The sequence below is a fragment of the Geotrypetes seraphini genome, chromosome 11, assembly GCF_902459505.1.
Source record: "Geotrypetes seraphini chromosome 11, aGeoSer1.1, whole genome shotgun sequence".
Classification (NCBI taxonomy): Eukaryota; Metazoa; Chordata; class Amphibia; order Gymnophiona; family Dermophiidae; genus Geotrypetes; species Geotrypetes seraphini.
In genome coordinates, this window is record NC_047094.1 from 108,170,728 (window position 1) to 108,242,816 (window position 72,089).

The following is a 72,089-nucleotide window of genomic DNA, read 5'->3' on the forward strand; positions in this document are numbered from 1 at the left end:
CTTTCACAGCCAGCAGACACAAGCGAAGCTCTCACCCAAACTTTGTTTCCCCACCAGTTAGAGGTTGTAAATTTAAAAGTCATCACCAATATCTTTTCTCACATCAAGCAGCATTATGGGTAAAGACCTAGAACAATTACTCGTGCCTACTACCTAAAGGGAATTCAGGAAACGCCTAAAAACACATCTTTTCCTGAAATACTTAGGAAACCAACCTATACAATCTTAGGCCTCAATAAACGATATCTAGAACCATCAATCACTAAGTCTGTACTTTGTTTATTCCATTCAATCTGTAACATTTCTAATCATTGCAAACCGCATAGAACTTCACGCTCTTGCGGTATATAAATTGTTATTATTATTATTATTATTTTGAGGCCCTCGGTATGTTTATCATAATCACAAAAGTAAAATAAAACATTTTCTTGATCATATTTTATTTTTATTTATTCAATTTTTTCTATACCGTTCTCCCAGGAGAGCTCAGAACGGTTTTTACATGAGTTTATTCAGGTACTTGAGCATTTTTCCCTGTCTGTCCCAGCAGGCTCCCAATCTATCTAATGTATTATTATTAGCCAAAAGGAAAGATTTATAAACTATAAAGTTTTACCTCATGCAAAATTATCATTTCTTTAATAAGACATTGATTTTTTTTTTTTCTGAGTCCCTCCAAATCCAAAATGTGGCCCTTGCAAAGGGTTTGAGTTTGAGACCACTGGATTATCTCCTCTGTGCCTAGAAAAGAGCAAATGATCAAGCTAAACACTTACTTTCAAATTCTATAAATGGCTCCCAAACTAAGACCTAATATAACTCACTAATTGGCAATAAATTGGCAAATAAAAATTTGTGATAAATAGTAATAGCTGGCATTAACATCACTAATTGGTGTTAATTTGCAGTTGTGCACGTAACAGACTTATGCCCCATTCTGTAAACAGCGTGCATATCTCCCCTCACGTGCAAATGCGAAGGGGATGTTAATATGGGAGGAGTGGTATAGCCACAGGTGGCCCAAGCCCACCCAGTAGCAGCGCATCAATGAGATAGCTGGTGAGGATTCCCAAGCCCCGCCAGCTAAAAAAACTCCCAAAGCCTTTCCTCCCGCGTGCTTTTAATGGGCCAATCTTTACCGGCAGCGAGCAGCGCAACTGATACATGCTGCTCACGCCGGCCCCTACAGCCTTCCTTCTGCATCAACTTCCTGTAGCACGTAGAAAGAAGGTTGTGTGGTCGGCGCAAGCAGCATATATCAGTCACGCTGCTCGCTGCCAGTGAAGATCGGCTCTTCAAAAGGTAGGCAGCAGCTGGTGAGGGGGACTGGACCAGACCAGGTTGGATCGAATCACCTCATCTGGGTGAGCAGTGGTGTAGCAAGGGGGGGCGGGGGGTGGTCCACCCCGGTCGCCATGTTGATGGGAGCAACGGCATCCCTCCTTCTCTCTGTCCCCCCCCTCCGCCTCTTCCCATGCCTCCCCTCCCTACGTGTGCGCTCCCCCTTCCCTTGCCCCATACCTCTAGTTATTCAACGTTGCAAGCAACAACTGCACTCACGAGGAACACGTTGATTGTGTTGATCTCAGCAATGAACAAGGGAAGGGGGTCATCATGTAGCCCGGCATCATGTCGTGCAGGAATTTGAACACTAGCATCAGGCCCTTGAAGACACAACGTTTGGCTACTGGCAACCAGTGAGCCAACGATAGAGCCCGGGAGACAGGGTCACAGGCACGGAGGGTTTTTAGAAGTCCGATTGCCATGTTTTGTCCATGCTGGAGACATCGTACATTCTTCGCTGTGAGAACGTTGAGTAGCACATTGCAGTAATCCATACAGGAGAGTACTAAGGCATAGAGGGGTTGGGTGCAGTGAGACTCTGAAAAGTAGTTCCTTATTTTTCCGAGTTGTCGCATGTAGTAAAATGAGGCAGATACCACCTGGTTGGAAAGCGACAGGTTGCAGTCAAGGAGTATTCCTAGGCTGCGCGCTTGGTTTTTTTGCAGTTATGGTAGTCAAGTCCCAGTGCAGCGAGGTACGGGCACGGTTACGGTGTCCTTTATGGATCCAAAGGAGTTCCGTCATGTTTTTCTGCTTGTTTACTTTTGTTAACAACTTGCAACTACATGGAACATGTCATTGAAATTTCCAGCCATTATGTCTATATTATCTAGATATGGGACTAGATTCAGTAAATGCCGCCCATCTCTGGGCGCTGAAAAAAACTGCACGCTGAGCTTTGTTCTGTAAACAGTGCTCCAAGCTGGGCGCCATTTCCACCAATTGAAACCTGGTGTAAATCCTCACATGCAAATTAGGCATGGATCTCACGAATTCTATAACACTATAACATCTTTAGTAAATGCCCCTGGCCCACCCATGCCCTTCCTATAGCCTGCCTCCTTTTCAGTTATATGCCAAAAGATTTGTGTACTTATATTTGTAGCTTAGCGCTTAGCAAGATGTACGGACAAATCCAAATTGTTGCCAACTAATGCCAATGGCTAATTGTTAGCACCCAAATTATTGGTGCAAATTGGCTTGTTAATTAAATTGGGCATGCACCCAAATTTGCACGTGCAGTTTTGAGAGCCATATAGAATCGGGGGCATGCGATGAAGCTGCTAAATAGTAGATTTAAAACAAACGGGGGAAAATATTTCTTCACTCAATGTGTAATTAAACTCTGGAATTCATTGCCAGAGAATGTTGTGAAAGGAATTAGCTTAGCAGGGTTTTAAAAAAGTTTGGTTAATTTCCTAAAACAAGAGAATGGGCTTGATGGACCTTCGCTATGTCCCAGTATGGCAATTCTTATGTTCTTGTGAGTGTTTACAACCCGCTGATCTTCTTATTGACCTGGTCTTATGTGCATCCTCTACAGTGCTGAGAATGTCTAGTAATACCATAAAATTGTTAAATACTACTAATGGCATTTGCATCATCAATATGATTTTTTTTTTTTTTTAATGTGCCATAATAGCCTGTCTTTGGCTATTGCACGTTATAATCATTCCCAGCAAAGCATTTCCTGGTGCACTGCATATTTACAGAACAGCTTCTCCGCTTCCTAGATGGTTTTGTTCTCTCCCTCTCATTTTTCTTTCTCCTCCTCAGTCAAAAATGTTGTTTCCTGTTTCTATTTTTCATGATAAAGTATCTTTCCCAGAACTAAGGATGCTGTGCAGAGAACATAAATCCAAATTTTGGAAGGAAGCCCGTCTACAAAAGTGTCTCGAATAACTCCCTAGTCTGTAGTTAGGAGTGACAAATTTCTTCTTTGTTTGTTTTCTATTTTTTTTCTGCATTGTCATCATCTTTGTTATCTTGCTGCAGCAGAAACTGCCCGCTTCTGTTTTATTAAATGCAGAGATGCATTAAACACCAACTGTTAGCTCTATAATAAATTAAAACCGAGCGGCCCTTACATGGAAGACTTTTCCCAAACCCATATTTCACTTACACGCATAAATAATCTGTGACTGCATAAAACGCACCCATAAGCTCCTAAACTCCCATTAGTACTCTCTATTCTTATCTGTACCCTATGGGGGTGTAATAATCTGTTTAGTTCATCTGTCAGTTCACTGTTAGCTGGCATCACTGCCGTTAACAAAGGAATTAGGGGCAGTCAGAGCTGGCAAAACAGCCAACTGTTTAGAAAGCATCCTGAAGAACTATTATCTACTGAACTACCAGTAATGTCGACCTCCTCTTGATTCTACTTGTTGAAGTAGAAAAACATAATTCTGGAGTAAACAGATTTTCAGATTTCCTGGTCCGGCATGGATTTCTGCACAGGCAACTGAAGACTGTGTCTAGGTCAGGGGTGTCAAAGTCCCTCCTTGAGGGCCACAATTGTGACAAACCCAGCACCAGCTCTAGTTTGGCCCCTGGTAAGATCCGGTGCAGAAGAGCTGACCAGATTGATTCTGGCGGTCAACTTGAGGCTGACCCCTCTTGCCCCTATATTCAGAATGATAATGGTATGGAACAGAGGCAGACAGTCTGGCAACAGCAGCCTCCGGGCTATAGGGCAGCTAGAGAAGCCACAAGGAATGTAGCTGCACTGAATAAACCCAGGCAGAGAAAAGCTGCTTTAGAACCAAAGCCCATCCCCCGCTACAGGCTGAAGGGGATTGGCTCTGAGTTGCTTAAGAGCAGACTGATGCAAGCAGCAAGGGGAGGAGCGAGTGACCAGGGTGAGTCACTCCCACAGCCCAAGGCAGGGCAGGAGCCGTGGAGCCAGGCAGCAGAGCCAGAAGTTCCAGATTGGCCCATGCAGGAGGTGGAAGAAATCCTCCACACCTCAAGCTTTCAGATTCCTGATGATGTGGAAAGCATGGAGGTACAAGTTGCTGGTCCTGTACATGAGAACCAGATAGATCTTATGGACACAAATTGAGCCAGGCAGTGAGTAGCTGGAAAGCAGTGAATGTGGGGGGGGGGGGGGGGGGGTTTCCTCTGCCTTTCCTTTTGTGCCAGAAAGCCTGAAGAATTTGCCATTTGCTTTTGAAGCTAACTAATAGTTTGATTTCAGAAATTGACTTACCTGAATGCTGGCAACTGATGTTTTTCTAAAAGTAAAGGTTGAAATTATAGAACCTGTGAACTGTGTGAACGAGTTTGTTTGGAATTTTTCAAACATACTGTGGCTACCGTTTGCTGGCAGCTAATTACCTGATCTCACACAGCTACCTTGCCTTCCTGAAGGTAGCTGAAGAGATTGGGGTTCTTTGCAAGGCAGTGTTGGGGCTTACTGCCAAACAAAGTTTCTAACCTTTGCTGTGACACAAGTTTGTTTAGTTCCTGTCTTGACTGCTGGAAGTTATTTATGTTTTATGCTTCTAACAAATACTGTTGAGAAGAAGTTTGAGTTATGTTTGAATACCATTATAAAGCATATTGCTCAATCAGAGTGCAAGAACTCTGACAAGATAATCTGTATGGGATTTCTGCTTGTATATTTTGATTTTCCTTTTTGTTCAGCTGAATTTATTTTGCCAATATTTGCCTTTTATGTTTCACCTTTTTGGACCGCTGAGGTCAGAATAAACACCTTATTTTGCTTTGGAATATTTGGTCTGAGTGGTGGTGTTTTGGGGAACCCATACTTACCTTTTCTCTCCTAGGCCTAGGCAGTCGCCTAGTGCCAACCAAAAAGTCCTGAAGATACCCCTGGTTAAAGGGGACACGCCAGAATTCCAGTGTTTGTCACAAGATAGCTCTGTGCTGAGGAGTGTTGGTGACACAATCCAGTCGGGTTTTCAGGATTTCCCCAATGAATATGCATGAGATCTATTTGTATGCACTGCTTTCATAGTATGTTAATAGATCTCATGCATATTCATTGGGGAAATCCTGAAAACCTGACTGGATTGCGGCCTTGAGGAGGGACTTTGACACCCCTGGTCTAGGGTGTGAAATTCTAGGTTGAAGGGGCTCATTTCCAAAGATTCCTTGGCCTAATTTTGATGGTCCGTGAGACCACAGACTTGCTGCTTCAGAGCTTCCCAGTCTCCATGTTCATTTTCAAGTTTCATTCATCTACACGACCTTGCATAATAAGCCACTCTTGGCACTTGCATCTGCTGTTAGAATATATTGACCAAATCGTAACTTGAGGCCTTCTGACAAATTATTGCTTGATATTCCTTCTTTTAAACGGATTAGCCTTGAGACTTATTGTTCAACGACTGTTCAGATTGAGGCAGCACAACTCTGAAATATATTATGAGTTATCTACTCTAAATCTTAGATTTAAATACCAGATCATCCCTAAAGATATAGGGCTTGAGTTACGGAGTATTAGATCCATATTATAATTTAGAAAATAGTTGAATGCACTTCTTTATATTCACACTTATTGCAGTATGATAGCTTATTGATTTAATTTTGCTGGTTGGTCAACTCTGCAAGTATCACAACGGATTTGTTGTATTTTACGTGCTATAAATTGTGTTTGTTTAATTTTTATATGTATGTTTTATTTTGTATGCCACTTAGAATTGTAAGATAGTGCACTTGTAAATATTTTAAATAAATAAATACGGGAACAAGATGAGCAATACCAAAGGAGCAGAAAATGGAGGTTGGGAGAAGTGTAGTGAACATTAAGAGCAGACTAATGGTTGCTGTTGATGGAAAACCAGAAAAGCCAGGGTTCAAATCCCAATGCTGGACTTTATGATCTTGGATGTCAAGTCACTCTCCGTTGCCTCAAGGACAAACTTAGGTTGTCAGCCCTGCAGAGACAGGGAACTTACATACTGTACAAGGGGCCACTGAAACATTCTCAGCCCAACCAACAAAGTTGAAGCAGTCTCCATCGAAGGCTATATGAATCGACGGAACGAACAAAGTGGAAAAATCACTGGATTAAGCATATAGCCCTTGATGCAGACTGCCCCAACTTTGCTGGTTGGGCTGAGAACTTTTCCTGAATGTAGGCCCCCCTTGAGCTACCACTGAAAATGCATGAGCTAAATCCTAATTCCTTTTCCTACCTAAGAAAAGCTATCGCTGTCTGTTATAATAGCTTTTAACATAAGCCATGACCATTTCCTTCTTAAATGTAGTTCTGAATATAGTTCTAAAGATACATTTTTTATAAACTTATCATGACTTTTAGTTAAAGAAATTATACCTTAAACATAGGCGCATTACTGAAATGAGAAAGTATATATAACAGTGTTCTCATTAAACTATATTTACTATTATGCTTTTAGCTTTGCCAACCGGCCAGATACACGTTGATGGTCGGTATATTAAAATGTAAATAAACTTGGAAGTGACTTGCCCAGGGTCACAAGGAGCAGCATGGGATTTGAACCCACAACCTCAGGGTGCTGAGGCTGTAGCTTTAACCGCTGCACCACTCTAGAAATCAAGATGTAGTAAAAGTGTGCCAAGTACAGGACAATCAAGCCATTGTGACATCACTGTTGAGGTTGGCTCTTAGGCATTGGTGGAATGAGACATTATGATGTCACAATACCAGCTCTGGTTATCAGAGACTGAAGCTTTTCACACTATTTCTTTATTCAATTTTCTATACCGTTCGCTCAAGGGAGCTCAGAATGGTTTACATGAATTTATTCAGGTACTCAAGCATTTTTCCCTCTCTGTCCCATTGGGTTCACAATCTATCTAATGTACCTGGGGCAATGGGGGGATTAAGTGACTTGCCCGGGGTCACAAGGAGCAGCATGGGATTTGAACCCACAATCTCAGGGTGCTGAGGCTGTAGCTCTAACCACTGTGTCACACACTAATTTCTACCAACTACAAAAAAAATAATGTGGAGGCGCTTTCCACCTCCTATTTAGGAGCACGCATAAACCAGTTAGACCAGTGTTCTTTAACCACCGGTCCATAGACAAGTACCGGTCCACAGAAATTTCCTGCCAGTCCACATGACCAGCACATGCATCAGGCCCAAAACAGTGTTCTTCAACTGCCGGTCCACGGTGCGATCAATGCGGCGTTATCTTCGAGCCAGCTCCCTCTTCCTAACTGATTCAGTGCACAAAGCCAAGGGCAGTGGCTCCTACAGGCATCCTGCGCCTGAACCAGAAGCCTTCTCTCCGAAGTTGCAATGTCAGAGGGAAGACTTCCAGATGAGGCATGGGACGTGCAAGGTGCAATTAGTACTATTATGGGGGCGGGGTCTGGGGTGGAGATTGGGTAGAGATGGGCGGGATCTGGTCCACGACTTAGCCCAGTGTTCTTCAACTGCCGGTCCGCAGACCGGTGCCAGTCCACAAAATAATTATTTTATTTCCGCCGGTCCATAGATGTCAAAAGGTTGAAGAGCACTGCTTTAGAGAATCACGTCTAATAGTATCTAAGTCCTTCTCTGCTCCTAAACTTTGGAATTAAGCACCTAACTTTTGTTGAATTGCACCTAAGAAGATGGGGGTGCCTATCGCCCAATTAATTTTTATTTTTTATTAGTTATGAGCTTGTTAATTCCCTACATAGCGTGCTATGCACTGGGTCTGACCGGGAACAAATTGTAATTGCCAGATAAATGAGATCTTGGATTAGCATTTTCTGGTGTAATTCAGTCCCTGATGGGGGTGAAACATGGTCATGTCGGTCTAATAGGAGTGTTTTAATAAATATTGTTTATATTTTCATCACAGCGATCTGCTGTGTTTTTTTCAGACCGGATCTTACAGATATTGCAGATCGGTTGCCTGTTTGTTTTGTGGGACCTTTTTTTTTTTTTTTTTTTTTTTTTTTTTTACAGTTAAGGTCATGTTAGGCACTGTCCCCTCTAATCTAAGCGAGAGTCCTCCACGTAGAGTCTTGTCAGTGGGTGGTGCAGTTTCACCATCACATTTTCAATAGTGAGAGGCAGGTAAGTTTTGCAGGACTCCAGGGAACCTGCCTATCTCTAGCAATTGAAAACATAATAACGAGGCACCACACCCCATTGGCAGCAACGCAGTTGGAGAACTCCAGCTCAACTTAGAGGGAACAGTGAATTGTTAGGGGTTGTAACTAGGTGGGACATGGGCGTAAAATAGGCATGAAGAGTAAATTGCAATTAGCACATGCACTAGTCCAGTGTTTTTCAACCTTTTTACACCTATGGACCGGCAGAAATAAAAGAATTATTCTGTGGACTGGCATCGGTCCGTGGGCCAGCAAGTTGTGGGCCAGACCCCGCCCATCTCTACCCAATCTCCACCCCAAACACCGCCCTCATAATAGTACTAATTGCACCTTGCACATTCGGTGCCTCATCTGGAAGCCTTCCCTCTGATGTTGCAAAGACAGGAAAAGGCTTCTGGTTCAGGCGCAGGATGCCCGTAGGAGCCATTGCCCGGGCTTTGTGCACTAAATCAGTTAGGAAGAGGGAACTGGCTCGAAGATAACGCTGCATCAATCGCACTGTGGATCGGTGGTTGAAGAACACTGTTTTGGGCTTGATGCACGTGCTGGCCCTGTGGACCGGCAGGAAATTTCTGTGGACCGGCACTGGTCCATGGACCGGTGGTTGAAGAACACTGCACTAGTCAACAATTCTATTAGATCCCCTTAGAAACTCCTACTTGCAACCAAGATTCTGCCCACAAATGGACATCCTGCAAAAGAAATGGTGGCCGCGTCCCTTAAGAGGTGCCGTGTTAAATAATTAATGCGCTGGTCTTTTGTTGCTCTGTATTTACAAACAAAATTGAGTAAGCCGATTCCTCTGCGGGCGGATATTTTGGGTTTTTCCCAAGTTACTACATTGGGCTTGTCTAGAGGGGAGTAGCTTGCAGTTACACAAAGCATCCTTATTGGCCAGAAAATGTATCCTTGTATTGTGGTGTCAACCTGAGGCGCCCACGGTAACGATGTGGAGAAATGAACTGTTTACTTTATTAAAATTTGAATACTTGGATGTACGTAAGGGTGGCCCTGGTACCTGGCGGAAATTTAAGAAAATCTGGGCCCCTGTATGGGAAGGTCTGTCCCATAGAGCCAGAAGTTCTCTCCTGAACTTTTGACACTGGAGTGCTGGGGAGGGGGAGGGGGTTTGGGTCGGGTGGTCTTCTGGGCGGGGGGAAGGGGGGTTTGGCCTCCATGAAGGATCAACACGGAGGTCCTTGCGTTGTCTACTGTTGACTTTATACTGTTGTTCTGTTTGGCGTGTATGTTTGTAATATGAAAATTTTCAATAAAAAATATTTTTAAAAATGTATATATATATATATATATATTTAGGGCTCCTTTTATCAAGGTGCGCTACGGGGTTAGCGCGTCGGACATTTCATCATGCGCTAACCCCCACAGCAAGCCAAAAAACTAACGCCTCCTCAATGGAGGCGTTAGCGACTAGCGCGGCAGGCAGTTGAACGCGCGGTATTCTGCGCGTTAACCACCTACCGCACCTTGATAAAAGGAGCCCTTAATGCACCCTCTTAAGAAGAACAAAAACGTATTAACTATAAAATGGTCCTCCAGGTTATGGTAATTCTGCGGTGAGTGTGCAGACTGCCCTGAAATAATTGGGTTTTATAAGTCTGCTATCTATGCCTTGCTTCTTGGATATTAGGACACCTGCTGGGATTTAACGGTCGTCTGTTTCTCTAGATATGCAACTCTCTATGCCCAGGATTATTCTTACTACACACTGCCTTGGGTGAATGTCTTTGAAAACGCTGTAAGTAAATCCTAATAAATAAACTATCCACTGTCATGTACTGTTGCTACAAGTGAAATCTTCCTCCAGTTCCACATTTCGATTTATATCATTACATTACATTAGTGACTTCTATTCCGCCTGTACCTTGCAGTTCTAGGCGGATTACAAAAGAAGATAACTGGACATTTCCAGGAAAATTACAATTTAGGGAGCTGTTTACATGATTGAGACTTTGAGGGGAAATTTACAAGAGAGGGGATGGACAAGGGGATGTGTTTTGATATCTAGATAAATTTTTTGAATAGCAGGGTTTTGATTTCTTTTCGAAATGATTTGAAGTCGCTCGTTGCTGTCAGCATGTTGGAGATGGAGTGGTCAAGTTTCGCTGCTTGCGTCGCTAGTAGGTTGTCATTATAAGTTATACCATTATAAGTTTTACCATTTTTCTATCTAACATACAAAGAAGAGTTGGTATCTGTGAAGGTCGGTTCTCAAGAATGTGTACAAATGTATTGATTACCATACAGATACATAGGGGCAAATTCTATAAACGGAGTCCCAATTGTAGGCGGCAGAAGGCGTCCTATCGCTGTCTAACCAGTCAATCTGGATGCACGTTTTGGTTTTTTTAAACACCCAGAGGCAGCCTGCCTACACTGTAGGCATCTGTTACAGTTGAGGGAGATGCGTAGGGATGCTTAAGCTCACTCAAGGCTGGGCATGGGTGTGATTTTGCCCGGAAGTGTCCTTGGGCGAACTTAAGCAGCCCTACACGTCTCCCTAGGGCCTCAATAGACGCCTGAAATGTAGGCCAACAAAAGCCTGGCCTACATTTCAAATAGATGCTGCCGCTATGCTGATCGCGGCAAAGAAATCTCACCACCATGATCAGCTGAGCAGCCATGGCAGGGAACTCACCTCCCCGTGAAGTCAGCTGGCAGGAGGAATGCCCACTCCCTCCTGTCACCACCCCCGGGCCCCCCAACATTGTCCACGGCAAGAGGGATGCCCACTCCCTCCTGCCACCGGTCCTGTTGATCCCCTGAACCCTGGACACTACCCAATATCCACCCAATATTCTTTGATGTTTCCCAACACCCACCCGACACTCCCCAGTACCCACCCAATATTCCCCTGACACTCCCCAACACCTTCCCAACATTCCCCGACACCCCTAGATACTCACCCAACATTCCCCAACACCCACCTGACACTCACTCGACATTTCCCAACACACTTTGACATTCCTTCACACCCCAACCTCCCCCCATACCTTTAGGAGTTGGCCAGCAGGAGGGATGCCCACTCCACCTCTTCTAATATGGCAGGCCTTCCCCTTCCTGGTGCATTCTGGGATGCACCAGGAAGAAGCCTAAGGCTCCAATTGGCCAAGGCGTCTAAGGACCCTCCCACCTGGGCCAACCGGAGTCTTAGGCCTCCTTCCCAGTGCATTCTGGGATGCACTGGGCATGGCCTAAGACTCTGATTGGCCAGATACCAAAGGCCACTCCGATGGGTGAGTGTGGCGGGATGTGTTGAGTAGTATTGGGAAATGTCGGGTGAGTGTGGCATGGGTGTTGGGGAATGTCAGGTGTTTGGGGGATCTACAGAGCCAGCAGCAGGAGGAATTAGGCAGAGGGATGCTTCAGCAATGTGATTCTCTAAATGGCGCCTCTGACATAGATGCTGGTGAGAGAATCAGGATGATTAGGCAGGTTTAAGCATCTGTCCATGAGGACAGATGCGATTCTGTATAAGATGCCCATGTGCGATTCTCAAAAGCCGCTTAGGCAGCCGCTAAGACCAGGCGTCCTATTCAGAGGCAGGCCCATATCGTTTTGTTATAATCGTGCAGAAAAACATGACGAGTTGCTTGTGGAACAACTGAAGAACCACAGGAAGCACTTTGAAAGATCGAGCAACCATTTAATGGCTCCACACAGATCGTGTTTCAGCCTTCACCTGCATCAGTGTGGCTAATCTAGTATGACATGACAGTATGATATGAACATGGTAGAACTTTGCACGGTAGACATGGGATGGATATAATGTGTAGTGGGCATAGCATGAGAATTTGTAGCACGGTAGACTGTGTGACAAATATAGTATGGAAAATACAAAATGACAGTATGACAAAATGTGGCAAAGCATTGTATAACAAAATCATATTGTGGTCAGGTGTAATATATGGTAGATAGTGTGGTGGGATCTTGCACAGTGGAGGCTTCTTATTTTGCCACGTGTCGTGACTTGGTAGGGTAGAGCATTATATGATGGGCAATATAAAGTGCGACAGTTTGTGGTAGTGGGCGAAGCGCCTCAGCGCTTGAGACTCATGACAGCGGAGGGCTGGTGCTCTTCTTTGTAAGCTCCTGATTGGTGAGGTCCAACTTTAATGCAGGTTGAGGTGGTCGGAGCATACTGCGAGTGATTTCCTTCACTCGCCGGCGCTCCGGCTGCTCTCTCCTGTCTCCCCCGCTGAAAACCGTATTCGTGTTTTTTCAAGATTCGTGGGGGTTCCTGTAATGGAACCCCCATGAATATCGGGGGAGTACTTGTATTGTCCAACACCTAGGAGTCATTTTTTTTACCTTAGTATACCTATAAATAGCACATACACACTTTTCCCTATATGGATAGCAGTGAATATTCAAAAGAAAAGTGTAAATATCCTACCATTTTGAAAATTACCCCAAGGGATTTTTGCGCTTATATTTATACCTGCCCTTTGGCTCTGGCTTATTGTAGGGGAATATTTTCTGAAAATGTGCAAATGCAAATGCCTACTATCCCCTACCTCTAGGAACATCTCTTCTCAGTTTTGATAAAGTTACACACAAAGGATGTACTCCACGGGCATATCAGATGTAGTTTTTGGTGCCTAAACATTGTTTTACACCTAGAAATGATTTTAACATTGACTGGGATGCCAACTGGGGTGAAATAAGAACATAAGCAATGCCTCTGCTTGGGTCAGGCCTGAGGTCCATCTTGCCCAGCAGTCCGCTCACGCGGCGGCCCAACAGGTCCAGGACCTGAGCAGTAATCCTCTATTTATACCCTTCTATTCCCTTTTTCAGCAGGAAATTGTCCAATCCTTTCTTAAATCCCAGTACTGTACTCTGCCTTAATAACGTCCTCTGGAAGCGCATTCCAAGTGTCCACCACACGTTGGGTAAAGAAGAACTTCCTGGCATTTGTATTGAATCTGTCCCCTTTCAACTTTTCCAAATGCCCTCTTGTTCTTTTATTTTTTGAAAGTTTGAAGAATCTGTCCCTCTCTACTCTCTCTATGCCCTTCATGATCTTATAAGTCTCTATCATATCCCCTCTAAGTCTCCTCTTCTCCAGGGAAAAGAGACCCAGTTTCTCCAATCTTTCTCTATCTATCTCTCTCTCTTTCTCTCTCTCTCTCTATTTCTGTGTCTCTCCCTTTCTCTCTTTCTTTCCATCTCTCTCTCTCTATTTCTCTCTGTCTCCCTTTCTCTCTCTCTTTCTGTCCCTCTCTACTCTCTCTATGCCCTTCATGATCTTATAAGTCTCTATCATATCCCCTCTAAGTCTCCTCTTCTCCAGGGAAAAGAGACCCAGTTTCTCCAATCTATCAGCGTATGCATACGTTAAAAAAAGCAAACATGCTCCAGCAGCCACAGTTTTATTTACAAAAAGCAAAATTGCAATAACGTTTAACCTCTTGTAAGAGAAGCTTGCAAAACCTTAAGGGGCTCATAATAAAAATTTTAAAAACGCTCAAAAACTGGCCTAGATCAAAAAGCCAGATCGTCCAAGTACCAATAATCAAAGCTGGTTTTAGCTTAGGCCTTTACCCTGCCTCTAAACGCCTAGAGCGAAAAGAAGCATTTTTAGAGGAGGGCTGACCTAGACTTAGTCGTACAGCAATTATAACCAAAAACTTTAACAGGTTGCCCAGTCGGAACTTATACATTTTGACTTAGAATTTGTTTAACCATCGTACTCTTGTGATTTATATTAGTTGACAAGTAAAGAGAAGAAATTGTTTTATTATGTAGATTTTATGATATGGTTTGTTTTTATTTTATGTATGTTTTAATTGAATGTATGTTTTAATTGAATCCCCTTCAGGGATTCAAAAAACGGTTGGATAAGTTCCTGATGAACCAGAACGTACGCAGGTAAGGCTAGACTCAAATAGGGCGCTGGCCTTTGACCTAAGGGCCGCCACGTGAGAGGACTGCTGGGCTCGATGGACCACTGGTCAGACCCAACAGTGGAAAATCTTATGTTCTTAGTTTTTTGTAAACAGTATAAAAAAACGTTTTAAATTAATAAATAAATGGACTTGTCTTCCTAAAACTGAGCCCCCACTCATGCTCCCCCTCCAGCGTATTTCACCTTCAGTAGGAATTTTCCTGCTGTACTCTTGCCATACATTCAGCCCATATGGGAAGAGCCCTATAAAAAAAAAAGGAGGAGGAGGAGGAACGACAGAGTCCAACGCCATTCAGGGCACTCTGGTCCAGTAGCTTTTATTCCACCTTTCATCCCAGTACTGCAAGAATCCTTTCTGTAACAGAGATATCTCGTTAATAACAGTATAAGTACATTTTCCTAGTGTTAACTGCGGTATCTTCAGATACAAAAGCAATTAGGATGTACTTCACAATTTTGTCAGAGGACCTAGAACAAAGATTCAGAGGGCGAAAGCTTGTGCTGTGTGACTCTGTTTTGTTCAGTGACCTGTTAGCGCTCTGTGTTCTGATGTCTGTGGAGCTTTCTTTGTTCTTAGTATCTTTTCTTCCATTGTTCTGACATTTCTGGGAGCTCGATATGTTGATCACACAGTATTCAGCAAAAGAATCATTCAAAATGACTGTCACTGCTGCCAGCCTCTGCCCAGGATTATTCCGGAACACTGTGTACCTGAACTATCATTTCTAGTTCAGTAGTTGACTGATACTGTGCAATATGTTTCTGAACGACGTTACCGAAGGGTTAGACGGTAAAGTTTGCCTTTTTTGCGGATGATACCAAAATTTGTAACAGTGGACACCCCAGAAGGAGTGAAAAACATGAAAAAGGATCCGCAAAAGTTAGAATGCCTCCTGAGATTTCAGGTGTGCCGGTGGAGGCAGAGGAGGAGGAGGCGGAGGTGGAGGAGGAGAGGTGCCAGTGCCGGCTGACTGTCTAAAGGATGTGCCTCTCACGAAGAGGGGCACATCCTGTAAACAATCTCCCAATGTCGGCACCTCTTCTCTCTGCTGACCCTTCTCTTGGCGCAAGGCCCATTTGATGCCAGTGCACATCCAGGTGTCTCAAGCCGGGGACAATAGGTTTAGTGTGCCCTGGCTCAAAAAAGTTTGCAAGACACTGGTCTAATTTCTGATAATTAAGTTTGCAAACTCATCCTAGAAAAAGTACTATATACCTCATTACTGAATATCACTACAGTCATCTTCAAAGTACTCCTCTTGGAAAGCTAAGCACCCTTCAAAGCGATTTTGGAACTCTTTTTCTGGAATGCCCATCAGAGTTGTTGTCGTATTACCCTTGATGTCCTGAATGTCATCAAAGTGTCTTCCTTTCAATATTTCCTTTATCTTTGGGTAACGGAAAAAGTAATTGAGGGCCAGATCAGGTGAGTAGGGAGGGTGTTCCAATACAGTTATTTGTTTTCTGGCTAATAGCTTCCTCACAGACAGTGCCGTGTGAGCTGGTGCATTGTCGTGATGCAAGAGCCATGAGTTGGTGAGAAGTTCAGGTTGTTTTTGTCTAACTTTTTAAAACAGCTTTTTCAGCACTTCCAAATAGTAAACTTGGTTAACTGTTTGTCTAGTTGGTACAAATTCATAATGAACAATCCCTTTGATATTAAAAAAAAAAAAAAGGTTAGCAACATCATTTTAACTCTTGATTTGGACTGGCAGAACTTTTATGGTCATGGAGAATTGGCTGACTTCCATTGTGCACTTTGACGCTTTGTTTCAGAGTCGTATTGGTACACCCATGTTTCATCGTCTTGTGTCTCCAAAACGTCTTGGCAAACTTTGACTCTCCTCTGCTTTAGTTCATCGGTGAGCTCTTTCGGGACCATTTTTGTACACACCTGTCTCGTGCCAAGATTTTCAGTTACGATTTTCCTAATTGTTTCTCTATCGATGCTTACTCGATCTGCTATGCTTCTCACAGTCAGCCGACAATTTTGACGCATAATTTAATGAATTTTTGCAATGTTTTCAACAGTTCTGCTCGTAACTGGCCACCCTGACCATTCTTCGCCAGTGAGGCTTTATCTTCTTTCAGAAAAGACGTCTAGTCCATTTGTACACTGCCGTTTTCTTCATGGCATTATCCCCATAAACTTGGACTAACATGTCCCTGATTTCATTTCCACTCTTGCCACGTTTAACATGAAATTTAATGCACGTTCGTTGCTTTGATTCAGCCTCGGATATTCTTGCATCGGCACACAAAAACATGCAACAACAATAATGGACGCCACTCAGCAAGACACCACCACACATCGACATGAACACAGCTGTGAGACACTGATATACCAAGGTTACTTGTTTGGAGGCAAGTTTACGAATTTAATTGTGAGTCCTTGTATTTAGTAGTAGTAGTATCCATTTTAATTGTTTAAAATATGAACAGGGTCATTGCAGCAACATGTATGCATGTCTATGCTTCCCCCAGTTGTCACATTACACAATATTATTTATTTTAAAAATTTATATACCATTTAAAACTAAACGGTTTACAAAATTTACATGCACAATATTTAAAATGAATTCATAATAAAACCGAATACATAGGGCTCCTTTTACTAAGGTGCGCTAGCGTTTTTAGCACGCGTTTAAGATTAGCGCTCACTAACCCCCATGCTACACGAAAAATACTAATGCAAGCTCTATGGAGCTCACGCTAAAACCGCTAGCGCACCTTCGTAAAAGGAGCCCATAGTTAAAAAACAACAACATATAATACAATAAACATAAAAACAATCTTCAAGGAGAAATCCAATTTTATTTCTTTGTAAAACGCTTTGTATCCTGAAAAGCGTTTAATCAAATAATTTAATAAACTTGAAACTTGAAACTTGAGATACCATGATGTGCTTTCTGGGGGGGGGGGGGGGGGGACCTCCCATAAGTTCTATAAAATTCAAGCACCTTTAGAGAACTCTGGAGCAGATGTAATCTTGACATTGATCTCGGGTGCATAAACATGCAGTCCCCTTCTGAAAGGAGGAATGCATGTTTTATATTTTTGCCTCACGCTAGCACCACCCAAAAAAAAGTCCTTGCTACACTCTTTTGCAATTATTTGTTTACCACTTATCTCCTAAGTAGTTTTACATTCAGGTACTTTATCATAATTCCCTATTTGTCCCGGTGGACACAAACTCTGTCTAGTGTACCTGGGGCAATGGGGGGGGAGGGGGAATTAAGTGATTTGCCCAGGGTCACAAGGAGCAACAAGGGATTTGAACCCACAACCTCAGGGTGCTGAGGCTGGTGCTCTAACCACTGCACCACACACTCCCCACATAGTCATGATTTCGACATGTATATTCTGGAATTCTAAAAATTGGAATTTAGAGATAGACGCAAGGTACACATACAATACAAACTCCCCCCTCCACTTTTTTTAAAATATTAAGCTATAGTAGAGATTTCTACCGCGGCCCGGAGAGCTAAATGCTCCAACACTCGTAGAATTCCTGTGAGCGTCGGAGCGTTTAGCGCACTGGGCCACGGTAGAAACCTCTACCGTGGCTTAGTAAAAAGGGGGCCCTTATTTGTATACTGTAAATACTTATGACAAGTCCACAGCGGTTCACAAAAGAAGTAAAACCAATTTACAGAAACAATATAGTAACATAGTAGATGACGGCAGATAAAGACCCAAATGGTCCATCCAATCTGCCCAACCTGATTCAATTAAAATTTTTTTTTTTTTTTTCTTCTTAGCTATTTCTGGGCAAGAATCCAAAGCTTTACCCGGTACTGTGCTTGGGTTCCAACTGCCAAAATCTCTGTTAAGACTTACTCCAGCCCATCTACACCCTCCCAGCCATTGAAGCCCTCCCCAGCCCATCCTCCACCAAACGGCCATATACAGACACAGACCATGCAAGTCTGCCCAATACTGGCCTTTAGTTCAATATTTAATATTATTTTCTGATTCTAAATCTTTGTGCTCATCCCACGCTTCTTTGAACTCAGTCACCGTTTTACAATTTTTTCCTAAGGCCCTCTTTTACAAAGGCATGCTAAGCGTTTTAGCGCAGATTTAGCATGTGCTAAATCAACGTGTGTGCTAACCATTAACGCATCCATAGGATAAAATGCATGTGTTAGCATTTAGCGTGTGTTTAGCGTGCACTAAAAAGCTTAGCGCACCTTTGTAAAAGATGGGTTAAGTCATATAAAGCCTTCCTTATACATTTAAAAATACTTTCAACCTTTTTACACCTATGGACCGGCAGAAATAAAATAATTATTCCGTGGACTGGCGGTTGAAGAACACTGGGCTAAGTCGTGGGCCAGACCCCGCCCCCATAATAGTACTAATTGCACCTTGCACATCCCGTGCCTCATCTGGAAACCTTCCCTCTGACCTTGCAACGTCAGAGAGAAGGCTTCCGGTTCAGGCACAGGATGCCCGTAGGAGCACTGAATCAGTTAGGATGAGGGAGCCGGCTCGAAGATAGCGCCGCATCATTTGCACCAGCGGTTGAAGAACACTGTTTGGGGCCTGATGCACATGCTGGCCCTGTGGACCGGCAGGAAATTTCTGTGAACCGGCACTGGTCCATGGACCGGTGGTTGAAGAACACTGCTCTAAGATAACTGAAGTTGGCAGACTTTTTCATGATTTTGCAGCTTGATAAGCAAAAGTGGATAAAAACACTCTAGTGCGGTGGTCCCCAGCCCTGTCCTGGAGGACGACTAGCCAGTCGGGTTTTAGGGATAGCCCTAATGAATATGCATGGGGCAGATTTGCATTCCTATCATCTTCATTACATGCAAATCTCTTTCATGCATATTCATTAGGGCTATCCTGAAAACCCGACTGACTGGTAGTTCTCCAGGACAGGTTGGGAACCACTGCTCTAGTGTATCTCTTTCCGCGTGCATTTGGAAATTTAAAAAAAGATGACAGTCTTAAGTCATGAAGAACAGTCTTCATATATTTTGATGCCTTTCCATGATATATTTTAAATAGACTAGAAAAACTTAAACCAAATTCTCGCTTCTAAAGGAAGCCCCTCTCTCTATGTCACCTTGAGCCTGTATAGGTATGCGCGATGCTCAGATAGATTGGATTAGATTATAATACAAGGTGAAATTTTATCCCCTTTCCGTAGACCAAAAACCAACCGAATTGCAGCGTTCTGTAAAGTCTGCAACCTACAAAACAATGATCTGAGACCATTTAAATAGATTATATTACAATAATCTATAACATATGGATCTGGAATAGCCAGTTGTCGCCCCGCCTCCCCCATCACCCCCTTACCTTCTTGTTCACCAAAACTCCTCACTTTATCCCATGTCATATAACCTCAACAATAATGACAACCATAAATAACCACAGACTCTTTATTGATGGCAATAACCAGGCCGATCCAGACCATCATTATGGTCGCCCATCGAGACCAGCTCTTGGGCTCTTTTTTATTGACAAAAATAGAGATTGTATTGTACACATCTAAACACTGGTTTATGCCCCTCCAAATCACAAACAGGGCTTCTAAAATATGTGAAGCCTGTAGAATAAGATCATTGAATCATAGGAGAAAGTGTGGTAAAAATATAAATTGAACAGAAAGATCTTTGTAGCATGGATGTTTTCTCATTATGAGATGCATAATGAGATGCAGACATTGTTAGAACAAACAATCCTTCAAGAGCTCAGCAGGGATTGTTAGGAATAAAAGGGTTATGATTTTTACTGATGATGACAATGTTCTCTGCTGTTACTGTACACATATCATTGTACTGCCTTTGTTGACCCCACTGGAAGTGTACCATCTGTGATGTTCTCTCGGGGTTTCCACAGCTGGCATCACGCTTGTTGCAGGTTTCCGGATGCAGCGAGTCCTGGAAATCTGCAGCTACCATCTGTGATGTACATTAAGGATCTCCTATGTCCACTCTCCCAATGACAAGTTTTGGAATTGTGCCAAAGGAAGAGCCAAATTGGTACGTAGCGAGTTCTAACCTGCACCTAGTTAAAAGCTTCTTGCTATATGAATAATCCACCACTATAGAAATGTTCAAATCACACAATGTTCCTCAGAATGCCACACGATAAAATTGTGTGGTAGCCGTCCTCACTGGAACTTTTTATAGTGTGATATTTTGAACGAATGTGCAACAATTTGCATTGCATAGAATAATAATTTATAAAGTGTCTGTGCTTATTTATAAAACTTAATAAATAATAAGAAATCTTATCAATGCATAATGATAACTTAGCTTTTAAACCGGATATGCCTGTTCCCCACTGACGTGTTTCAAAAATTTCATCAGGGTCGGGGATAGAGTAGGCAAAGCTTTATCCGGATTTTTAGCAAAACGCTAATCTTCAGTATTACTCGCCGGGTTGCAGACCCAAAATTAAACTCAAATATTTTAAAGCAGGGGTCTCCAAATTTTCACCACGAGGGCCACATTGGGTACTTCAGCACTTTTCAGCGGGCCATAGTAAAAAAAAAAAAAAAAAAAAGATAAATAACTCTACATATATGAGTTTTATTGAAAGCAGAAAATTTTATAAACTAGTTACAGAGTATGTGAGATTAAATTATCGTATATTAATAACGACGAACAAGCAAATATGTAAACAAGTGAATATGCACCTTTAATTATAAATTTATGCCACTGCAAATTGAGTATTCCATTGCACCACTGCAAGTATTCTTATGTACAATTAACCGTAACGACTAGTAACCAACTTCCAGATTCAATTTAAAGATTAGTCACAGTGCCAGAGCTACCTACAACGCTGCAAATTGACATTGTCGATCGAGGCCGAACAAGTACGAAGAAATACCGCAAAGTATACAATTACGATTCAGTATTAAATAAAGTGGTGAATAATATTAATATTAACATAATATGGAATAGCAATATAGTTTGAACACAATTTTAATTAATGCATTTGAAATCTATTAACACCCGGTGGTTTGGGGGTTTGTTTGTTTTTTGTGGATTCTCATTGGGAAATCAGTCCAATTGGCGCATTCTTCTGTGGGCCGGATAAAATCATATTGCAGGCCGGATGTGGCCCGTGGGCCGTACTTTGGAGACCCCTGATTTAAAGCATAATGTTACAATAAACAAAATAAAATACCCCAACCTATACTCAACAATATCCTTGAAGTTGTGTGTAAATTGCTCAGCGTCCTTGTCTCCTGCAACAGAGCCGCCTAGAGGTCAATAACAGGACCATCATTAAACTTTTCCGACACTGATGTACCCCATGTATACATATATTACCCGCGCCTTCTCCTTTTAATACAGTAAAACTGTTGTAAACCAACACAATGGCACTTATCTATATTCCTGGGGAGATGTTACTCCAATGCGGCTCAGCAGGATGACAATTTCCCCCATAACAAAGCCCCACCCTCTGCTCCTCCAAACTAAATTTTCAAACTGACCTAGCAGACATCAACAAAACGTTTGCGATAGCCCCTGAATTCACCATCCCCAGTCTGACTTATACACACTCCTTCCCCCTACCCTACGTCGTTCTCTTTCTCCTCCCCACCATGTCCCCTTTCCCTTATCCCCCCCCCCCATGCTCTGTCTCTCACTTCTAGTCCAGAACGTCCTCGGCCCTTCCCCAAATTTATCCAGTTATTGCTTTTGACATATTTTTTAAAACCACGTGTGAGATCAGCACCCTGTGCCAACTACATAAGTGGTCTTGAAAGTTGCCTTGTCTACAATTACAGTTGCATTATGGCTTAAGTGGAAATACACAGCAACAAAAAAGTAGGGGAGTTTCATTTAAGCATCTTTCATAATGGTTCAGTGGTAATGCCTTAGGGTCTTATGTAAAGGCCCTGAATTTAGCATCTACAGCCAGCAGGCGCTACGAATTTGCAGAGTGTTCATAGCCCATGTGGAAAGGAATTCCTAGCCATTGCTCAATGGTGAAAACCAAATGGCAGAATTCAAAATCCACACATTACATGAATGCACAAGCAAAATGCATTTATTCCCAAATGATTTTTTTATTTCTTGTCTGAAAGCCCTGTGTTATAAATATACCACGGAACAGACTGCCTAAAAGTTTCTAAAGCAGCATGAGACGATATAGACACAAGTTTAGTAACTGGAGTAATGTCCTCTAGTCCAGTGTTTTTCAACCTTTTTATACCTATGGACTGGCAGAAATAAAAGAATTATTCTGTGGACCGGCATCAGTCCGTGGACCAGCATCAGTCCGTGGACTGGCGGTTGAAGAACACTGGGCTAAGTCGTGGGCCAGACCCCGCCCATCTCTACCCAATCTCCATCCCAGACCCTGCCCCCATAATAGTACTAATTGTAACACTATTTTTTCTATTCATTTTTCACAGATACACAATATAATCTTTTTAACAACACATAATGGTTAACCACAAAATTAAACTACACAAAGCACACTGACAGCAGATGTAAATTCTCAAAATTGACATAATTCAATCACTAAATTCAAAAATAAAATCATTCCCCCTACCTTTGTTGTCTCCCTCCCTCCATGCTATGCCTTACATTCTGGTCTGCTCCCGCCTTGCCATTTTATGATGCCCCCGGTATTATCTTCAGGCCGGTTCCCTCTTAAGAACATAAGAAGTTGCCTCCGCTGAGTCAGACCAGAGGTCCATCTCGCCCAGCGGTCCGCTCCCGCGGCGGCCCATCAGGCCCACTGCCTGAACAGTGGTCTCTGACCAATTTTACAAATTACCTCTAATCCTATCCCTATAACCTTACCTCTACTCTTATCTGTACCCCTCAATCCCTTTGTCCTCCAAGTACCTGTCCAGACCTTCTTTTAAGCCCTGTAGTGTGCTTCTGCTTATCACATCCTCCGGTAGCGCGTTCCATGTATCCACCACCCTCTGGGTGAAAAAGAACTTCCTGGCATTTGTTCTAAACCTTTCCCCTCTCAATTTCTCCGAGTGCCCCCTTGTACTTCTGGTTCCCCATAGTTTGAAAAATCTGTCCCTGTCCACTTTTTCTATGCCCTTCATGATCTTGAAGGTTTCTATCATGTCTCCTCTAAGTCGTCGCTTTTCCAGTGAGAAAAGCCCCAGCTTTTTCAGTCTGTCAGTATATGAGAGGTCCCCCATACCCTTTATTAGCTTAGTTGCTCTTCTCTGGACTCTCTCAAGTACTTCCATATCCTTCTTGAGGTACGGCGACCAGTACTGGACACAGTACTCCAGGTGTGGGCGCACCATTGCACGATACAGTAGCAGGATGACTTCCTTCATCCTGGTCGTGATACCTTTCTTAATGATACCCAACATTCTGTTCGCTTTCCTTGAGGCTGTGGCGCACTGCGCTGAAGCCTTCAATGTTGTGTCCACCATCACTCCCAGGTCTCTTTCAAGGTTGCTCACCCCTAGCGGTGATCCCCCCCATCTTGTAAGTGAACATTGGGGTCTTCTTCCCAACATGCATGGCCTTGCATTTCCCTATGTTGAAGCTCATTTGCCACTTTTTGGCCCACTCTTCCAGCGTTGTCAGATCTTTTTGGAGGTCTTCGCAGTCCTCCATGGTTTTGACCCTGCTGTATAGTTTAGTGTCATCCACAAATTTAATAACCTCACATTTTGTTCCCGCCTCCAGGTCGTTTATAAATATATTGAACAGAAGCGGTCCCAGCACCGACCCCTGCGGAACTGCAGTGCACAAAGCTGCAGGCAGCAGCTCCTTGTGCATCCCGTGCCTCATCTGGAAGCCTTCCTTCTGACGTTGCAACGTCAGAGAGAAGGCTTCCGGTTCAAGCACAGGACACGCGTAGGAGCCACTGCCTGTGGCTTTGTGCACTGAATCAGTGAGGAAGAGGGAGCTGGCTTGAAGATAACACCGCATCGATCACACCGTGGACCGGCGGTTGAAAAACACTGTTTTGGGCCTGATGCATGTGCTGGCCCTGTGGACCGGCAGGAAATTTCTGTGGGCCGGCACCGGTCCACGGACCGGTGGTTGAAGAACACTGCTCTAGTCTAAATAAACGTGTCTTTCTCTAGGCTCCCTCTACTGGTTAACCTTTTAATTACGTTTAACTTTTTTACTCAGTTGAAACATGTTTTGACAGTAGAATTTCTCTTCCATTCATAGGACAGAGGGTTCCATAGACAAAGGAAATGACTGCACACGGAAACAACAGATATCACCTAAAATGCATCCACTATGATGCAAACACCCTGATAGGCAGTCATTGATCCCAAACATTTTTTTTTCCCCAATGATTGTGGGTTTAGCAGCAAAAAGGGTTGCTCCTGCTCTTGTGATCACCTGTTTCCTGCCTTCCTGTCCCTATTTCGCTGCCCATCATCTCTCTTTATATCTGGATTTGTCAGGACGGAGGCTAGCAGAAGTTTCTGTCAGCCAAAAGCCGCACTGCACCTTTCTCCGTTCTGCTCAGAATGTCAAACTGCAAAGAGCTTTCAGAGGCTCTGGTGCTGATTTCTCTTCAGAAATGAAGCAGAAAGGAACGAAAGAGGAGAGTTGGCTTTTCTTTGACTTGACTGCTGAATGATCTAGGGTTTTTTTTTTTTTAATTTTTTTTATTCATTTTAAAGCCATGATTAAGTGCAGGATAATACAATCATATAACTCTATAAAAGCACTTAAATACATTTACAATTATAATTTATGACAAATAGATATATCACCCTCCCCCCCCCCCAATTATATTCCAAAAATACACTCAAATTGAAAAATACATTCCAACCGGCCCTCCCACCCACTCACCCTTGACGTGTATGACCAAAGGGCATAATCACTAATCACTCTTTGCAAAATTTTGTCAATGGCTCCCAAATCTTCAGAAACTTCTTATAATGTCCCTGATGTATAGCCATACTTCGTTGAAAACAAAAACTGTGGATACAGATGTTCTGGAGATATTAGTGCGTGCTATTACGCTCGTTAAACCGCTAACGCGGCTTCGTAAAAGGAGCCCTATATGTCATATTTTTAAGATGGAACGAAGTATGGCTATACAATAAAGAAAAATGGGGAGACTCAATGATCCACAGTGAAAACAATCCACCAGTGAAAACAAAAACTGTGGATACAGATGTTCTGGAGATAATTTATTAAACACTGACATATAAAACCATGAAAATTCAATTTAAAAAGTACAATGATAAAAAAATACTTGATAAAAATCCAACCGGACCCCACACGGTCCATGTTTCAGTGAACATGCCTTCCTCAGGGGTCCAATGGTTTGCAACCTCACATATAAAGAATTGGACTGAAAACAGTTTATTGTCTTTAAATATATGAGCAAAGAACACCTCAGACAAGGAACATTATTTTGCTACTTCAGCTTGTCTGCGGTGTTCTTTGCTCACATGTTTAAAGTCAATAGACTGTTTTCAGTCCAATTCTTTATATGTGAGGTTGCAAATCATTGGACCCCTGAGGAAGGCATGTTCACTGAAACATGGACCGTGTGGGGTCCGGTTGGATTTTTATCAAGTATTTTTTATCATTGTACTTTTTTTATTTTAATTTTCATGGTTTTATATGTCAGTGTTTAATAAATTATCTCCAGAACATCTGTATCCACAGTTTTTGTTTTCACTGGTGGATTGTTTTCACTGTGGATCATTGAGTCTCCCCATTTTTCTTTATTGTATAGCCATACTTCGTTCCATCTTAAAAATATGACATATAGGGCTCCTTTTACGAAGCCGCGTTAGCGGTTTAACGAGCGTAATAGCACGCACTAATTTGCCGGCCACGCTAGCCGCTACCGCCTCCTCTTGAGCAGGCAGTAGCTTTTCGGCTAGTGCGGGGGTTACGCGCGCTAAAAATGTACGTGCGATAAAGCCGCTAACGCGGCTTCGTAAAAGGAGCCCATAGACTCCCAGCAAAAGGTATAGTTCAGTCTATCCCAGTTTTTCCAATTCCTTAAAATAAGCTGAATGGCAACCCCTGTCTTAATAAATGAGAACAGCCTTCTCTTTCTACATCCTGTAACATTAGAGACACAAGGACGTGATCAAATTTAACGTACTTCAGTCGCTTTGCATTTCCTGTTCAGCTGCCACGCAGAGTTATAGGTCTGAGCAGGAATGACTCTTGCAGCGTCCAGGGAAGGTTATTTCCATTTGCCTTTTATTACATGGTCATCTTATCTCCACTCAGCTCTAAAAAAGCAGTTGATATGAATCCCGCTCAGAGTTAGTAAGGCAAATTCTATTATCTGTCATGAATGCCAAAGATATCACAAATAAATACATAAGATAACTTCCTATTCTCGTAAAGCAGGAAAAAAGATTTAGAAGTATGGACACATCTACATATACATGTAGATCATACACAGTGAACTCTCGAGGGGAGAGGTGTCAGCAGGAGAGATTGAGCATCTCTCCTGACGGCGAAGGTGGCGGGAGAAGGGGGGTTGCAGCGGATCGGGCAGGAGGCGCTGGGCATCCCACTTGCCACGATCATTGCGGGAGGGTTGTGGCAGGTTCCGGCAGGGGAGATTGGGCATGCTGCGATCGTTTGGGGAGGGGGGTGGAGAACGGGTTGCCTTGGCCGCTGATCTAATCACTGCGGCCACTATCAGCTCAGTTGCCCGATCCGGAACTTATACCAGTCAAAACGTATAAGTTCCGTCCAGGCAATCTTTGGTTTCCGGATGACTAAGCTAGCAGAGACATCAGGACGGCATCTACGCATGCACAAATGCAACACGGTGACATCACATGCATGCATGCATGCATGTGACATTAGTTCAGGGGCATCCCCAGCATGCCCCCACCTCTCTCCAAGTCCTGCCTTGAGCATATGGCCCACCATCAGAAAGCCCTGAGGAAGAGGAAGACGCAGAAGAAGACAAGGGAGAATAAGAATGCTGCCTACGCTGCTTATCCCTCCCTTACCTCCTCTCATCTACATCCCCAAGACAAAAGTACCCCAGCAGCATTGTGACCATGAGTATAAAATCTTTTTTTTTTTTTTTTTTTAATTATCTTTATTAACAATTGCAAAGGAACAACCAACCCGGAGCAGAACAAGCAGAAAACAGAGCATGCTCTTGTTGCAACATTGGGTGGGTGATTCTGTGGATTCCTTTCCACAATGGAGGGATCGTTTGGTTGAGGTGGGGCGGTATGAGCTTCAACGTATCCCTAGGTCTGGGACTCTGACTCACCGATGCTACCAGGATCTATGGCAGCGGGCTTTGAAGATGAGTGTAAAATCTTAAACATCCAAATGCCCCTTCACCCAAGATGCAGAAGAGACAGATGTAAACCAACAGCCTCATGCTCTGGGCACTTTCGCCCTGAATTCTGACAATCGCTAAAGCTGGGCACCCCTAGTCCGCCCCTCGCTCTCCTGACGCCACTCCCTGGGAGCAGAGAACCCACCACCATAAGTCCCAGAGGGAAAAGAACTGGACAAATAGCACCTCACAAGTGATGACCTTACCCGATGACAGTCCCCTGGCCTGACATCTCAGCTAGAGCCTGGGGGTAGACATGTTTGTTTTTTGTATTCATTTATATCTCGCCCTTACTCCGGGCGAGTTACAAGCTTACATGCAAAACTATAACATAATATCAAAAATACATACATCGCCAACAATAAATACTCCCACCATACAAAACAAGAAATACAACCATAAAATGCACAGGCGACCAGCACCTTATTACCATCTTCACCTTTTCATTAATAACATAGGGCTTCTTTTACTAAAGTGCTCTAAGCGTTTTAGAGCACGCTATTAGCGCGTGCTAACCATGCGCTAAACGCTAACATGTGCATGTTAGTCTATTGACGCGTTAGCGGTCAATGTGCGTGTATATTTAGCGCGTGCTAAACGCACGCTAAAACACATAACGCACCTTAGTACAACAAGGGGAGTGGTCTCAGGCCTTCTATATCGTCTGACAGAAAAGATGCCGCTTCAACATTTTTTTTAAAGCTCTGTATATTCTGCTGCCGTTGAATATACTCCAAAAGATTATTCCATTCCCCAGGCCCTTTACAACGGAATATACTGTCCTTAGACACTGTCAGTTTCAGCTGCCTGACAGATGAAATTTGCAGCTCCAATTGTTCTGCAGATCGAAGGAGGCGTGGCGCAACACGTGGCAGAATGCTCTCGAGATGCGTAGGCGCCAGATTGTATAAGCACCTATAGACGTTTAAGATTAGTTTAAAGCAGTGTCTCGCAAACTTTTTCGGCCCGAGACACCCGGAAGTGCGCTGGCGTCGGCGTAATGACATCATGCGCATGCATGACATCACCACGCCGCCGCCAGCGCACGCGCAAAGGCCCTCCAAATGGGCCTTGCACAGAAAGACCCGTGCTTGAGCAAAGACCGGCAGAAAGGCCTGCGCTGGAGAGAAGGGCCGGCAGAGAGAAGAGGTGCCGGCGTCGGGAGATTGCTTACAGGACGTGCGTCTTTTGGCAAGAGGCACGTCCTGTAGACAGTCGTCCGGCGCTGGCGCCTCTCCTCCTCTTCCCCAGCGTACTGCGTCACACCAGAAATCTCAGGAGGGTGTGCCGCGGCACGCAGTTCACGTTACGCTGGCTTAAAGCGAATCCCATCCATCAGCCTCAGCCAATACAAGCTCACGTAGCATTCTGTCACACGCTCACGTCTCCCCAGCCTAAACAAAGTTCTGATCACTGAATTTTGGGCTACCTGGAAAGCGCACAGCGCTGACATCAGTGCCCCTAGGAGCACCAAATTATAGTAATGAAGAACCGAAAGAACTGTCACCTGCAGGACTAGTTTAAACAAATGAGCTGACAAATAGGGCCTAAGTCCATTCATCAGACGAAGTTGAAAGAACACTTTCTGTACTACTGCCTGTACCTGCCCCTTAAATGTAAGCCCCAAATAGACAAGAACACCCTCCCTGCCCCCTTTTTTGGGTCAAGAGCTACCCCCTGTAGAATGGCTCAACACCCAATGAGCCATTAACCCCAGGAGCCACCAGTAGTAACACCAAGAGCCACACCTCTCTCCGTTGCACAAGTGGCACCCTCTGCAGCTGCCACCGCGTCATCTCCATCCACTCACGCATTCGCTGTCAACCACTGAAGGAGACTAGAAGATCGTGCAGGGGGTTCCAGCTGTTCCATCACCATCAGGCTCTCATCTTCCATCTTCAGGACTTTATTCTTGTATCTTGCCAAGAAAAACAGAAAACGAGCAGCAACCGGACCAGCTTCCTCAGCCATTGCTTTGGTGACCAGCATGGCACCAACCCACCCCCCCCCCTTCCTTCTCTCCGTATTCCCAACTTCTCCCCTGGAAGTGCAGCTTCCCCCAAACCTATCCTGGCCTAGCTGGTTGTCCTAACATAAGAACTGCCATCTCCGGATAAAACCTTCGGTCCATCAAGTCTGGCAATCCGCACACGCGGAGACCAAGCCAGGTGTACACCTGGCGTAATTTTAGTCACCCATATCCCTCTATGCCTCTCACAAGGAGATGTGCATCTAGTTTGCTTTTAAATCCTAGAATGGTGGATTCCGCAATAACCTCCTCTGGGAGAGCATTCCAGGTGTCCACCACTCGTTGCGTGAAGCAGAACTTCCTGATATTTGCCCTGGACTTGACCCCCCTTAGCTTCAGTCCATGTGCCGACGGTTTCAGGGTCCTATTGATCAGTACACCCAGGTCCTTTTCTTGTTCGCTCTTACCCATAGTTGCACCTGACATTCTATACTTGTGTTCCCTGTTCTTTCTGCCTAAATGCATTACTTTTTCACTTTTTCACATTAAACTTCATCTGCCAATTCTCCGCCCATTTCTCTAACTGACACAAGTCACTCTGGAGTTCCTCGCTATCCTTCTGCGATCTGATTGCCCGGCATAGCTTTGTGTCATTTGCAAACTTAATGTTCCTTCTTCTAGGTCATTGATGAAAATATTAAATAAGATGAGCCAAAGTACCGAGCCCTGGGGCACACAGCTAGTCACTTTCTCCCAGTCTGAGAACTTCCCATTTATGCCCACTCTCTGCTATCTCTGATGCTACTTCAATGACAACACTGTAGTCTGAACTGCCCTTTCTTTCTGTTATGCAAAATGTACCTTATAATTGTGTGTGTGTGGTTTGGGTTTATTTCAAATTTGATAATATCGCTTATAATATTTCGAAGCGATGTACAATATTACAAGTTAAGAACATAGACAAGATCAAATAAGGACCAACGTGATACAGAAGGATCAGGAGTAGAATTACAATGATTATAGGAAAGAAACAGGCATGGGACATAGAAATTGGGTTAACAGGGGAAATGTCTTGAGCCTCCTGTGATCCTTGTTTCTTTAAAATGAAACATTTCAGGATTTAATTTTGAAAGGCGTCTTTGTATAAGGACTTCAGGGGGGTGGGATTAATAATTTTTTTTTTAAATAAAATCTTTATTCGTTTTAAAACTTACAATAAGTGTGACAGTGAGTTAAAACATTTTAACATTAAATAGAACACTTAATATTCAGCAGTAATCCAAATCATATAACTTATCGCCCTCCCCACCCTTCCACAGCAAATATAAAACATATGTATCATATGATAAAATTTCCCCTTTCATTCTTATATTGTTAAATAATAAACTAAAAATTACCCCCCTCCCCCTCCCCCTCCCCCCAGTATTGAACTTGTAAATTTAAGGGAAAAATTATATCTATTCAGTACAATATTTTGTTAACTGGGCTCCCATACATCTTGAAACTTCCTTAAATACCCCTTCTGTGTAGATTGCTCTTTCCATTTTATATATATGGCATAACGAGTTCCACCCAAAATTATAGTTCAATCTACTCCAGTTTTTCCCAATTACAAGTAATTTGTTGGGGTTAATAATTATTCATCTATCTTGTTTTATTTGCAGCTGCACAACCCTTTAGGGATTTTGAAACCAAACACCACAATGGACGCCACCCTCTTTAGCCCATTCACCACCGACCCGAGGAAAGCAGAGCCGCTCAGCACTAGACACAAGTGCAAAGATTTGACCTTGAGCTAGTTCGTTGACCTTTTTTTCTTCGTTCTGTAGGCGGACACTGCTTCTTCCGATGTTTGTTGGGATTTTTTTTTTTTTTTTTTTGGGGGGGGGCATTAGGGACCTGTCTCCACTGCCGGCTTTCAGCCCACCCCATGGTCACAGAGGAGAGAAAGCAGGGACCGAGGGGGCGGGGCTGGTAAATAATTCTGGCAAATCAGAAGGAACAGTCGGGCGACCAATCAGGAGCTGCCTGGAGCTGCCAACGGAGGAGTCGCAGCTGGCTCAATGTGAGCTGAAGTGGCTGACAAGAGAGTTGTGAATTGATCCCTGCTAGGAAACATTTCTTCAGCGTGCTTTCCACGGCTAAGAGGGGAACGTGTGGCTGCTATATCTTTTTCTGCTCCGGGAGTTAGACGAGGAGACAAAGGAAGAACTGCAAAAAAAAAAAACAAAAAAAAAGTAAGTCCACAGCCAGTTGACAAGAAATTGTTTCCCCACTTTTAAAAATATGACTATGCATGGGGATCAGGGGCATTAAATTCTGGAGATCCCCGAGAGTTTTGTTGTTATAGGTTCGGGGAAGTTGGGATTTACTTATTTGGACTGGATTGTTGCTGGAACTTTCTCCGAAATCGGGGGGAGGGGGGGGCATTTGCTACAGCAAGCCCAAAAGCTGTCAGAGGAACTCCCCCAGCAGAGCTACCAGGAGTTTTTAAAAAAAAACATCTTGAGGGCTGCAGCTACTGAGCTTCGGTAGAGTTTAAAAGGGAAGGCAGCAGCTCTTGGCTGGAATAAATCCGAACCACAAATTGTACGAAACTGGCCCTGGAGGCTTCTGTTTTTAAAGGCTGACTTTTTCGCCAAGGGATCCAGGCATTGAAGTCTGGTGGCAAGTGCTAACTTTGCCAGGAAAATGTGAGTTGGTGCTGGCTAAACCCACAGTGAGACCGAGGTTTTCGTTTTAAGGTGGGGGGGGGGGGATCGATCTCCAGTGCTAAAAGGAGCTGCGTCCCATTTCCTCTTTGTGCAGTTAAGAAAACCAATGCAGGTTTTAAAATTGACTGCATAGGTTATAAGAAACGAGCTGTGTGTAAGTGCACTGGCAGGGTAAGGGAAGAGTTCTTTCTGGCTAACTCTGCTCTGGGACATTAAAATGATCATTTTATTAGTATGAAATTGCAGTCTAAGATGCTTTTTTCACCATGTGCTTTGTGAGACTTAAAGAGTTAATAGCAACACTGTAAGCAAGAAAGATCATATCACCATCATACATGCCAAAGACACAAATGCTTTGGGAATACATCATTATTAATTCAGGAGTTTGACCAATTCGCCTTCTCTCATCTCCTTTATTTTAATGATATTCCTGTAAGAAAATAATATTTCCCCTCCCCCCCCCCTCTGATCTTATTTGGTCCTGCGCTGTTCTGACCCTCTAAAGTTGTGGTAGCATGGCATGCAGCTGTTGTCGCAGTGGGAATGGCCAACGTCCTTCGCAGGACAGCTCTGACGCTTCAAGTGCGGCATTCCCCCTACTTCCTGCGATAAAATCCCATACCCGGACAATTTTATTTAAAAGGAGAAGGTAATAGGAAGTGAATGTTGACTGAGGGCTCCTTTTACTGAGCTGCGATCACGTTTTTAGCGCCCGCAGGATTTTAGCTTGCGCTAAACCCGTGCTATGCGGCTAGAATTAACGCCGGCTCAATGCTAAAACCGCGATCGCAGCTTCGTAAAAGTATAAGGAGCCCTAAGTTTTTATTAGTGGTTTTTTTCAACGTGCCTCTGCTTATTTACCTTGATCATTTCTGCTTTTGATCAGTTTCTAAAGCAGTGTCTCTCATACTGTGTGCCACGAGAGATTCCAGAATTTTACTTTACTTTAAAAAAATTCCCTTCATAAGTATACACTAGAGTAGATGACATGTACGTCGCATATGCAAGAGTCTTTCAATGTTATGAGTGTCTTTGTACATAACGATACAACCACCAAGGCAAACACCATTCCTTGACGTGATTGGTCCTTAAAAACTAATGGCAAGTTAATTTTAGGGTTGTTTTTTTTTTGGGGGGGGGTTTATGCAGCAGTTATCTTAACTTGAGCAACAAAGCAATCGAGGCTTTGTTACCATTTAGATCTTCTTATCTTTGCGAACCTGGATTTTCAGCTCTGACAGAAATTAAATCGAAAAAAAGAACGACTGCAGATGGTGGATGATGAAATGCGTGTTTGCTTGTCGACTATCGAGCCGCATTTTGAGTTAATTTGCACTCAACAAGAAGCACAACCATCGCACTGATTAGCAATTCTATTCTCTCCACTTTAGTTTTACCATTGTTACAATTATCCATACATAGCTTAAAGAACTTTAAATAAATAACTCTCAAATTTATCCCTCCCCCTTTTACTAAATCACGATAGCGGTTATTAGCGCAGGGAGCCGCGCTGAATGCTTCGCGCTGCTCCCTGCGCTCATAGAATTTCTATGAGCGTTGGGAGCAGCGCGGAGCATTCAGCACAGCTTCCTGCGCTAATAACTGCTATCATGGTTTAGTAAAAGGGGGGGGTTAATTTTGTTGGTTTTGCAATTTTATCATTTCAATCACTGCTGCGAAAATAATTTGCTCCGTAGTGTATCAGAGCTTAAAAAAAAAAAAAAAGTTTGAGACACTTTTCTAAAGGATGGAATCGCGAGATCCTGAAGTGATCTTGAACTTTTAACGTTGACAAAGATTTTTTTCCTTCTCTGACGAGCTCACTCTCCATTCTTTAACCCCCTCCCTTTACAAAGCCGTGCTAACGTTTTTAGCGCCGGCCACCATGGTGGCAGCTCCGAAGCACATAGAATTCCGATGGGCGTCCAAGCTGTGACCGCCACGGCCGGTGGGGGTAATTTCCTGACTACCTCACCTTAGCCAGCTGTGATCATTCCCACCTCTGGTGGATTCATTTGATTCTGCCCTCTGCCCTTTAAGTCTCGTCAGGGTTTTACTTCCAATAGCTTTTGTTTTCCATTACCTACATTTTGATGGAGCTTTATTTCTTCTGTTCACTTTTTGTGGTGGTTATTTGTAGGCTTTATTTTGTGATTTTGTTCAAGTTGTCTTCTTTTATATTTAGATATAGAATCCTATATCCTATAATTAGCTTTCTGAGTTAATGGCTTTTGTACTATTTATGGTGCTTTGCAGAGAAATTGTATTCAGTGGGTTGCTTTTTTTTTTTTTATATACAGAACAACATCTGGTACAGATACAATCGTAATCTCCGTTTACTCCCCTTTTACAAAACTGTATCGCAGGAATTCTACGAGCGTCGGAGCTGTTGCCGCCGCTGCAGGTGCGAAAAACCATGTAACGGTTTTGTAAAAGGGGATCAGTATATATGCACTGCATACAATCAGAGCTTATACCATAACGAATGAACGGACTTCTTCAAAAGGTCAGTAAACAAATCCTATTCAATAAATAAATAATAGGAACAAGCTCTGTGGGTGCCAGTGAGCGCTGCACACCCCTAATATTGATCAAGGTCTTTCAATATACCCAGAGAAGGGTAATTTGCATTCTGTTTGACACCCCCAAATCATTCTGATATGGGTGCCTATGACTTGTACAACAGAATTAAAATAGCTGAGGTATCAATTTTTTTTAAGTTCATGAGGCTGTTCAAACCAAACTATTGTGATTCTGCTTTTTGTTCTGACTTGCATTTAACTGCTTAGATGTTTAAAGTGGCTGTAATCTTCTCCACTATGTGCCATCCACTACGATTCCAACTAAAAGTCACCAAAGCAAAACCTCAGTATGTATCACACTCGCATAAGCCCAACTGACACAAGCCCACTTGAGGAGCCGCCATGTCTAAACTCGGAGCTCCAGTGAAAGATTAACCACCTTTGCATCCTGAGGCAGCTTATAACTAGCGAAACGCTGGCCATCGTCGATGTGTGGTGTGCTTTTTGTTGTCCATCTCAGATGAGTATTGTTCCACTGTGATTATTTGAGCATTAGTTGCCAATAGACATTTATTTTCCTGGTGAATCGATGGTGAGTTAGATACCTCTTGGGTTTGCATTGCACAAGGCTTTCCCTTAGTGAAATATTAAACGAGGAGGTTTTGTATGCCGGTGATTTAACCTTACCCCCGCTTAGCCTCCATTTTTTTACGACTTTAGCTGTCTGTTTGCTGGAGGAGGGGATCTGAGGCTTTTTCCTACCTCGTGGTAATTTTCACAGTAAAAGCCTTTGAGGTGTTCAACCGGAAGTCTCTATTCCCAGTGAAAATATAAGTATTTTCCAAACAGCCCCGTTTGTTTTGCACGATTTATATGTTTACTGTGCTGTGAACTTTTTTGAGAGTTTGGTTTGATATCGCACTCGTATAAAACAAGTCAGCTAAAGAACTGGGATGAGAGAAGAGACAAGTTTTTCATTATTCCTCCCTTTTACAAAAACCACAAAAGCGGTTTATAGCGCAGGCAGGCACGCTGAATGCTTTGCATCACTCCCGACACTCCCCCCTTTTTTTACAAAACCGCGATAGTGGCTTTTAACACAGGCTGGCACGCTGAATGCTCTGCGCTGCTCCCGACACTCGGAATTGCTATGAGCGTCGGGAGCAGCGCAGAGCATTCAGCTCGCTGGCCTGTGCTAAAAACCGCTTCTTTGGTTTTGTAAAAAGGGGGGGGGGGTATATTTAGCGAACTATGTAAAATGTAAATGATCAGAAATTTCCAAAATGAAATTCCAGTTGATTTTTTAAAGGGGGGTGGGAGATGGAGGGAAAAGGTTTAACTGTGCATGAGATCATAATATAAAGATGCATGTCTTTCGCCCAATATAGTAAAAATATAAAAAGTTAAACCTTAAGACGAAACAGAAAGATGTGCTAGAAAGAAGATCAGAAGATAAACCATTAACTTCAAGAAAGAGGCCAGCTGACATTTTCCAAATACTCCTGTTGCTTTCGTTCTTACAGCTCTCGTCCAGACACATCATCTCTGTTTCTAGAGCTTCTGCTTAGCCCTCTGTAATGTTTTCCTACTGAACTTAAGAAGTATTTACAAGCTCTGTAGCTGTTAGGTTGAGTAGCTCTATCTGTCAATAAGATGAAACTTGCAGCGGTTCATTGGCATAATCCATGCAATGAAAATGGAATGACGTTGGCCTTACTATTTAATTTTTGTGTTGTCGAAACATACAATTGGTGTAACCCTGACCAAAGCTTCTGTTTGCCCTGGATCGGTAGCCTGGAATGTTGCTGCTGTTTGGGGTTCTAGAATCTTTTGTTACTCTTTGGGATTCTGGAATCTTGCTATTCTTCAGGATTCTGAATGGAACATTGCTACTCCTTTTGCCCAGGTACTAGTGACCTGGATTGGCCACTGTGAGAATGGGCGAATGGGCTTGATGGACCATTGCTCTGACTCAGTAAGGCTATTCTTATGTTCTTATGATTTTGGATTTCATTTTCTTTTCATAAGGCACATCTATCAACCAAATACAGTGGTACGTTGGAATCTGAACACCCCCAGAACGAACGCTTTGGAATCCGAACCTTTTTTTGTAGTAAATTTTGCCCCTGAATCCAAACTCTGCTTTGGAATACGAACATCCTGCACATTGTATGTGTGTGTTTGTGCCCCAGAATCTGAATGCTGCTTTGGAATATTTGTTAATATTTTACCTTAAAATCCAGTGTATTTCCTGTTAAAATTTGAGTTTGTGGGACCAAGGAACGGATTAATCCAGTTTCTATTATTTTCAATGGGAAAAATTGTCTTGGAAATTGAACGCTTTGGAACTCGAACGGGGTTCTGGAACGGATTAAGTTTGGATTCCAAGGTATCACTGTATGTGAAATGTGGTTGACGTTAACTTTGGTATCTTACACAAGTGTGCCTGGAGGTTCGCCACAACTCCTATTAAAAAAATGATGAAAACTTTAAGTGTTATGACGCCATGTTCTCTCATTTAAATAATATGGTAGTGCAGTGAATTAATGTTATGAAGTATTTTAGCACCCCAGTCATAAAAGATGTTCACCTGTAAAACATTTCAGAGAACCAAATAAGCCTGTGCACTAGGACAGAACCAAATTGCCCAAATGTGTTCCTTGCAACATGAGAAAAAATGGCTTTGGACATTTGACTATTTAGTAGGCTCCAGAATGCTGAGGTAGTCATGAAGAGATACGAACACAGCTACTAGAGCAGTGTTTTTCAACCTTTTTACACCTATGGGCCGGCAGAAATAAAAGAATTATTCTGTGGACCGGCATCGGTCCATGGACCGGCGGTTGAAGAACACTGGGCTAAGTTGTGGGCCAGACCCCGCCCATCTCTACCCAATCTCCATCCCAGACCCCGCCCCCATAATAGTACTAATTGCACCTTGCACGTCCCGTGCTTCATCTGGAAGCCTTCCCTCTGACGTTGCAACGTTAGAGAGAAGGCTTCTGGTTCAGGCGCAGGATGCCTGTAGGAGCCACTGCCCGTGGCTTTATGCACTGAATTAGTTAGGAAGAGGGAGCTGGCTCGAAGATAACTCCGCATCGATCGCACTGTGGACCGGCAGTTGAAGAACACTGTTTTGGGCCTGATGCATGTGCTGGCCCTGTGGACCGGCAGGAAATTTCTGTGGACCGGTGGTTGAAGAACACTGTACTAGAGGACATCAGTCCAATCTACAAAGTATCTGAGGGTCTCTGGAGGAAACTTCTTTATAATGCACATGAAGACTAATTTCTTCTCATAGGTTGGGTATCGCCTCTATCACTGCAATAACAGAGTTGTTAAATCGCAAGAGGATTGTGCAAAATTGCAAGAAGGCTTTGGGAGACTGGGCATCAAAATGGCAGATGACATTTATGGCTCATTTTGCAAAGCTGCGATAGCATTTTTAGCGTGCGGGGAATTTTAGCGCGCGCTAAACCCACGCTATGCGGCTAGAACTAACGCCAGCTCAATGCTGGCATTAGCATCTAGCATGCACGGCAATTTAACGCATGCTAAGCGTGCACTAAAACTGCTAGCGCAGCTTTGTAAAAGGAGCCCGTAATGTGAACAAGGGCAAAGCGATGCATGTGCGAAAGAGGAACCTGAACTATAGCTAGGGGGTCTGTCGGGAGTCACTGCCCAGGAAAGGGCATTGTTGAGGATGCGTTAAAACCCTCAGCTCAACGTGTTCCAAGACTGTGGTTCAATTGCCAATGTTTTACAGACACTTCCATTTTCTTTTATGCTAGTTAAACGGTTCATAGTCGCGCTTTTGTCTTGCACGCATTTGACTTGCCACCAGTTTAACAACTAAATGCAAGCTTACCCATATCTAATTGCACACCCAAGACATGCTGAAGGCTGGATTTCTGAGGCTGTCCACTCGGAAATTCATAGAGTCTTGGCTTTTCTCCATCCCTAACTTACTGAAGCACGTCAGACCCTGTATAATTAATCAGTGGTGATTTCCCATTTTGAACTTATTGCATTTCCCCCCGTTGCAGCTGGGCTGCAAGGAGGAGGGTGCTGCTGATCCTTTCTCAGTACTGTACCTTTTTTTATGGGGGGGGCAAGAAATTATCACCATGCATACTGATGCATGGAAAATCTAGTACCCAGAAATACATGCCCCCTCTTTTACAAAGTGCGCTAAGCTTTTTAATAATAATAATAATACTTTATTTTTATATACCACCATACCCATGAGTTCTAGGCGGTTCACAACAGTTAAGCATAATACAAACTATGCAAATTGTTTGAGATTCGACAGATTAAGTGCATATAATATAAAAAGAAATACATACAATATAGGAAGGATACAACAATGTTAAAATAAAATAAAAAGTTAAAAGAATAAGATACATTAAAAACCCAACCTGTTAAATAATTCAGTTTTTATCTGCTTTCTAAAATCGAGATAAGAAGAAGCTTCTAACACAGTTTTTAGCCAGCCATAAATTCAATTTGGCCACCTGAAAAGAAAGGTTCTCTCAAGGAACCTTTTATAATGACATAATTTTATTGAGGGATATGCAAACGCGTGTTCTTCAAGAAAGGTGCGCTAAGCTTTTTAGCGTGCTCTAAATATTAGCGAGCGCTAAACACGCACTAAACGCTAACGTGTGCGTGTTATCCTATGGACGCGTTAGTGGTTAGCGCACGCGTTGATTTAGCACACGCTAAATCCGCGCTAAAACGCTTAGCGCGCCTTTGTAAAAGAGGGCCTTAGTCATGACAGCCTTGACCAAGACTAAAATGGAACCTTAAATTCATTCGGAATATTTGTGTCAACAAGTTAATATCAAGTTCTTCATGACAACTAAAAGCAACTGTCCACTAGAAAATTTTTCAGTAGGTCAGAAATCTGTTTATGAGCCCAGTTAGCAAATGAGAGGAAATCGCACTTGGCTGAGTAACACATTTGTCCGGTCCATTTGTGCTAAACCTTGTACCATGAACAGAGAAACAGAGAAATGACAGCAGATAAGGGCCTGGTGGCCTATCGAGTCTGCCCATCCATACCAGCTGTCCATACCAGGACAAATATTATGAAGTTCTGCTTCACGCAACGAGTGGTGGACACCTGGAATGCTCTCCCAGAGGAGGTTATTGCGGAATCTACCGTTCTAGGATTTAAAAGCAAACTAGATGCACTTCTCCTTACGAGAGGGATATGGGTGACTAAAATTACGCCAGGTGTACACCTGGCTGGGCCTCCGCGTGTGCGGATCACCGGACTTGATGGACCGAAGGTCTGATCCGGAGATGGCAGTTCTTATGTTCTGTCACCATTAATACAAGAATATAATTAAGAGGTAATGCTACAGCAGTTTATTTCATTGACCAAACCCTCCTCCCTCCCCATGGACTTTGCTTTGCAAAGGTCGCTTGCCTGTAATAAATAATCAAGGCACTATGTACCCAGTGGTACAAAGGAACCAGGGATAGACTAATGCCATTACACAGAATATGAGTCCCTTCTAGAGCGCACATCAAAAGGATTTCCCCTTGCCATAGGCAGCAGAGCGGGGTCAGCCACTGGGGCCATGGTCCCTCTAATACTTTGTTCAACGTAGCATCGATAATGGGAGAACTTGAAGGTGAGGCTTCAGATTGGCTTATTGGGCCCCTTTAAACAGAAGAGTGTTCCACTGTTCCTGCCTCTGATAGTTTCAAATTTAGCGCGTGCTAAATATTAGGACATGCTAAACACTAACGCGTCCATAGGATATAATGGGCACGTTAGTGAGTAGCACACGCTAAGATTTAGCGCGCAATAAATTGGACAGCGCGCCTTAGTAAAAGGACCCCTTTATTTGATATATTCCACCAGTCAAACAAAGCAGATTCCAGAATAAAGCAGGTAGGAGATGATGAGGCCTAGAAAGAGATAGGAATTGGCACAACAAACCACATTAGGAGAAGAGGGAAAATGCACTATTTTTATGCAGGATCAAAAAGTACAAGAAATATCAGGAGGCAAAGTGCAATGTTGTAGCCACTGAAGGTCGATTGGGAAGGCCTGGATAAAAACATGGGTCTTGAGTACGACCTTGAGCTTGTTAAAGGAAGATTCGGTTCAGATATAGGAGTCGAGATGGCTGCGGAAGTGAAATGGCCAGTCCAAAGGTTATGGGTTCCTTTTACTAAGCTGCGGTAGCGTTTTTAGTGCACGCTAATCCCCGCGCTATGTAGAGAAACTAACGCCAGCTCAATGGGGGTGTTGGCGTCTAGTGCGTGTGCTAAAACCGCTAGCACAGCTTAGTAAAAGGAGCTCTATGTTGTGATGAGAAAAATTGTGAGAAATAATGGAGAACCAGAGTTGAAAACCTGGCAGGTGACTACAGATACCGTGTTTCCCTGAAAATAAGACAGTGTCGTATTAATTTTGGTTCCAAAACAATGTACTAGGGCTTAATTTGGGGGGATGTCTTATTTTTTTTCATGTACAGCAATCATCTTTCTCTTCCTCTCCTCTCCCCCAATTCTTCCTCTTTCCTTTCTCCCCCCCCCCCATGTGCTGCATCATTTCTCTCACCCATCCCCTTGTGCAGCAGAACCCCACCGACCCTCCCACCATGAGACTGACCTACCTCCGCTCCGAGGCCTCCTAAAGTAGCAGGGGTGGGGGTTGCTCAATCGACGAGTCCAATTTTTTCAGCAAATCAGGCAGCACCAGTGTCGGGGATGGAGTCAGGGAATGTAGGGAGAATTCGGGGGGGGGGCTTATCTTTGGGGTAGGGCTTATATTAGGAACATCTTTAAAAATCTTGCTAGGGCTTGTTTTCGAGATAGGTCTTATTTTCAGGGTATTAAAGAGAGCCCTGGAGGCCACCAGAAGCCGAAGCTCAGAAAGAGAAAGTGAGCCAGTGGAAGAAGTGTCCAAAGGGAAGAGGGTTCCACAGGATCCAATGGAACAAATGGATTTGCCTCGGAGTGAAGTAGCATCTGCAGATGACTGAGCATGAAAAAGAAGGCTAGTATAACACCAGAATCGGAGTTCCTATGGGAGAGTCGGATATTGCAAATATTAGGGAAAGAAAAAAACATAGCAGAGCCTGTAAGAGAGGAAAACCAATGCATTGGATTTTGCTATACTGAGCTTCAATTCATTATCAAATAACTACTCCGCTTTTTAAAAAATTTATTATTATTATTTTTCAGGTGTTGCATTAGACTATGAAAGCACAGACAGATAAAGATTTTCTCTGACTTAAATCTTTGTAGCCTATCAAACAGCTCACTAGAATACCTACTGAGTGATACAACTAATGATTTGTTTAATACCTATGCCATTAAAGAAAAATCTCTGATTGAACTGATCTGTAAATTGCAGCCTTCGTCGTACACAAGCGGTGCCAAAAGTGTTTCAGAAGCAAACGCAGCAGATGGAGCTTGTGGTCCAGCTCATGAGTTTTTAACTTGACATTTGCTCTCTGAGCACTATAGAAGGCATCATTGGTGACATGGTGTGAATGTGTGTTTCATTGGCCAGAACACCTATTAAAAAGACATTTCAGCCTGGTTGATGCTTGCCTAAAAGTTTCTGGATGGTTTTTACCACATTAGCACTTCACACCTCTAAAAGTGTTTGAGGCCTGTTCTCAAAATGAGACATATTTCAAGTTAAAAATATTTATCTTCACACTTAGAAGCTAGGGGGCATTTCGTAGTGGATATGTATTTTGAAGACAACAGTATTCTGTTTCCCATAGTGACCAATCCAGATTACAAGTACCTGGCAAGATCTCAGAAGAGCAAAATAGGGTGTCAGGTCAAAAGCACGCCGGGACAAAGGCGCGCGCAGATAATTGAGCGCAGCGCGGAGGCGCACGCTGCAGAAAATTACTGTTTTTAGGGCTCCGACGGGGGGTGTGTGGGGGGGAACCCCCCACTTTACTTAATAGAGATTGCACCGTGTTGTGGGGGCGTTGTGGGGGGTTTGGAGGGTTGTAACCCCCCACATTTTACTGAAAACTTCACTTTTTCCCTGTTTTTAGGGAAAAAGTTAAGTTTACAGTAAAATGTGGAGGGTTACAAACCCCCACAACACCAGCGCGATCTCTATTAAGTAAACTGGGGGGGCTCCCCAACAAAACCCCCCATCGGAGCCCCTAAAAACTGTAATTTTCTTTGGCGCACACCTCCGTCTTGCGCTCAGTTGTCGGCGCGCGCCTTTGTCTTTCGCGGGGTTGTCTATGAACCACAAAATAGATTTCAAACTGCTTATCTCACAAATAAAAAGTGGTTTTCTTGTAGAAACTTTTTTAAACCCTAGTTTTCTAAGCACTTTTACCACATTCTCTGGTAAAGAATTCCAGAGATTAATTACATGATGAGTAAAGAAATATTTTCTCTGATTTGTTTTAAATCTAGTACTTAAAAGCTTCATCTTGCTCCCTAATCTTTGCATTTTTGGAAAGAGTAAGCAAGCAATTCAGCCCAGATTCTATAACGGCACCTGAAGTTAGATGCCTATATCGGCACACCTACCTGATCCAAGCGCCTAATTTAATTTTTTTTTTATCAGCTGATAACTGAAAGAGCCTTTACAAACCAATTTTAAAAATATTGTTAAAAAATTTAATTAGCTGGGAGGCTCCTAACTCGATAGGTGAATACCACTTTGAGGTAGACGGTCTACACTAACGCACCTACCAGCAAGTAGGCATGGTTAGGGGTGGATTTGGGGCAGATTTGGGGTGTTGTTTCACTTGGGCGCACTCATTTAGGCCAAGAAAACCCTGGGATGGCCTCAAAATTGACCATACCCTCAGGGTCAACATATTGAAGACATGAAAGGAAAGGAAGAGAGAGAATGAAAAAAAAGCTATTTAGGACTTTTGATCAATATTTATTTCCATAGTCAAAATGCAATATATCATTGCTTTGCAAAAACAGCCTGTATCCAGCTAAATGCTACAATTACTGTACTTATTCTAGACACTTCAAGTTTCAAGTTTATTCGTTATTTGATTAATCGCCTGTCACAGTTACTAAGCGATGTACATAAAATATAAATATAAGGTAAACAAAAACAAAGATATATAAAAAATATTAAATCTTTTAAAAATAGACAAATTACAACAGGAAACACTAGGACAGAAGGGAATGAAATACATTTTATGATAGGAAAAGAAGAACATTTAAGGGTAATATACAAAGGGAAAGGGAAAACAAAATAGTTTATTGGGAGTATAATACACAGTTGAACAAAATGGACAACAACTTTCTATAGAAATGCCTAAACTATTAGACTACAACAAAATATGTCTACTAGAATTTTAAAAAGGTAGAAAAAAGGGTAATCAAATGATAAAGGCGATGTAAGAACTCTTGTATGAGAAAAGGGTAAAGAGGTTAAGGGCTCTCAGCAAAGAGAAGAGAAAGCTGAGGAGAGATACAATAAGGCCCAAATTCTCTAAACAGTGCAGTAACCTCCCCCCTCCCCCTTTTAACAAAACAGTAGCGTGCTTTTTAGTGCCGTGGTAGCTGTAACAGCTCCTTCGATGGTCATAGAATTCCGATGAGCATCGGAGCTGTTACCGCTGCAGCTGGTGATAAAAACCGTGCTACAGTTTTATAAAAAGGGGGGGTAAGTTAGGTGGCGGTAGGCGTCCTACCTTTGCCTAACTTAACTGGTGTTAGTCAGCACGGTAATTGACTGCATCGTTTGAAACCAATTCAAAAGTCATTAAAATGTAGCACTGTAATCACCTCTACAGAGGTGCCTAATGGTGCTAAAGGTCAAAGGATGCATGGTTTTACGCCGGAAATGATCTTGGGCGTTGCTAGGTGACTCTGTAGATACGATTCTCTTCAAACGTAAGCGCCAGGTAATATAGGCCTGCAAAACTCTGGCTTATGTTACCAGGACCTATATTAGACGTAAGCAGCGATTCTCTTAACAGCGCCTACATATGACCGATATGTAGCCAGGGGCCATTTTATGGGGCATTGGCTGATGTAGGTGCCATTACTAGAATCTGGTCCTAAAGGCATATAAAATTCTGAATGGAGTGGAAAAGGTGAACACAGGCCAAATGTTCACTCTTTCAGAAACTATAAAGACTTGGGAAAATGCCATGAAGTTGCAAAATCATACATTTAAAACAACTAGGAGAACATATACGAGGGTCATTTCATAAATAATGCACACTATTTTTTTTTTTTGTTTTTTTGTTTTAAAATTTACATGTTTTATTTATTTTTTTCAAGTATTTCTTTACAATCCTTCAAGATAGTCTCCCTACTTTGCAATGACCGAGTCCCAACGTCCGGGAAGCTCCTTTATTCCATCCAAGACACCATTTTTGTTCAGTTGCCGAATGGCTCGGGTACCGGCGGAAGAAAGCTCTTCCAGAGATGCAAAACGATGTCCACGCATACATTGTTTCAACTTTGGAAAAAGGTCGAAATCTGGTGGACTCATATCTGGACTGTAGGGAACATGAGGTAACACCTCCCAGCCGTACTTGCATAGTTTTTCAATGATGAGTGGAGAGCTCCATCTTCCCCAAGACCAAAAAAATTTTGACTTAGCTAAATCAAAAGTTAAAAAATGATGATTTTTGCTTATGGTCATGAAGGCATCATCACAGACAAAGTTCCATGTGGAAGAAGTGTCACAGCAGTGTATTATCGTGATTTTTGTGCAAGAAATTCACAGAAAAATGCACAAAACTCAACTTCAGTTGCTCTTGGCTGGGCCACTCATACTTCACGACTATGCTTGCCCGCACATAGGGAATGTCATCATTGAAAAGCTACGCAAATAAGGCAGGGAAGTGTTACCTCAGGCTCCCTACAGAACAGACATGAGACCACCAGACTTTGACCTTTTTCCAAAGTTGAAACAAACTATGCGTGGACATCGTGTTGCATCTCTGGAAGAGCTTTCTTCCGCTGGTACCCGAGCCATTCAGCAACTGAACAAAAATGGTGTCTTGGATGGAATAATGAAGCTTCCCGGACATTGGGACTCGGTCATTGCAAAGCAGGGAGACTATATTGAAGGATTGTAATGAAATACTTGAAAAAAAATAAAACATTTAAATTTTAAAAAATTAGTGTGCATTATTTATGAAGTGACCCTCATATTTCATTCAATGCAAAGGCTCTGGAGCTTGTTGCTGAAGAATATGGCAAAAGCAATTAGCATATCTGGGTTAAAAAAAAAAAAGGTGTGGCTAAATTCCTGAAAGCAAAGTCCATAACAAAGAAAAATGGGGAGACCCAATAATCCACAGTGAAAACAATCCACTGATGAAAACAAAAAACTGTGGATACAGATGTCCTTAGCATGTTTTTGCTACTTCAGCTTGTCTGCGATGTTCTTTGCTCTTGATTTCAGTCCAATTCTTTAAATGTGAGTTTACAAACCATTGGACCCCTGAGGAAGGCGTGTTCGCCGAAACACGGACCGTGTAGGATCCGGTTGGATTTTTATCACAGTATTTTTTATTGTTGTACTTTTTTAATTGAATTTTCATGTTTTTATATATCAGTATTTAATAAATTATCTCCAGAACATCTGTATCCACAGTTTTTTTTTATTTTTGTTTTCATCGGAGCAAAGTCCATAAACCATTATTAAGGTAGACGAGGGAAAAGCCATTTCTTATCTCTTGGTATAGGTAGCATGGAATCTTGCTGTCTTTTAGGATTCTGCTAAATACTTGTGACCTGAATTGGCCACTGTTGGATGGACACTGAGCTAGATGGACATTTAGTCATACCCAGGAGGGCAAATCCTACATTTTTATACTCTAATATAAGAACTCAATATAGTAAGGGTTATTTTTTTGCAGTGATAAGGAGGACTGAGTGTTCTAAACATACCGTATAGCCTCTACTAACCTGCATTAATGCACATTAATATACACATTATTTACCCCGCCTCCCCCTTTTACAAAACCATAGCGCGGTTTTTAGGGCCAGTTGCGGCATTAACAACTCCAACGCTCATAGAATTCTATGAGCGTCGAAGCCATTACCGCCACAGCCGGTGCTAAAAACCGTGCTATGGTTTTGTAAAAGGGGGAGGGGGAGGCGGGGTAAATAATGTGTATATTAATGTGTATTAATGCAGGTTGGGGGGGAGGTTCATGTCGCTTCCACTGTTCTCAATGGAGCCTGTTTACTAGCTGAGGGCATAACTATGACATTTGGCTTTTTCATATTTTAATTAAAAATGAGTCATCAATACTGGGCTGAGAGAGCCAGAAATTGTTAGGTCTCAAGTTTACATGGATTGAGGCTTGACTATTCCTAAAGAGGGACTTATCAGGAAAGACCAATAGCAATGGGCTAAAGAAACCAATAAAAAAAAGCCTTTGCAGTATTCTACCAAGATGAGGTCCAAGCGCCTTGGGGGAATGTGATTGTTCAGCTCTCAACATCCATGGGTAGAAAGAGAGAGAGAAAAAAAGGCTAATATACAATTTATATAGCAATAAAAATGTTTTGGGTTTCTTTTTTCAGAACCCATCATATTCTTTGACCAGTTTCTTGACTGTCTTTTCCATTGGCTCAGTCAGGCCAACGTGAATGCCCTCATTATGCAAAGTACAACCAAATGTTTGCAAATAACCACTCTAAAAATAAATAAGGACTCCTTTTACTAAGGTTCGCTAGGGCTTAATGCACAGAATAGCGCGTGCTACGTAGACCTTAACGTCATCATTGACTGGTGTTAGTTCTAGAAACGTAAACGCTAGCGCACCTTAGTAAAAGGATCCCTAAGAGTCTTCAGTCATCTCTAGCAAATAATGGACATTCATAACAATATATTTACTCTATTACAGAACTGTATTTCCCAGCTGTCGAAGTGATGTGAGCCTTTATAATCAAGATGACTCTTCTAGGAGGAGAAAATTCTGACTATGATTACAGTGCTCTGAGTTGTGCTTCTGAAACCTCCTTCAACCACACGTATTTTCCAGAATCGGAAACTCTCAAAGGAATATTCTACCAAAGAGCCAAATTAATTCAACCTAGGGAGGACCTCTACCCAAGAGCTCACCCTGAGGACCGGAAACATCATGTCATCATCAATGTTGGAGGCATCAAATACTTACTTCCTTGGACGACATTAGATGAGTTCCCTCTAACCCGGCTCGGGCAGCTAAAGTTTTGCAATAATTTTGATGAGATTCTGAGTATTTGTGACGACTACGACGTGACATGCAATGAATTCTTTTTTGACCGCAATCCAGGGGCCTTTAGAACTATCCTAACTTTTTTACGGGTGGGAAAACTGAGACTCTTGCGAGAGATGTGCGCTCTGTCCTTTCAGGAGGAGCTTCTTTACTGGGGTATTGAGGAAGACAGCCTGGAATGGTGCTGCAAGAGAAGGTACCTTCAGAAAATTGAGGAGTTTGCAGAACTGAATGCCAGGGAAGATGAGTTAATAGAAAATGAAAATCAAGGTGAACCGGTAGAGGAGACCAAAGCCAGTATGTGCATGAGAAAACTCCGGGATATGGTAGAGAGACCTCAGTCTGGAATTCCCGGGAAAGTATTTGCATGTTTGTCTGTAATATTTGTAACAATCACAGCAGTGAATCTCTGCATCAGCACCATGCCGGACTTAAGAGAAGAGGAGGAAACAGTAAGTTAGTTAATGGTGGAACACATTCCAAAGTATCTACTTACCTGACAGAGATAATGAAATATAAAGCTAAGAATTTCTTTGTAGTAGATGTCACCAGACAGATAATTGTATGATGGTTGTTGACAACATATTCTGAGTTTTTGGATGTTATAATAACTGAGTGTATACAAAAAGGTATTTTCAACAATACATCAAGTAGAAGTGTGTTGGAAATCACTGAACATCCACAAGCAAATAATTCAGAGATCTCATTTTTATAGAGCAACAGCTAAGACCTAGATTATTTGCCAATTACTCATACAAGAGGCTATATCCCACTAAATGCGAGAAATACAAGCAAAAATTATTAATCCAGGAAAAGGCCTCAGAATTGGAGCCTACGCAAAGTCCTATCATGGACTAGACTGTCAGCGTAGTATTACCACTCCATGCTCCATTCATAGGCCAGAATAACCTGGAACCTGTAGAATCTCTTAATTTTTTAATATTTTTAATTTTATAATATAGGTTTAAACCTTAAAGTCTATACTTAAAACTTCATTTTAAATTTTAGATTATTTGCCAGTCATGGTAGCTCTTATCAGACCATCATACCTTATGCTATGAATGTACCTTGTTGGGCAGACTGGATGGACCCTACAGGGCTTTATCTGCTATCATCTACTATCTAAGAATAATCTTTAGATGGTGTCCAGTGTGAGCTTTGAAGGCCAATGGTCTCAAAATCTCATGTGCTTCATCATCTTTGGATAATTAATAAGCTGATCTAATGAAATGTAAAGAATCACATTTCTCTAATGCTTATCGGAACAATTAGCAAAGGCCATTTACTCAGTTCAGTGGTGATTAACCCAGGTAAATTGACTGGCCAAAATGGCTCTTATTTTCCAGGGGTAAGAGGATATGATGGATCAACATGTACTTTTAATAGGGAACCAGACCATAAGAATAGCTATACCGGGTCGGATCAATGGTCCGTCTAACCCAGTATCCTGTTGCCAAAATTGTCCAAACCAGATCATAAGTACCGGACACAAACCCAAATAGTGTCAAGATTCCAGAATCCCTAAGAGTAACAAGATTCCAGAACCCCAAATAGTAGCAACATTCCATGCTATTGATCCCAGGGCAGGTAGTGGATTTCCCCAATCCAGGCTCAGTGGCGGTGTTAGATTAGATGAGGTGACGGTCACTAATTTGTATTTTCAGAACTATTTATTTTGGACTTAGCTCACTTTTTTTTCTTTTTTTTTTTAGTAGATGCTCAGGGTGAGTTCAGGTTCCCTAGGTATTTCCTGAGGTAATGGGGGGGTTAAAACTGCAATTCTGTAACTTGGTGTCTGCACTCCCATGTCACATGCATCAAAGATACCACAAGTTGCAGTTTCCTACATAAACATACTAGGTGCTAGAGAGTTGCCCGGGGACAGAAATCCCACCCATCCCCGCCAGGATCCTCTCCGTCCCCATCCATCCCCACAAGGAATTACCTCCATCCCCACCCGTCACCATAAAAAGCAGCCATTACTTCTGACAGGATCATCAATTCCACAGTTTCGTTTGTGTTTGCGCTGCTGTTTTCCTTGTGGAATCTCTTTGCTGGAACCCTTTTTTTGTTTTCTGTTCAGGTAATTAACTTATAAACCCCCTCTTTTACTAAGGCTGACGTGTCCATTATATTATATGGACGAACCCTGCTTCCAAAGCCTTCCATCCCCGTGGGAGTCCAGTGGGCCAGAGGGGAGTCCCCCTGGGAGTCCCATGGGTTAGGGGGGATTCCCGCGGGACCCCCGCGATCCCCGTTCCCGTGCAGACCTCTACTAGGTGCTACTCTGTACGTTTGTACCTAAGTGCTATAGAAAACAGCTACAAAGGGGCTGTAGACGTTTATGTGGGCAGAGCATGGAAGGGTTATGAGCATGTCTCCAACTTATACAAAGGTGGTTAATTCTCTATAGGTTGCCTAAAGTTACGAGTAGGTAGTGGCGTAGCGAGGGTGAGAGGCATCCAGGGTGGTGGCGCCCCTCCCATGCCCTCATTTCTGCCCCCTCTCCTTCCCCAACTCACCTGCCATGCATGCGCCCCCCCTTCCCCATGCCATGACCAACAACTTCAATGTGCTCCTCGCGACGGCCTCTTCTCCCTCCGACATCACTTCCTACGCGCGGCACTTAGGAAGTGACATCGGCAGGAGCCGACACGGTCGCGAGGAGCACATGGAAGTCGTTACTCGTGGCGGTGAACAACTCGAGGTACGGGGGAAGGGAAGGGGGTGTGCGTGCAGCAGAGGGAGGAGTGGGAAGAGGTGGAGAGGAGGAGGGGGTACCAGTGCCCCCACCACGCCCATCTCCCCTCCCCTTATTACACCACTGCGAGTAGGTACTGAGATGCTGTATTCAAAGTGCAAATTCTATAACAGTAATTGCATACATAATTGCTGTTACCCCCCCCCCCCTCCGTGCTTCCCCGCAAATAAGATAGTGTCCCACATACTCACCTTTATAGGACCCCCAGGGACCCCTGAAGAAGACTTTTTGTCAAAACGTGGACCGTGTTAGGTCCTGTATCCCTAGCGGACTAGGTCCTTTAAGGCTCTTATGTGGATTTATTTTTATGTGGATGGAATTATTTTATGTGGATGATTTCAGTGTACCTTTGGAACTTTGACACTTTCAAATAAAGTCCATTTAGGAACATCATCACTCCACAGTGGGGGTTTTTTGGTTTTCTCTGGATTTTCTTGGTGGATATTTTGGGGTCAATTCCTTTTGTTTGATTTTTAAGGAAATAACCTGCATAGGTTACATTTACAGACCGATCTGTACTATTTTCCACAGAGGCTCAATGCCACACAAAAGCCAGATGCAAGAGTCAACCCGTGCTTTGTCCCCATCACAGCTTTCATTTGCAAAGGCCACTTGTGAAATATGTTTTACTCAAAGAACAAAGGCTACACACATATATATATATATATTTTTTTTTTTAATTAATTTCAGTTTTATCATGCTAACCGATTTAGCGCACGCTAAATGTTAAGGCGCCCATTATATTCCATGGGTGCGTGCTAATATTTTGTGATTGCTAAATTGGTTAGCACACCTTAGTAAAGGGACCCCTTAATTTGGAGCACTACTCCAAAATTTTAGATGAGCTCAGAACAAGACCAATGGTCAGTTTAGTGGGCTGATGGTTTAAAAAAACCCTCAAAGCAACATAGCTGAGGGGTGAAAGCAAATTAGATTCTAAACAATAAAGCATCTTAATATCCTCCTCACAAAGAACCACCAGAGCACATTCAACCAATTTTATCTTTCTACATGATAAATATTTCATGACCTCTCATTAACATACACCTTTTGTAGTTTTTCTGCAAGGAATAATTCTTTTTATCTCACCCCGTAGGGTCATCAGGATTGTAAAGAAAAACTGAGCTGCCCTATCTGGACACGATAATCTTTTCTAGCGTTAGAGACACCACGAGCAATGCCGAAACCTATAGGCAGAAATCACTCTGATTTATGATGACAGAGGAATTATGGGTAGCTTAAAGGATTAGAGGTTTGATTTGATCAAGACTTTCTCTGATAGTTGTAGAGTACAAGGATAGCATAGAGATATCCAGAACCTCTCGGTTTCCATCCGTTAAAATGAAAGTTGTTGGCCAGGCTATATGCATTGATGTCTATTGATTTTCTTCCAGGGTAAATGCTCCCAGATGTGCTACAATATCTTCATCGTGGAATCTGTATGCGTGGCTTGGTTCTCCTTAGAATTCCTCTTGAGATTCATTCAGGCTCCGAGCAAGTTTGCATTTTTGAGGAGACCATTAAACCTCATTGATATCGTTGCCATTCTGCCATATTACATCACCCTAGTGGTGGATTCCTCTTCCCTGGGACACAAAAAGCCAAGCTCAGGCAGCAGTTACCTGGACAAAGTGGGCTTGGTTCTGCGCATCTTGCGAGCCTTGAGGATTCTATACGTCATGCGCCTCGCCAGGCATTCCTTGGGCCTGCAGACTTTGGGACTCACTGCTCGTAGGTGCACACGAGAATTTGGACTTCTGCTCTTGTTCCTCTGCGTGGCCATTGCCCTCTTTGCGCCTCTTTTGTACGTGATTGAAAACGAAATGGCAGAGACTAAAGAATTTTCAAGTATTCCTGCCTGCTACTGGTGGGCTGTCATCACTATGACGACGGTGGGCTACGGCGACATGGTTCCCAGGAGCATTCCAGGCCAGGTGGTGGCGCTGAGCAGTATTCTGAGCGGCATTCTTCTCATGGCATTTCCTGTGACTTCCATCTTTCATACTTTCTCACGCTCATACCTTGAACTAAAGCAAGAACAGGAAAGAATTATGTGCAGAAGAGCACAGTTCTTGATGAAAACAAAGTCTCGGTTAAGTAATATGTCACAAGGCAGTGGCATGTTGTTTGAAAGTAGCTCTTCTGAGACAAAGGATGACTAAGGACAAGACTGCATTTACTGTTCCACACAGGCACTCTTAAACCAATAGCTAATGAACTTCTCTCTGCCATGTTCTTCAGAAGCATTTACTAGGGGGTGTTTGAATCCTTGTACGAAGACAATTTGTCAGTCATTCAAGATAAAGAAGCTTAAAAGTCAGGTTTCTTAACATTTTTATTTATTAAGAAAATGTTCAATTATATTTTTTTTCTAATCAAGACAAAAATTTAAGTTTTAGGTATGAAAGAGGTTTTTGTAAATAACATTAAGGTCCCCTTTTAATGAAGCCGCATTTTAGCGCTGGCCAGTGAGGTAAGTGCTCCAGTGCTCTTAGGAATTGAAAGAGTGTCGCAGCATTTACCTCGCCGGACAGCGCTAAAATAGAGAATGACACGGGGACCAATCTGTCCCCGTCCCCGCAGGAACTTAATTAACCTGTCCCGGTGAGTTTTGTCGCTGTCCCTGTCTCTGCCCCGTTCTACAAGCTCTGCCTTAATCGCTCAAGCCTTGAACATTTATGATTTTAAAGTGTTTGAGGCTTATGCAGATGAGGGCGGAGCTTGCAGGAATGAGGCAGGGGCAGGAAAAGAACTTGCAGGTGTGGAACGGGAAAATGAGTTCCCGCAGGGACAGGGGAACAGTATAGAAAACTGAATAAATAAATGGTGTGAAGAGCTCCAGCCTCTGATAACCAGAGCTGGTATTGTGACATCATAATGCCTCATTCCACCAATGTCTAAGAGCCAACCTCATCAGTGATGTCACAATGGCTTCATTATACTATACTTGGCTCACTTTCCCTACATTTTTATTTCTAGAGTAGTGCAATGTAGAGAATGACACGGGGACAAATTTTTCCCCATCCCCACAGGAACTCAATTTCCGCGTCCCATCTCTGCAATTTTTTTGTCAGTGTCCCTGTCCCTGCCCCATTCCTGTAAGCTCTGACTTAACTACACAAGCCTCAGACACTTATGATTTTAAAGTGTCTGAGGCTTGTGCAGATGAGGACGGAGCTTAGGCATTGGTGGAATGAGGCATTATGACATCATAGTCTGAGCTCTAGACTGTTGCTACTTATGATTTTAAAGTGTTTGAGGCTTGTACAGATGAGGACGGAGCTTGCAGGAATGGGACAGGGACAGGAAATGAACTCTCTGGGACGGGAAAATGAGTTCCTGCAGGGACGGAGAAAAATTTATCCCAGTGTCATTCTCTATACTAAAATTCTCTGCTGCAGCTTAATAAGAGGAAGTCTAAATACCCTTTGTCCATGAACATTCCAGATAAAGACTGTATCATATGCAGATATGGATGATTTCCAAAACAAACACGGTTCTTAAGGATAAATAAAAGTGACATTTTGTAATATAATTATCTTCATGTAAGGTATCAATATCCAAATGGAGAATCTAGTAGGATCCAGTCCTCCATCAAACACTTACCCCCTCTTTGACTAAGGTGCGCTAACCAATTAGCATGCGCTAAAGCATCCATAGACTAACATGCGCACATTAGCGATTAGCGTGTGCTAATCGGTTAGCGCACTTTAGTCAAAGAGGGCTTTAAACATTACACTGCTTTAAAGATACATTTTATTCTTCAGGATATCAGTTTGTACGTTGGATGTTTGGAAACTCTGTTGCTTTTTTTATTGGTCATATTTCTCGGGGGGGTTATTTCTCCTCTTATTCTTCTTCATTTTCCTATTATTTAAGCTGTATTGAACTTTGCATGTATCAGGGTGATAACTGCACAACTTTTAGGTAAACATAGAAATGTGCATATTTATTTGAATTTATGCAAATGGAAGAGGGCACATTCAAAACTCTTCGGCATTGGCATCGCAGGGCTTCAGTACATAGTGCAATCCATTTGTAGTTCTCTCCAACCTCTCCAGTTTAAAAAATGCTCCCACAACGTACAATTATAATATTCATAATAATTACATTAAAAATATAAAGCAAAACTCCAATCAAGATAAACATATAAATCACACAAGAAAACATAAAATACCATCATAAAATTTAAAAAAAACATTATAAAATAAATAAAATTCATCATCATATCCAGTAAAACCAACAGAGATTATTCTGAGATAGATCCTAGAAAAAAAGATTTATTTAATATTGCACAATCAGTTGATTTGAAAGCATGGTGGAAGATTTTAATTAATTTTCTAAAACTCTAATAGTTTTTAGTTAAACGTCTTCAGACATGGAATTCCACAAACAGAGATCCTTCTATGAAAAGGCCTTGGCATGCATTCCAAATAAAAAGGGGTCCTATTTAGAGAATGACACGAGGAAAAAATCTGTCCCCGTCACCGGACAACCGTCCCCTTCACCACCCTGTCCCCGTCGTCCCCTTCACTGCCCCGTCCCCGCAGCATCCACCCTTCCCGCTCGCCACCTCACCGCCCTTCAGCGGCCCGAGAATCTCCCTCCCTCCCCCTTACCTTCGCGGTACGTTAGTAAAGAAACTTACTGAAGCCGGCAGAGATTGCCTGCCTGCACTTGCAGTTGAGTGTGTGTGGACGGAAGCTTCTCCTCTGACGCAACTGGAATTTGCATCAGAGGAGAAGATTCCGCCCACACCCACGCGACTACAGGCAGGCTTCACCAGCTTCAGTAAGGGGAAGGGAGGGAGATAGATTTGGCCATAGGTGGGTCGGTAGGGAGGCAGCCGTGCGCGATCGGTGACCGCGCGCCTTCCCTTCCTTAACTGCGGGGCGGGGCGGTGGATGGCCTTGTTCCCGTGTCCGCAGTGAGCACTTCCCCCCACCATTTTGGCGGGTTACCCACAGGTAACTGCCACCGTGTCAATCTCTAGTCTTATTACTAAGGTGTGCTAGCCATTTTAGCATGCGCTAAACGCTAACGTGTCCATTATATCCTATGGATGCGAATGCGCTAAAATGGCTAGCGTGCCTTAGGAAAAGGACCCAAACTTATTCATCAGAGTGAGAGCACAACTGAAAGCTCTGTCTTTGCAGAACAGAGAGAGGGGGTAATTCCCTATAGTTTGCCTAAAGTTAAAGACCAGGATGATGCTAAGTGCAAATTCTAGCGTGTCTACATTTATATACCTACCTTTAGGCATACGCACTTAAACGAGATCAATGGCTGTCATAAATGGTCATGCCTAACCCCCTCTTTTACTAAGGTGCCTATGCTTTTTAGCGCATGGTAAATGTTAGCGCAAGCTAATCAGGCGCTAAACGCTAACGCGTGCACGTTATTCTATGGACACCTTAGTGGTTGGCGCATGCGTTGATTTAGCGCACGCTAAACACGCGCTAAAACGCCTAACTGTAGGCAGTGAGGCATAGAAATGTTAGTAGTCCATAATCTGTGCAAGTAATTACCTGACATGCCCCTCCCACGTCCACACCCCTTTAAAAATATACGCTCAGGAATTTGAGCGCATCTATAATAATAATCCTCTTAAGCACACATGCGCACTTAAGAGGCTGTAGCGCATGCGTCCACGACTCCCCTCCCACACCAACCGCTGCCGCTCCTGTTTGAAGCGGCCTGCTGAGGTTTGCGGCCGGCTGTAGCAAACCTCGCAGGCCACTCTCCACATGGAGCACGTTCCCTCTGATGCAATCACGTCAGAGGGAACATGCTACCATATGGAGAGCGGCCTGCGAGGTTCTCTACAGCCGGCTGCGAACCTAAGCAGGCCGCTTTGAACAGGAGCAGCAGCAACCATGGATGGATGGAGGGTAAGAACTGGAGGGGAAGCAAAAAAAGAAGGGCTATGGAGCAGGCAGAAAAGGGGGCTGCTTTGGGGGAGGGGTGTGCTGGGGGCAGACAGCAATCGGGAGGAGGAACAGAAGGGGGGCCACGAAGCAGGCAGGCATTGCACAACAGGGGGAGAGGGAAAGGGGGCTATTTTGGCAAGCAGGGGGGCCAGGGAGACAGACAGACAGAAAGAAAGACATACAGACAGGGGACCAGGGAGAGACACAAAGAATGACAGACAGACAGCGTCCAGGGAGAGAGAGAGAGACAAAAAAAAAAAACACAAAACCAGACATACAGACATCTACTCTAGCACCCATTACTGTAACGGGCTTAAACAGTAGTAACTTATAAAATGCTAAGGGCAGTATCGCACATAACTACTAATTAATACTAATTTTAGCCAAAAAAATAACTGGATAGTCAGCATCATTATCGAAATGGTGGCTGGCGCTGAATATCCCGGTAAGGTACTAAGGCCCATATTCTCCATAGCGCGCCATAAGTTTGGCGGCGGTAGGTGTGATAAAAATTGACCGCATTGTTTAAAATCAATTAAAAAGTAATTATCCCCCCAAAAAAAACATGTAGGTGCCCAATGGAAGCGCCTAAGGTCAAAGAAGGCATGGTTAATGCCCAATACGACCCTAGACGCCCTTAAGTGCTTCCAAAGATGTAATTCACATCAAACTTACGCATCACAAATGTAGACCTTCCAGGCTTTGGCCTATATTTCCGGCATCGATGTTTGACAGTGGCTGCAGTTCTACAAATGGCGCCATTGCGTGATTGACATGAGACCAGTGCCATTTTTGGAGGTGCCGATCGATAACAGAGGTTATAGAATCCGGCCCTAAGTGCTGGAACTTATCTAGATACAATATTCAGTCTGCTCTCTGGAGAGTGTAGTGTAGTGGTTGGAGCTACAACCTCAGCACCCTGCTACAGCCTTGCGACCCTGGGCTAGTCACTTAATCCTCCACTGCCCCAGGTACATTAGATAGATAGTGAGCCCACCAGGACAGACAGGGAAAATGCTTGAAGTACCTGTATGTAAACTGCTTTTTGAGTGTGGTTGTAAAAACTCCAAAAAGGTGGTATACAAGTCCCAATCCCTTTCCCTATCCAGATAACTTGGAACAGCCTTCTATTTGTCCTAACTTATGTGGATAGCAGATGGAATATTGCCGTTATCTGGATAATTTATTGGAATCCCCTGCTTCCACCAATTGCCTGGACCAGAAATTTCTATACAGAAACATAGAAACTGACGGCAGATAAGGGCCATGGAGTCTGCCCACCCCGATGACCCTCCCCTACCTTCCTCTGTGAAGAGATCCCACGTGACGATCCCATTTTGTCTTAAAATCAGGCACACTGTTGGCCTCAATTACCTGTAGTGGAAGACTATTCCAGCGATCAACCACCCTTTCGGTGAAGAAATATTTCCTGGTGTCACCATGCAATTGGCCGCCCCTGAGTTTCCATGGGTGTCCTCTTGTTGCCGTGGGACCCTTGAAAAAAAAAAAGATATCCTCTTCCACCTCGATACAACCCGTGAGATATTTGAACGTCTCGATCATGTCTCCCTTCTCTCTGCGTTCCTCGAGTGAGTATAGCTGCAATTTATCCAGCCGTTCCTGAGACCATCCGGGTGGCCATTTGCTGAACCGACTCAAGTCTCAGCACATCTTTGCGGTAATGTGGCCTCCAGAATTGTACACAGTATTCCAGATGCAGTCTCACCATGGATCTATACAACGGCATTATGACTTCGGGCTTACGGTTTATGAAACTCCTACGGATACAACCTATGATTTGTCTAGCCTTAGATGAAGCTTTCTCCACTTGATTGGCAGTCTTCACTGATGATCACTCCTAAGTCACGTTCTGCTACAGTCCTCGCTAGGGTCTCACCATTAAGGGTGTAAGTCTTGCATGGATTTTTGCTGCCAAGGTGCATGACCTTGCATTTTTTGGCATTGAAACTTAGTTGCCAGGTCCTGGATATTCAGAGGCGCTATCCAGAATAGATAATGCTCTAAGGGAGGAAGTTATCATCATGGGCTGCCATTGAAATGAATTATTGTACTGTTAACCGCAGTTGTTAGTAACTAGGTCTCTTTACATAAAATGTAACCTGTGCTAAAATAATAACACATCTTAACGGGAGCCCAGGGCGATAACTTCCCCCTTACTGTGAAGAGTTTCTGGTAATCAGAGGTGATATTGTGATGTCATAATGCTTCATTTCACCAATGCCTAAAAGCCAGCCTCATCAATGATGTCACAATGGTTTGATTCCCTAAGCTTGGCTCAGTTTTATTACATACAATGTAAAAGTGATTTCAATTTTTACAGACATTTCTTTTTTCTTTAATTAAGGGGGCAAGTTATCAAAGTGGGTTAGTGTTAAGACATATTAGAACATAAAGAGTTGCCATACTGAGATAGACCGAAGGTATTTCCTAAATGGAAAATGGTCCTGAAAATATCTGAAATTTAGATATTTCAAATCATATTATGTTTGCATGGCTAAATGTTCGCCTTGCCATATGTGTTCTGCAAAAGCTGCTTTGCCATGCATTAAGGAGAACTCATGAGGGAAATAAAACCAGTTAGATGCAAATTATTCCATTAATATCACAGGACTGTGCTGGTGCTTGGTCGGGCTGCATATATCATTACTGCAAATTTGCTTTAAATTAATAAAGAAATTATGAATGCCTACTCCCCTGCCAACTCCTTCCGCAATATGAACAATGAGGTTCCCTTTAAGTTACACAGAGATTTTCAGGCTCTCTTTAATCAGTTTACAAATTTAGTCCACCTCTTATCAAGCTGCATTAGGGGTTTTTTTTATCAATGGTCACTGCAGTAAAAGCTCCAGTGCTTATAGGAATTCTATGAGTATCAGAGATTTTTCCTCAACAACTTGCGATAAAAAACCCTAATGCAGCTTGATAAAAAGGGGCCTTAGTGTTTTGAGTGCCTAACAACAGATGTTAGTAACCCTATAGGATTTGTGGCCTTCTGCTAATTTGAAATATTGTTGTATATCTCTGTTGTATCATCTTGTTTTTTAAAAATCTCTTTCAAGACAAGTTGTTCATGTGTGGAAAAGCCTTAGAAGAGTTATGGATGATACGAGGGTGACATCTAGTGGACTATGTTATGAAGTTCTGGTGTAAATTTTCTGAGTTTTCTACATAAAGCAACTTCATATATAGGGCAATTCTATAAACCAGCACTTCCTTTTGAGCACCCCAATACAGTTGGGGGGGGGGGACCAATTCATAAAAGAATCAGGGAACCCTGATTCCAGTACAGAATCCTAGTACCAAAAGAAGGTCTACCTGTTTACGCCAAATCAAAGACAGCATTAAGTGGGTGTGTCTAAATGTACCCCTCAACATAAACATCTTGTAGTATTCTATAAGATGTATGCATTGATGTGAATGACATGTCCATGTCCCACACATATGTACGCTCCCTTTGTAGGTGTGCACTGCACAAATTAAGCAAAATACCACTCCACTGATTAATAGTCTAATTAAACACCATTGATTTCAGTGCACATGAAAGAAAAAGCCTCAGTACTGGGTGAGTCACATGACCCTACCTCCTACCCATCATCAGCATAAAAACTTTCATGAACGCACTGAATAACTGTCTTTGAAAAATGGTTTTTACTGGCGTTACTTTAATCTATAACAGATTATATATTCAAGGTACAAATCAAAAAGGGGTTAACGATCATTTCGTGGCGTTCTGCCACTGCCTCAGGACCACTGAACCTGATACCAGCACCAACCTACAAAAAATATAAAACTATCTTGTCGAAAACTGGTGCTATTTAACACAATATAAACATTTAGAAGACTAAGGGTACTCACAATTGAGCAGTACGATAGACTCTCTGCTTTCTGGCAGTACCATCATGGCATCTCAACTGACAAATGTAGCCCACGGGAACCAATCAGGTACTACCTTCGTCTGATTGGCCCATGGGACACTGGGCAACCAATAGCTACCATTTCAGCATTTCATTCATTCATTCAGTGGAGTGGTATTTTGCTTAATTTGTGCATATCATTTTCCTCCACACCTCACATTTTGGATTAGTGTGGAGGAGGAGGTGGGGGGAAATTGGGACTTGTATACTGCCTTTTTGTAGTTATACAACCACAGTCAAAGCAGTTTATATACAAGTACTTCAAGCATTTTCCCCGTCTGCCCCAGTGGGCTCACAATCTTATCTAATGTACCTGGAGGATACAGTTGAGGATTAAGTGACTTGACCAGGGCCACAAGGAGCAGCACAGGGTTTGAACCCACAATCTCAGGGTGCCAAGGCTGTAGCTCTAGCCACTATAATAATAATAACAGTTTATATACCGCAGGGCTGTGAAGTTCTATGCGGTTTTCAATAATTAAAAATGCTACAAATTGAGTAGAACGAACAAAGTTAGAAATTAGTGGCTAACAGTTCTAGAGATCAGTTGTTGTGGGAGATTGTGCAGATCAGCTACCTAAGTACTTCAGAAACAGATATGTTTTGAGGTGTCTCCTAAATTCCTCATAGTTATCAGCATGCATAAGCAATTGTTCTAGATCTTTGCCCCATAAGGCTGCTTGATAAGAGAAAAGATGTTGATGATGTCTTTTAAATTTACATCCCCTAACCGGTGGAGAAACAAACTTCAAGTGTGAGTTTCTCTTGTGTCTATTGGTTGAGAAAGAGAAGAGGTCAGTTATATATTTAGGGGCTAAACCTTGAAGCAGAAACATCTGAACTTAGACTTCGCATGTGCTTCCATCGGCAACCAGTGCAGGAGTCGGTAAGAAGGAGTTGCATGATTGGACTTCTTCAACCCAAAAATCAGCCTGACTGCCACATTTTGCACCAGTTGTAATCACTCTCCTCCACCCCCTGCACACCATTTCTAGAATGCCTTGCCTTGATAAAGCATTACAAATTACCCAGAAAGCACTGAGGTGCCTTGACTGGAAACTGCTGCTATGACTATTATATATTATCTGGGTACAAAGCAAACATATATTGAATGTGGATTACTAGTAATAAATTTCACACTTTTTCTGGTAGCGGTGTGCTGCACACAGAGAAGAGCACTCGAAAACACCCATTTTTGCTTCATTTTGTCACTTCTGATTTCATAGGGAGAAAAGAAACTATTTCTACATGCATACATCTGCTGTCCCACAGACTGTGCAATAAGATTCGAAGATTGAAGCGGGAGGAATGCCAGGACCAGCACAGTCTATCCTTCTGAAATGGAGCTGTATAATGATCCTAAATTGATATTCTGGCTGCTGGATACCACCTAAATCTATAAGAGTTAGCAGCCTCCGTAAGATTCCTTTTTACATTCATTGTTCTTAAGAGCTGCTCAGAACATTCCAAACATGCCTGTCACATGAATCACTCCCCACCAGGAGAAGTCTAGAGAACTGGTCGTTCCAGCTTCATAAGAACATAAGCAGTGCCTGTGCTGGATCAGACCTGAGGTCCATCGTGCCCAGCAGTCCGCTCACGTGGCGACCCAACAGGTCCAGGACCTGTGCAGTAATCCTCTATCTATACCCCTCTATCCCCTTTTCCAGCAGGAAATTGTCCAATCCTTTCTTGAACCCCAGTACCGTACTCTGCCCTATTATGTCCTCTGGAAGCGCATTCCAGGTGTCCACCTGTGTCCACCTATGCAGTAATCCTCTATTTATACCCCTCTATCCCCTTTTCCAGCAGGAAATTGTCCAATCCTTTCTTGAACCCAAGTACCGTACTTTGCCCTATTACGTCCTCTGGAAGCACATTCCAGGTGTCCACCCCACGTTGGGTAAAGAAGAACTTCCTCTGCCTACAAACTCGGAATCGTCTTTGATTCCAACCTCTCATTTTCTACAAATATCTAACTAACTGCTAAGGCCTGTGAGTAGTGAAGAGAAGTTTTGCCTCATGCAAAACTGTCATTTTTTTAATAAGACATTAATTATTTTTTCTGCCTACAAATCCAAAATGTGGCCCTGCAAAGGGTTTGAGTTTGAGACCGCTGCTCTAGGGCATTAAAAGTATATAATCAGCATACACAGCTGTTAAAAAATGTATAAGAGACTGTATTCTTTGTAGTGATACACTTCTAATTGGAAAACTATTAATAAAAAGAAATAAATTAAAATATATCCCACAGGAAAGAATCTTGGAATTGTCAAGGAAATTGTACATTGCTGTTCAATATGGCTGTGGTTGATTTCTGCCCAGTTAATTAGTAAAAGCCCTGTATTTTTTGCTTCATATTTCAAAGACTGTATCAACAATCTACAAATTCAAGAATGTCCATCATCTTGCCTCAAAGAGACGCTTCATGAACATGCAAAATACAGTCTGCTGATGTTCATAAAACGACTGGCATTAAATAGTTAATTAGCACAGATGTGGAATAATAGGTTGGGAATTGAAATTATTATTATTTTTTTTCTGTGTTCTTTTCTTCAAAGAAAATGGAATCAAACAATGACTCATTGAAGGCCTTACTGTTTGAATCCTTCTCCCTCTTCTCTTTCCAAGTCCCTTTTGATCTTCTTGTTAGTCCTTTTCTAGGCTCAGAAAACTACCTCTGGCAACTTTCTTCAACCGCCAGTTCAGAGGCTGAGTGTTTGTTGACTGAGCCGTTTCCCGTTCCAGCCCACATGTGACTCACGTCCAGGGATTTGTTGCTTTTGAAAGGATTAACCAATAGCTTGGCAACAAACGGCTCAAGAAAGACAAACATGGTCACATGAAGAAGCAGTTGGACTCTTGATCTAATCTAATCCTTAGGTTTGTGTACCGCATCATCTCCACGTTCGTAGAGCTCGATGCGGTTTACAGTAGGAGAAATAGGAAGGAACTACAACAGAGGGTTAGAGGTAGAAGTGTGAAGAAAATGTAGAGGACTTGGGATGCCAAGATATAAGAGTTTCCTTGATTCCTAAGTTGGAGGGAGACTTACATTTTTTGAGAAAAGCTAGGTTTTCAGATGTTTGTGGAAAACTTGGAGAGAGCTCAAGTTCCGAAGAGGGGAGGTAAGGTTGTTCCAGAGCTCAGTGATTTTGAAGTGGAGGGAGGTCCCTAGCTTTCCTGTGTGGGAAATGCCTTTTAGCGAGGGGAAGGATAGTTTTAATTTGTGGGAGGATCTGGTAGTATTAGGGTTTGAGGAATTCCAAGAAAGAGGGATAAAGGGAGGGAGGATACCATATAGGATTTTGAAAGTTAAACAGGCGCATTTATAGTGGACCCTGGCGATTATCGGAAGCCAGTGGAGCTTGGCCAGGAGCGGGGAGACATGGTCAAATTTACTTTTAGCGAAGATGAGCTTGGCCACGGCATTCTGAATCTGTTGGAGTCTGTGGAGGTTTTTCTTAGTTAGGCTTAAGTAGATAGAGTTGCAATAGTCCAATCTGGAGAGGATGATGGATTGGACAAGGAGGGTAAAATGTTTTTGATGGAAGCAGGATCTAACTTTCCTCAGCATGTGAAGGCTGAAAAAGCATTTTTTTTACCAAGGATTGGAGGTGGTCATTGAAGGACAATGTGGAATCAATGATGATGCCCAAGACCTTGCTCGAGAACTCAAGCTGCAGAGAGGAGCCAGAGGGTAGTGGGATGGAGGTGGGTAGGTGATCTAGTTTTGGACCGAGCCAAAGAAGTCTTGTTTTGGACTCATTCAATTTCATTTGCACAGTGTGGGCCCAGGATTGTAGGTTCATTATAAAAGAGGATATGTTCTTAGACAGGTCGGTGAGGTTTGAATCGGTCTCGAGGAGGACGAGGATGCGTCTGCATAAGTGTAAATTGTTTCAAGGGGGGATAGGTGGAGGAGTTTTAGGGAGGACATATAGATGTTGAAAAGGATAGGGGATAGTGGAGAGCCTTGCGGGACTCCACAATTCGGTTTCCAGCAGGAGGATGAGGTGCCATTCATGTTAACAATGTAAGAACGAGAGCGGAGGAATTTAGAGAACCAACCTAGGACTGTGGAGTTGATACCTATCTCAGAGAGTTGGTAAACAAGAATAAGAGGTAATGCAAAAAGGTTCTACCACATCGACATAGACAAGGACTGTACCTAAATTTGTGAAAGCATGGGACAACCACGGAGAATCTTTAAGGAAGAGGAAGGATAGTTGAGATTAGATCCTCTGTGGTTGTCCTATGCTTTCTTGAATTTAGGTACAGTCCTTGTCTTCACTAGAGAATGACACGGGGACAAATTTTCTCATCATATCCCGGTGAGTACTTTACCTGTTCCTGTCCCATCCCTGCAAGCTCCGTCCTCATCTGCACAAGCCTCAAGCACTTTAAAATCATAAGTAGCAACATTCTAGATCTCAGATTGTGATGTCATAATGCCTCATTCCACCAATTCCTAAGCTCCGCCCTCATCTGCACAAGCCTCAAACGCTTTAAAATCATAAGTAGCAACATTCTAGAGCTCAGATTGTGATGTCATAATGCCTCATTCCACCAATTCTTAAGCTCCGTCCTCATCTGCACAAGCCTCAAGCACTTTAAAATCATAAGTAGCAACATTCTAGATCTCAGATTGTGATGTCATAATGCCTCATTCCACCAATTCCTAAGCTCCGCCCTCATCTGCACAAGCCTCAAACGCTTTAAAATCATAAGTAGCAACATTCTAGAGCTCAGATTGTGATGTCATAATGCCTCATTCCACCAATTCTTAAGCTCCGTCCTCATCTGCACAAGCCTCAAACACTTTAAAATCATAAGTAGCAACATTCTAGAGCTCAGATTGTGATGTCATAATGCCTCATTCCACCAATTCTTAAGCTCCGTCCTCATCTGCACAAGCCTCAAACACTTTAAAATCATAAGTAGCAACATTCTAGAGCTCAGATTGTGATGTCATAATGCCTCATTCCACCAATTCTTAAGCTCCGTCCTCATCTGCACAAGCCTCAAACACTTTCAATTCATAAGTGTCCGAGGCTCGTGCGGTTAAGGCAAAGCTTAAAGAAATGGGACAGGGACAGCAGCAAAACTCGTGGGGATGGAGATGGGGACGGGGACAAATTTTGGGAAGCAAAAAAATTTTCTTAAAATTTCATGTTAATAACAAATGAACAACCCATTTATCAAGATATTCATCAGAGATTGGTACAATTGATACTATGCAACTTAAACAAGTTGTTTAGGATAATTTTATTTACAAGTGAATAAGCCTGGAATGTGCTCCCGAGAGAGGTGGTGGAGATGAAAACGGCATTCAAAAAAGCGTGGGATGAACACAGAGGATCTAGAATCAGAAAATAAGAGTAAATATTGAAGCACTAAGGCCAGTACTGGGCAGACTTGCACGGTCTGTGTCTGTATATGGCCGTTTGGTGGAGGATGACCTGGGGAGGGTTCAATGGCTGGGATGGTGTAGAATCTGTAGATGGACTGGATTGAGCTTTGATGGAGACTTCAGTAGTTGGAACCTAAGAACAGTACCGGGCAGAGCTTTGGATTCTTGCCCAGAAATAGCTAAGAAGAAGAAGAAAAAAAAACACCCAGCAAATTTTTAGATAGAATCAGGTTGGGCAGACTGGATGGACCATTCAGGTCTTTATCTGCCGTCATCTACTATGTTACTATGAATTGTTATTACCCAGCAAGCATGAGCAGGTATAAACAGATCAAACAAGAAAAAAAAAATAAACTCATCTTAAACCAGTCTGAAAAGCATATATCACTACCTTCATTATATAATGTTGGCAATAAATAGCAAAAGAAAAGTATATATATTTTGAAATAAATTGTATATTGCCCATTCATATAGCATATATTTTCCATTCCCCATCCTCCAACACCGACTCAAGGTCCTGCCACTTTTCCTAGTTGTATGTAAGGGAAATTCCTCATCAGACTTCTGAGCCAAGTGTCTACATAAAGATGTGTAGTCACGCAAAGGCACTGCTTGCAACTCAAAATATACCCCCTCCCCTTTTGAAAAAATGTAGTGCAGCTTTTCGTGCCAGCCACGGCGGTAACAGCTCCGACGCTCATAGAATTCCTATGAGCGCAAGAGCTGTTACCTCTGCGGCCGGCGCTAAAAACCATGCTATGGTTTTGTAACAGGAGGAGATAGGTATTAGGTAGTTGGCTGTTTTACTCTATTTGAGCAAATTTTGCATAGCCTCCAAATTAGGTTACCATATAGCTCCAGAAAAAGGAGGACAGATTGAGACATCTGGGTTTTACTTCCATTGAAAGCACTATCCACTTTGTATAAAATAATTGCTTGAAGGGCCTTCTTTCTACGTGACATATCCCTTTCAGCACAGGAACCCACTGAGAAACACCGAACATAATGGGAATACAGAGCATATGGCCTAAATTAATTCCTGCTGCTTTGCCCTCGGCCAAGTTGATCTGTCTTTTCCTTTTTAACTAAGACTCCTCTACGAATCCCATGCCTCCATGAATTCTATGAGTGTTTTCTTATCTCCACCTTCAATTACAAACAAGAGTCGGGAGGCGTGTTTTTTTAAACTGGCAGAAATGGTGGAGTTGGGAGTCAATATTCACAAAAGCAAACTACTGCACTGATGTTTTTAATGCGGCTTAGTTGAACCTGCAGTACTAGCCTTTTGCCTCCAGGTGGCACTAGCAACAGGCTTCTAGAGACTTCTTAGGTAAACACAATGCGTCATTCTACTAAGGGTGCCAGTGTCAGATGAAAGGTCTCCTCTGTGCTTGAATGCTAGAGACTGGGGTTTAATAACTGAAAATAGCCTGCAAAAAAAATACTTCACCAGACATTTTAGCAGCATATAAAAAAAATAAAATAAAATAAAATTCAGTATTACTGCATAGGAAGAGTGGTGTTCCAACAAGATACCCTGTAACTTGCATACCAGCAACAGCAGCAGTTCATGCACAGAAGCCTCTGCTTCCCTCCTCTTGGAGAACACAGCTAAGCAGAACAGTTAGTGCAAAATTTAGTTGCTGTACTGCCTCCCCAAATAGGAAGTGAATCTGTTTGAGCTACTTTAAAAAAAAAAAAATTAGTGCCTTCATTTTCCCAGCACATTAGACTGTGATCCCACCAGGACAAATAGAGAAAATGCTTGAAGTACCTATATGTAAACTACTTTGAGTATGGTTGTAAAACTACAAAAAGGCAGTATACAAGCCTCAATCCTTTTCCCCCATTATGAGGCCCTTTTACTAAACTGTATTAAGTCCTAACACAGGCTTAAGGCAGGAAAAATAACCTAATTCAGGATGCGCTAAAACACACTCCATTTGTTTTACCATTTGCGCATGGTAGGCGCACAGTATTTCTTTTTTAGAAGGGGTGGAAAATGCTGTCTTTGAAGGGGTGCTCACATGCTACCTTTGAATTCCAAGGACCCAAAATCTGGAATGAACTCCCAAGCAGTGGCGTACCAAGGGGAGGGGGGCAGGGGGGGTGGTCCGCCCCGGGTGCATGCTCCAAGGGGGTGCACAGCCGGCCGGATCCGGAACCTCCCGCGCTGCTCCAAACGGCACCTCAGTGCGGCTGCCGTACTTATAACAGAGCAGAGTTGGCAGCTGCGTTGAAGTGAACGATGGTCCCGCGATGACTGTGCCGTCTACTGCCTCTGTTCCGGAAGAAGTAAGTGACGTCGGGGGGGGGGGGTGGACTGGAAGCCGCAGTCGCAGTCATCGTGGGATCTTGCCGCAACTCCCTGCGTCTGCCGGCCCAGCCCCCTCCGACATCACTTACCTCTTCCATCTGGAGCAGAAGCACTCATCACGGGACCTTGCTTATTTGGGATGGAAAAAGAAAGGAGCATAGTAGGGTGGTGAAGGGAGAGAAAGGAGGTCAGGGTGTTATGGAAGGGTGTGGAGGGTGAGAAAGGGGGGTCAGAGGGGTATGGAAGGGTGTGGAGGGTGAGAAAGGGGGGTCAGGGTAGTATGGAATCAGGGTGAAGGGTGAGAAAGGGGGTCAGGGTGGTATGGAAGGGCGTGGAGGGTGAGAAAGGGGGGTCAGGGTGGTATGGAAATGTGAAGGGTGAGAAAGGGGTTAGGGTGGTATGAAAGGGTGTGGAGGGTGAGAAAGGGGGGTCAGGGTAGTATGGAATCAGGGTGAAGGGTGAGAAAGGGGGTCAGGGTGGTATGGAAGGGCGTGGAGGGTGAGAAAGGGGGAAGGATATTGCATGGAATTGGGTTGGAGGGAGAGAAAGGGGGCAAATGCTGATGGAAGTGGGGGAAGGGAGAGGAGAGATGCCAGACCACTGGAGGAGGGAAGGGAAGAAGATGGATGCCAGACTAATGGGGGTGAAGGGAGAAATGGAAGGGGGATGCATAAAAATGTAATACTTACCCCATCTTTGGCATCCTAAGCCCCCTAAATATCCTTCTCACTATACCCTTTAACCTTCATTGGAGTTCCTTTCTCTCTCAACTCTTGTAAACCATGCCGAGCTCTACGATTGTGGAGATGATGCGGTATATAAACCTAAGGTTTAGTTTAGTTTAGTAAAGTTTCTAGATGGGAACTAGAGAGAAGATGCCATATAGAAGGGGCAGAGAGAGGGTAGACAGTGGATGAAAGGAAGAGAGTGACAAAAAGATGAGGAAAGCAGAAACCAGAGAAGACAAGGTAGAAAAAAATTTGATTGATTGATTTATTTTTTGCTTTAGGTGAGATGCATCGCTGTTTCTGTGATGTTGCATTATATGCAGAGTCCAGCTTCTTGGTGCTTCAGTTTAACCTTTGTCTACGTATTTCTATTCTATCTCCCCATTTACAAAACTGTAGAATGTTTTTTAGCGTTGGCATCTGAGCTGTTACCGCCGTGACTAAAAACCACACTACAGTTTTGTAAAAGGGGGAGGGGTTAGTTTGTGATTACATACTAGGCAAAGGTGTTTTCTGTGTTCTGTGTGTTCGAAAAGACATGGTTTTCTGTTAGGATTGACTGTGTAGGATTGATCTGTACTAATCTGGCTTGTTTAGTTTTACATTGGGTGTATTGATGTATTGCTCACTGCAGTATGTAAGATGCTGCCTTTTCCTAGGTATACTCTTGTGTGACATGTGGATTGTTAATAAAATTAATGTTTTTCATACAGATGGGGGGTGTCAAAAAATGATGGGCCCCGGGTGTCACATATGCTAGGTACGCCATTGCTCCCAAGCAGCTTACATCAGCTTGCCACATATTTCCAGTTCAGGAAGGCACTGAAAACTCTAGTAAATTATAACGAACTCATATGTATGAAGCCTGTACCTCTGTATCATTTCTAATATTATGTAAGCCACGATGATTCCTCGCCGACATTTGGGGGGATACAAGAATCAGTATGGTATAATCATTGTGCTAATTGGTTAGTGCATCCATAACGCAGAAGCCCTTAATGCTTCCTAAATAGGAGACAGTAAGTTCTCCCGCATTAATTTTTTTTAATTAGCCGTGTGCTAACGCTAACATTAGCAATGGGCAGAAATTCAGCTAATAGAAAAATTTAGGATGCTATATATATTCTATGGATTCTATCTATTGGGCCAAAAAAATAAAAATCGGCACCAATCAGACTGGCACTTAGCACGATTCTATAAAAGGTACACACCATATGTAGAATTGTGTCACTAATATTTAGGTCAGTGTATCTCAAACTGTGTGCCTCCTGAGATTCTAAGTGTGCCACGGCATACTGAGGAGGAAGAGAGAGACTTCCCTACGTGGTACAGTGTCAGCGCTGCATTTTCCCCCTTCTCTCTAGCATCCAACGGCTTCCCCCCTGGCCTCCTGGTCCCACCTTTAAAGCTAATTACAGCAGCCTGCAGAGAATCGCCGGTAGGTAAAATGATTTTATTTTCAATATAATGATTGAAATGTGTCCGTTTTGAGAATTTATATCTGCTGTGTATATGAAAAGGAATGGAAAAAATTGCATTACAATTAGTAAAGGGGATGGGATCTGGACCTAGGGAGGTCTGTGGTTGGGGGTACTCAGTTGATATTTGTTAGACTTAGGGGGTACTTAGTTTGAAGTAGTTGAGAAACACTGCTGTAGGCAATCCGCTGGCGCCAGTGCCTCTCCTTCTCTCCAGCCCTCTTCCCTGCTGGCACCCCCTACCGGCATCTCGGTTCATAGTCAGTGGCGCGCAAGACGCCAGCGTGCCGACAATCCAGTGCTGACAATTCGGCGCAAGACAGAAGCGCGCGGGGAAAAAGTAATTTTTAAAGAGCTCCGATGGGGAGTTTGGGGTGGCAACCCCCCACTTTATTGGTTACTGTTTGCGCTGCTGTTGGAGGGGGGTTCAGGGGGTTGGAAACCTCCATTATAGAGAAAACGGAACTTTTTCTGATTTTTTTCAGGAAAAGTTCCGTTTTCTCTATAATTTGGGGGGTTTCACCCCACCCCCATCCCCCCCCCCCGCAACGGCAGTGCGAACACTAACCAATAAATTGGGAGGGTTGCCACCCCAAACCCCTCGTCGGAGCTCTTTAAAAATTACTTTTTCCCCGCGCACTTCTGTCTTGCGCCGAATTGTCGGCGCGCTGGCGTCTGGCGCGCAATTATCCCATCACCGGCATCTCAGGGCCCCAGAGGACCTCTGCACATGCATGGATGTCGACGTGATGATGTCTTGCATATGCATGATGTCATCACGGCAACGTTCGCGCACTTCTGGATGCCTCAAGCTGTGGCCACTACCTTTAGTGTACCCCGGCTCGAGAAAGTTTGAGGCACACTGATTTAGGTGAACCCATCTAGGTTAAGAAAAAACAAGCATAAATATCTGCACCTAAATTGTCTGCAGATCGGACCTATTCTATAACAATGTGCTTAACTTTTAAGAACACCTGTGATACGCCCAGGGCAGGATTAATTCGTCGAGGGCCCCTAGGCGCACAAGTACACTGGGCCCCCTTCCCCGCCCCACCCCACCATGCGCCCAGGCGGAAACAGGAAGCTGTGTCAGAGGGAAGCTTTGGGAAGCAGCACCGCATGCACAATTACAGTTCCCGTTGCCTTTCTTACATGCGTTGCTTGCTTGTCTTACTTTCTGTCAATGGGGGGGGGGCCGCGTTGCCAATCGGGGGGCCCACGATGCTGATCGGGAGGGGGCCCGCATTGCCGATCGATGCTGGAGGGGCTCATCGCCATTTGGAAAAAACAATGTTGATGCCTTCCTTCATCGTGCCCCACTGACCATTTCGGGCCCTAGGCACGTGCCTACTTGGCCTATTGGTTAATCCTGCCCTGGATACGCCCATTCTCCCCCCTCTGCCCATGCCTTTTTTGAGATTCAAGCACCAGAACTGACACACCACTTTATAGAATATGCTGAACAAGTTGTGCGCATAACTTCTAATAGCGCCAATTAGCATCAATGGTGAAGCGTCAA

General features: G+C 43.1%; 1 protein-coding gene across 4 annotated transcripts; it reads left to right on the top strand.

The window, feature by feature from the left end:
* The first annotated feature begins 31,255 nt into the window (after positions 1–31,255).
* Positions 31,256–53,089, top strand: KCNG1 (potassium voltage-gated channel modifier subfamily G member 1). 4 transcript variants are annotated; one of them, XM_033915158.1, is made up of 3 exons: positions 31,256–31,807; positions 47,655–48,460; positions 52,164–53,089. In XM_033915158.1, the coding sequence occupies exons 2-3, from the start codon at positions 47,702–47,704 to the stop codon at positions 52,929–52,931; spliced, it is 1,527 nt and encodes a 508-aa protein (XP_033771049.1). In that variant the 5' UTR covers positions 31,256–31,807; positions 47,655–47,701; the 3' UTR covers positions 52,932–53,089. The 4 variants fall into 4 exon arrangements, with proteins under 4 accessions (XP_033771049.1, XP_033771051.1, XP_033771052.1 ...); XM_033915160.1 differs by having other exon boundaries at positions 31,256–31,796; XM_033915161.1 differs by lacking the exon at positions 31,256–31,807 and adding an exon at positions 32,133–32,263.
* The last annotated feature ends 19,000 nt before the right edge of the window (positions 53,090–72,089 follow it).

Bases quoted from the DNA above. Each gene is read 5' to 3' on its own strand.
- KCNG1 (XM_033915158.1), top strand. From the start codon at position 47,702: ATGACTCTTCTAGGAGGAGAAAATTCTGACTATGATTACAGTGCTCTG. The intron at 48,461-52,163 runs GTAAGTTAGTTA...ATTTTCTTCCAG, and splicing joins TAAGAGAAGAGGAGGAAACA to GGTAAATGCTCCCAGATGTG.